Below are 72,089 nucleotides of genomic sequence, written 5' to 3' on the forward strand. Positions count from 1 at the left end.
GTTCTTGGGTACCCCATAAAGGAAAAGGAGCAGTTCTTTTTACTTATATAACTTAGCATCTAAACATCAAAGTCTCACTTAAGAATATAGGTACAGTGGTACCTCGCAAGATGAATGCCTCGCAAGACAAAAAACTCGCTAGACGAAAAGGTTTTTTGTTTTTTGTGCTGCTTCGCAAGATGATTTTCCCTATGGGCTTGCTTCGCAAGACGGAAACGTCTTGCAAATTTGTTTCCTTTTTCTTAACACCGTTAATACAGTTGCGACTTGACTTCGAGGAGCAACTCATAGAACGCGGTGTGGTAGCCTTTTTTGAGGTTTTTAAAGACTTTGGTGATTTTTGAAGCTTTTCCAAAACTTTCCTGACACCGTGCTTCGCAAGACGAAAAAAATCGCAAGACAACAAAACTCGCGGAACGAATTAATTTCGTGTTGCAAGGCACCACTGTAAAGGTAAAGAGACCCCTGACCATTAGGTCCAGTCGTGGCTGACTCTGGGGTTGCGGCACTCATCTCGTTTTATTGGCCGAGGGAGCCGGTGTACAGCTTCTGGGTCATGTGGCCAGCAGAACTAAGCCGCTTCTGGCAAACCAGAGCAGCACACAGAAACGCCGTTTACCTTCCCACAGGAGCGGTACCTATTTATCTACTTGCGCTTTGACGCGTTTTCAAACTGCTAGGTTGGCAGGAACAGGGACCGAGCAACGGGAGCTCACCCCGTCATGGGGATTCAAACCGCCGACCTTCTGATCGGCAAGTCCTAGGCTCTGTGATTTAACCCACAGCGCCACCCGAGTCCCCACTTAAGAAGATAACAAGAGGCTATTGAATCAGGCCAATGGCCCATCTAATGCACCACCCTTTTCTCACAGTGACCACTCAGATGCCTCTGGGAAAGCAGCAAGCAAGACCCCAGCACAAGACCACTCTCCCTTCCGGTCATTTCCAGCAACAGGGAATTTAGAAACATTGGTATTCCACACAATGCCAGGCACTTCACATTCATTCATGTCCATATTGCAGACCCTCCAAGTGTCCCTATTTTCCAAGAACAGTCCCAGATTTACAGAAGCCTTTCTGGTTTCTGATTTGATCCCAGAATGTCCCAGTTTTCCTTGGGAAGTCCTTATCCTCTTTGGAGAAATGTTGGAGGGTATGGAGTTTTGCAACTCCTGAGCCAAGGAGATAAGTAACTATACAGCCTTCAGAAGACATCTGAAGGCAGCCCTGTATAGGGAAGTTTTTTTAAATGTTTAACGTTTTATTAAGTTTTAATATACATTGGAAGCCACCCAGAGTGTCTGGGGCAACCCAGTCAGATGGGAGGGGAATAATAATAAATAATAATAATAATAATAATAATAATAATAATAATAATAATAATAATAAATGAATAGGACATTCCTATTTTCATTGCAGAAATGTTGGAGGGTATGTTATTGGGTCGTATCAGAGCATCAAATGACCTTGTGAGCAATTTATCTGAGGCTGTCTATAAATGTAATATGAAATATAAAAACGCCACAATGAAAGGTCCAGTCATTATGCATGGGAGCGGATTGGATTTCCCCCCCTTCCTCCAAAGGTTTTCCTTTGCACTTCTCTGCAAAGTTTCCTTATTGACAGCTGCCCCTGGAGACATCAGTGTGGAAGTGCAAACTTTGTTTTACACCTGCACTACGTTCCAGTGCAGGATGTCAATTAAAAAGAAAAAAAGAAAAAGGGGGGGACAGGACAGGCTTTCCAGCAGACTCAATCTGTTTTAATGTGACATTAAAGTTGATTGTGAAAAGAAGCTGACAAGTGATGACTCCATCGCTGCTAGAGGAATGACATCCTCTTTTGTTCAGGGAAAGAGTGGAAAGAAGATCTCCGGGCCTTTGTTCCACCTGAGCAGCAGGTGCTTTGCAGCAGCTACGAAACTGGTATCTCCTGTCCATGGTTTCCAAGTTTGCAGAGTTTGTTGTGTACTGAAAAGTAAACTTGCATTACAAAAAGCCCTCTCTTTTATATTGAGCCAGTCCAGGGGAAGCAGGTCCGTCAGGGCAAATGGTGCACAGACCCACAAACCTCAGCCTGCCCCCATCCACCCTGCCTTCCTACTCACGAGTCCAGTGGGTGGGGGCCTGGCTGTCAGCTTCCTTTAAGCCTCACTTTTGCCCTTGTATCTAGATTCAGGTAGGTAGCCGTGTTGGTCTGACGCAGTAGAAATATATATAAAAAATAAAAAAATTGTCCAGTAGCATCTTAGAGACCAACTAAGTTTGTTCTTGCATATGAAAGCTCATACCAAGAATAAACATAAAGGTAAGTGGTAAAGGGACCCCTAACCATTTGATCCAGTCGCGGACGACTCTGGGGTTGTGGCGCTCATCTCACTTTACTGGATGAGGGAGCCGGCGTACAGCTTCCGAGTCATGTGGCCAGCATGACTAAGCCTCTTCTGGCGAACCAGAGCAGTGCACGGGAACGCCGTTTACCTTCCCACTGGAGTGGTACCTATTTATCTACTTGCACTTTGTGCTTTTGAACTGCTAGGTTGGCAGGAGCAGGGACCGAGCAATGGGAGCTCACCCGTCATGGGGACTTGAACTACCGACCTTCCGATCGGCAAGCCCTAGGCTCTGTGGTTTAACCTACAGTGCCACCCACGTCCCACAGAACAAATTTATTTGGTCTCTAAGGTGCTACTGGACAATTTTTTTTATTTCTTTTGCCCTTGTAGACAGCCGTATAGCATCAGGTGTTGGGCCGGTGGTTGCACAAGCAGAGGGGGCGCACACACTGGGGGGCAGGACTCTAGCCCAGCCCCTGCTGAGGCTGGAGGGACCTTACCCCAACTGGAGCAAAGTGGGCCTGCACTGAGCTGTCTGCTTGCCCAACACAGGGAGGTTATTGGAAGACACAAGACCTAACCACTTTGGAAGAATGGCAGATGAAGCTGATTGACTGTATGGGACTTGCAGAAATGACTGGCAGAATCCGGGACCAGGGAGAAGAGTCGGCAGAAGAAGATTGGAAAAATTTTAAGGACTATTTACAAAAATATTGTAAAATTAAGGAATGTTGAATGATGCTGGATTGAAATTAAGTGGTTTCAAGCTGTAATTATGATAAAATGACTTTCTTTTTGTAAGCAAGAATTTAAAGCTACAATAATTTAAGATGTTGAGATAAGGATTTGCTGTATAAACAACTCAAACTGGGTATACAAGAAGGGGAGGTATGAGGAGGTCGGGGAAATAAGCTACAAGAAAATAAGTTGTGAAATTTAAGTGTTTTAATATTTTTATGTTGGTGGGTTTTTTTGTAAAAAATTGGAAACTTTAATAAATATCTTTTTTAAAAAAACAACAGGGAGGGAGGAGCCTGGCAGGCAGATGTGGCCCTTGGTTGGCAGAGAGGAACACTAGGTCAGGCTGCGCTGGGGGCACCTCTGTGAGGGTGCTTGGTTTGCTGCCACTCAAAAATTGTCCGCCCGAGGTCACGGCCCCCCTGGCAACCCACATGCTTCATCCCTGCTTGTAGAAAACAGAAGGAAGGAAGATGGGGACAGGACTAAGAACCTAACAATGAAAGAAAAGCCTCCTGGATCAGGCCAGTGTCGTGTAGTGGTTAAGAGCGGTGGACTCGTAATCTGGTGAACCGGGTTCGCATCCCTGCTCCTTCACATGCAGCTGCTGGATGACCTTGGGCTGGTCACATTTCTTTGAAGTCTCTCAGCCTCACTCACCTCACAGAGTGTTTGTTGTGGGGGAGGAAGGGAAAAGGAGATTGTTAGCCGCTTTGAGACTCCTTCGGGTAGTGATAAAGCGGGATATCAAATCCAAACTCCTCCTCTTCTTCTTCTTCTTCTTCTTCTTCTTCTTCTTCTTCTTCTTCTTCAGGCCAGTGCTCCATCTGGACCAGCATCCTGTTCTCGCAGTGGCCAAACAGATGCCTGATATCCGTGCTGTATACCTGAAGGAGCATCTCCACCCACATCATTCAGCCCGGACACTGAGGTCCAGCTCCGAGGGCCTTCTGGTGGTTCCCTCCTTGTGAGAAGCGAAGTTACAGGGAACCAGGCAGAGGGCCTTCTCAGTAGTGGTGCCTGCCCTGTGGAACACCCTGCCATCAGATGTCAAGTAAATAAGCAACTATCTGACTTTTAGAAGACATCTGAAGGCAGGCCTGTTTAGGGAAGCTTTTAATGTTTGATGTTTTATCATGTTTTTAATATTCTGTTGGGAGCAACCCAGAGTAGCCAGATGGGCAGGGCATAAGTAATATATTATTATTATTATTATTATTATTATTATTATTATTATTATTATTATTATTATTACATGAGTGAAAATCACTGCACCTCTGGCCTTCTCGCGCAAGGGGTAAGACTGGATGTTGGTGGCCGTGTATTGTACTTTACAGAGGAGAGTCCTCTATTTGAAAGTTTCTCTTTAAAGGGCTGTCTGGTCCAAAGCTAAAGAAGTTCAAGGAGGGAGAGCAACAGAACCATTGAAATGATCAATCTATAGTTAGGGCCTGGATAACAGGTTGAGCATGTGACACAGACCACCTGATCACAGTCTTCCCCACGATGGTGAGATGTATTCTATTTAAAAGTACACTGACTCCCATCTAACTTTCCATCTAAGCATACACATTAGCACATTTAAATATTATGCAAATCTTCACCCTCTTTCGCCCTCCTTTTGGGCAGTGCATTTCCTCTTTTTGGGTGCTGCATAAGTGGTCCTCCTACCAGGAGAAAAAGAAAGGCAATATCCCTCTAGCTAGATTGAGTATTTGTCACCCTCTGGGACCATTGCAGTACAGTACCTCAGAGGACAAGGGACGCAGGTGGCGTTGTGGGTAAAAGCCTCAGCGCCTAGGGCTTCCTGATCGAAAGGTCGGCGGTTCAAATACCCGCGGCGGGGTGCGCTCCTGTTGCTCGGTCCCAGCGCCTGCCAACCTAGCAGTTCGAAAGCACCCCTGGGTGCAAGTAGATAAATAGGAACCACTTACTGGCGGGAAGGTAAACGGCGTTCCGTGTGCTGCGATGGCTCGCCAGATGCAGCTTTGTCACGCTGGCCACATGACCTGGAAGTGTCTCCGGACAGCGCTGGCCCCCGGCCTCCTAAGTGAGATGGGCGCACAACCCTAGAGTCTGTCAAGACTGGCCCGTACGGGCAGGGGTACCTTTACCTTTACATCAGAGGACAAACAAATTCTTAAAAAATCAAGTCCTATAGACATTTGGGACAGAGACCGTGGCTCCGGAGAGTAACACTAATCTTCTCCATTAGAAGAATTGCATTTCAAGAGAAATCTCCATAAGCTGCCTTTGACAACCACCAAAGATCATAAACATCTCCCTCTTTCTCCAGATTCTTTGATTTTATGATTGTCACTTCAGGCTTGTGGTTGGTTTTTAAAAAAACAAAAACAAAAAACAAGCCAGGCTGCAATCTGTCACTGTGTCAAAAGATAAGGGAACTGCATTCTGTGTATCTAATGCAATTCCTTTTGTTCTCAGAAACCTCTTTTCTCCTCCATTTAAGTCAAAGAATCTCCCGACCCGCTTCCAGGTGAGACGCAGATTGTAGCAGGATAGTTGTTCACAGCAGGTACAACGCAATAGCTTTGCATACTAACAATAACTTCCAAAGGCAGCTGTTTTTCAACCTCTCTAGAAAGGGAAGGAAAAACCCCCAGATGGGATAAAGTAAAGTTTTGAATGCTGCAGAAATGAAAAAGAGGGAGGCGGCGGCGGCAAGTGAGGAACAGTGTGAACGCTACAGGTCAACCCAGGAACGCAGAGAAAGGATGCAGTTGACAGAATCTCATCTCTGGGAAGCGCACAGGGAAATCTTTGACATTAATTTGCAGCGCATTGTGCTACCTGCCCCTCTTTTGGCGAAGCACCTCTGACAGAAAAACCTTTTGAGCTCTGCAAAGCTGGAACGAGAGAGCTCCCTGCTCCCCAAGCAACTGTCTGTTAAGTGAGCGCTGAATTTCCTTAATAGACAAGAGAGAAGAACCAATTTGTGAGCCAACTGTTTGGCAAATCCTCATTATTTATACAGGCCAAGCAGCTGGAGAGTTCTCCACCGCAGGCTTGCTGCTGATCGCAAGACTGTGATGTAATAGAGATATAAATATGAAGCCTCTAGCCACTTCCCACAGTCAGCTAAATTGGAGACCACTTCTGAGATTTTCTAGAGCAAGGGTAAGTGGAATCTGTGGCCCCTTCAGATGTAGCTGGACTATCCCATGCTGACTGGGGCTGATGGGAGTTGCGATCCAATAACATATGGAAGGCCACAGATAACCCATCCCTGATCTTGAAGCAGGGGTGGTTAGGTAATCTTAGACTCTGGACTTAATGGAGCAATGAATGTACACATCCTCATCCATTCCTCTCTACCCTCCACCCAGGCAAGCAAGAGGCACTATCAAAATTCAGCACCATATTCCAGCTAGACAAAAATATTAATGACCGGTTAGGTGTGTAGTCTTGACTTTTGAAGGCCAGACAGAAGAAGCTAGAAGGGTACCATGGGCCTGAGGTTCTCCAACTCTGCTGTAAGAGATCTGTTCTCTTATCCTATGATGGCTGTTTCCTCACAAACCTTTGTTCAGAGATTTTCAAATGCCCAAGTATATCATGCCTGTTGCAATATCCTTACCAAATGCTTGTTGACACTTTTGAAGAACTTGAAAAGGTTAGCGAGGCAGGACTTACCTTTCCAGAAGCCATGTCGGCAATTTATCTGCAGCTAGGACTTCTCATTCAATAGGCAAGTTCAAAAATACCCAGCTGTCTTCTGCAGAGTCCTAAGGGGAGAGTCAACCCAAAAGAGAAAGCCTCTGGCCAGGCTTTCTGAAATGGAGAACCAGGTCAGTCACTGACAATGGCAACAAGGATGAAGAGCTCAATCAAGCACCCTCCAGTGAGGATTCTAACAGCCGCCAAGACACCTGTCTGATGGAAGAACTGTGTGGCAGGAGCTGCTCTGGCTTCCTGGTTTGGACTTGGTCATGAGCTCTGCTCCTGGATCTGATCAGGGGAGCAAGGGCAAATGCTTCTGGAAAAAGATGGTTGTTCCAACAGCCCAATCCACCATGGACATTGGTGATGACTTGCTGCTCTTTTAGAAGGCCAGAATCTGCATAGACAGAACTCTATAACTGTGTTATAAGAACTATACCATGGGTCGGCAAGCTAAGGGCCGTGGGCCGGATCAGGCCCAATTGCCTTCTAGACTGTCCACGGACAGTCCGGGAATCCAGGCAGCCGGCATAGCGCACACGTGCGATGGTTTTTGCAACTCAGCCAGGCTTGTGGGTCAAAAGTGAGGTGGGCAGCTGCCCCTTCTCTGTCTGTCGCATGCCAGAGGATGTGGAGAGTGCACTCCAAAACAGTTCTACGCTCTGCTGGGGAGGCCACTCATTAGTTACATGGTGCGAGCCATGGAAAGGTAAGTAGCTGCTGCCACCTTGTCTTCTCTCACGCGGGGGGGGGGGCATTTTTGCTTGAGAGGCACCGCCCTGACTTAGCATGGCCAACGGCTTTTCCCTTCACTCACACATGCACACATGCTCTCCAGGGCTGACAGGAATGGCGCACTGACCTCAGCCCCCCACCCCACCTTACGAGAGAAATAATAACTGCCAACGCGTAAAACGCAAAGGAAGCAGCATGGGTGTATGAGGGGAAACCCCCCCCCCAAAAAAAATCACATTTGAGCAATGTTGGGGTTGGTCCCAAGAAGGGTTTTTGTCAAAAATGCGGGTCATTATCATGGCAACATATAGTCCGGACCCCAACAAGGTCTGAGGGACAGTGGACTGGCCCCCTGCTGAAAAAGTTTGCTGACCCCTTCAAGAACTTGTTCCTAAGGTTGCTTTTGTGACTATCAATCTGCCGTCCAGTCGCACTCCTGTTGGGCAACATCTGCTGGGGCCGACCTGGGCAGAAAATGCAGAGTCGCAGCGGTCCTGCCGTCTGTGTGAGATAGAGGGATAAATCAAGTCCAGAGACAGGAGAGGCCTGGAGAGAGAAGTCACAGCTTTCGCCTCCTCCCTCCCATTCTCTTTTTCCTTGTGTGTCATGTGCGCCTAAGGGCAGGGACTGACTCATTACTGCTTTTCATAAGCTGCTCTGAGAGCCTTTTCTTTGCTAAAGGGCAAGGTATAAATGCCTTTAAAGTGAACTTCAAAGCAACACTCAAGGGTGCTACCACCCAAAGTGAAATTTGGGGTGCTATCTGGGGTCGTGCTAAGAGCAACATTATTCCCCAAAACTTGTGAGCTGGCATCTGTACTGTTTTCCTCCGACCCTTGCCAACCTCCCTGTACATCGCCATCTTTCCTACATTATAAAAGCCCTAGATGTGTTCACTCCGAACACTCATTTGAATTGGAAATACCAATTGTGAAATCATTATTCCAAGACTTTTGTATCCTCTTCCATTGTTTTTTTGGGACAATACGTCCAACAAAAGATTAAAAACAAGCTTCCCTGCAGCGAAGTGCTAAGGGTCATAACGAGAGAAATCAGCGCCATTGTTCCTGCATGTGCTTGAGGGCAACTTGGGTTAATTACAAGGGAACTCATCAGCCTATTACAAAAGGACATAATGATATACCTTCTACTCTCCATTACAAGGTAAAGGTACAAAACCCGCCATGTGCCATAGCTTTGTCATATCTCTGCACTGCGAATTAAGAGTGAGCTGTCTTTTCTCACAGAAGGGCAGGGGTATTAAATGTAAGCTGGGTAAATGATAAGAAACTTGGTTTGGAAAAATCCCCACCCCTCGGTCCAAATTTAATTAAAAGTCAAGAGTTCTGTTGGTACAAGTCTAAATGCAATATTGGCAACCATGTGCTAATGGTGGTGCTTGTTATTAATCATTCCAATTAAATTTCTCCACGAACATCACACAAGTGTTTTTTCCAAGTCCTGATTTGAATGGATCCACAAAGCCATTTGCTAACAATGCAAGAGCCGTGTGCCTATCTCCCCAATTTCAGCTAATCTCCCTATACCTGACACCTGAAGAGGGCCCTCAGCTCCCAGGAACTGCTTTTCTGGGAGTGTAAAGATGTTGCAGTGGGAAGGATTCAGGAAAGTCCCCTTTGCACAAGCTTGTGGTCCTTGGAACCTCAGATCTCTTCTGGTCTCAACTCTACCCTTCTTAAGGTGTTTACAGACTACTCCCATTACTTTATTCAAAAGGCAGGGCTGCATGTGTGCCACACGTTTTTCTTCTTCATAAAAAAAAGAACTGCACACAAAAAACTTTAATTTTGTATAAATTATGCACATTTGCACAACTGAATTTGCAATTTGCTGCTTTGCACGATTCATTTGGGCTACAAAAATCATAAGAGGCAAGTTCAGGATGCTGAAACCCAGCACACCAACCACTCGAGACATTTCACTGCCCCTCTTACCAGAGAAGGTATTGCCCACACTCTCTTCAGCATGACTTTGCAGCCATGAGGACTAGAAACCTTTTTTTTGAAAAGTGAGTGGCGATATCTTGGGCGAGCTGCATTACGGCCAACTTCACATTCTGTATCCCCACCGAACCACACTTCCAGGGGCAACCATTTGGTACTTCTCAAACGCACATTGGTTTTTGAATTGTGCTGCATACTAATCAATAAAACGTGCAATTCACTGGAAGCTGCACTTTCCCACAGACTCAGGTAAGTCACCAAGTTGGAGCCACATCTTGTACTCTTCAGTGAGCTATACTGTACCATTTTTAGAGGCACAACCCTTCATAAGAGCTACTTATGGTGAGCTTCATGGGTTGCTGATGGGAGTTTCCTGTAAAGGGGTAGCTAGAACAGAGTGTAAAATCTATGCTTTTCAAATGATGTGTGTAAATAATATGGGAAATTGAAGGAATCTCAGTTCTGTCAGTGAAATAATTTAGAAGGAAAACTGGATACAGTGCAACATGTCTTTTTAAAGGCCCTGCTGTGAATCATTATACACTGCAGAGATGGAGGCTATGGTAGCTTAACTGGAAAAACAATGAAAAAGCTATTATAATTCACAGACCAAAAGGAGCCCTGTATGTTTCCCAGCTACTCTTAAGAGAGGGAGCTCTGGGCCCTGGAATTTCTTTTGGAGTAGGGGCTGGTTTATGTTTACAACAAGAATACTGCCTAACTTCACCACTTGCTAAAGCCATCATTATTTCTTCTTCTTTTTTTGCGTGGGGTGTGTGTGACAAGAGAATCATGGGAGTCAGGTTAATTGCAGATACATTCATATATGCAAATAACTACACTCAACTCAACACCAGATGCATTAATCCTCAGTGCTCAGGCATACTCTTCAAAAACAGAAATTTATTGCTGGGTTGAATGCCTGAACCTGCCCAGGCATTGGGTAATCAAGTAATTGCAATTTAAGTGAGGCATATGCATGCATGTATTCTGTATTCACACATCCCTTTAATATGGGAATGTTTCTTTTCAGAAAATTAAGAGTTGTAATGTAGAGTTCTGAGCATCCCCCAAAATTGTAGGTTTGCTGATCTAGGTAATGTGTGTTAAGGGACATGTTCTGCATCCTCATCTAACTATGAGAGAAGAATCGAACATAAAATCAGAGGCAGCAGGATTATAATTTTGAGCTGGGAGCTTCCAAGTACTTAATCAAGATAGGCCTTTCCCAAAATATGAGGTTTGCCATTTTAACTACCATAATATCAAGGGAATAGTGGGGTACACAAAACGGGTTTTATAAAGGATTTTAATGAAGTTGCAAAGTGCTAGATGCGTAGGATTATAGTAGAGCTATAATTCTATAAGGTTGGCAGTCGAGGGAGAACAGCGTGGGAAGTATACAGAGACAGATAAAGCTTCAGATTTTTCTATAGCACAATTCAAGTTTATTCCATTCATTCTTGCAACACAAACTTAACACAGTATCATTTAGCAATCCAATGTCTATGAACCATGATAATGATAAACCAAACTGTGTCAAAATAGTTACATTGTGGAAAAAGGTCAAATATCAAAATGCACAAAGCACTATTTTTCTTCCATCAGTTGGGTAGAAAGATGTGATTGTTTTCCCCATTTATAAAATATAAGACTGTTCAGTTTGAGATTTAGCATGCAACACTGCAACTGCTCAACTAGGACATTCCACTCTTACCAGCTTCTTCTATCCATCAATTAACCCATTTAGTACTGCATTAAAGAACTAAGTTAAGAAAGCAATGCCTATACAAAGGGGAGCAGAAAGCTTTAAGACCGCAAGTCGTTATTTTAAATTGAAATCTGAAAGAAAAGGAAAGATATTGGTGCTAGAATTTGATTTCTAGAGTGCTAGCTTTGACGTCTCTTAAGTTTCCTACCTGGAAAAAGAATTTACTCCAAGAGTTTTCACTATCTAAGAGCTAGCATGAGACATTGGTAGCCATCATTTTTCTTCTGAAAAGCAGGATATGATATGAATAGCACATGATCTGTTCACACCAAGATCTAAAGTTGGGTTTGATTTCTTAATTTCTAAGACAGAAAACAGTGGGTGGACCTTTTATGCCATAGCAAATTCAGAAACATTAGTTTGGCTTAGAGCAAACACTTACGTATTCTGACCCAAGTGGCTAGAATATACTTTATTATAGCCACACATCAGAATCCATCTCTAGTTGCGAATAAAGATGCGCCAGAAAAAAAGAACTGTGCAAAACGCCAACATGATAGTTTTTAAAGAAAAGGCAAGCAGGCAGAGCCTCAAATGTTTGGGCAACAAACTGCACGAAAGAGGCTCAAAGTGATCTAATACTATCTAAGGAGGATTGAAGGCGAATGGACACAGGGTTATGAAATAGCCAGTCCTGAAGCACAATTTCAATTTCTCCTTCACTTGATCCATCAGATCTTTCATTTGACTTCAGGAGATATTAAGTGGATCATGCTTACTATGACTAAGAACGTTTGATTTAAAATTAATCTGAACATGTTCATTTACTGAATTAGCATCTTCATAAGCAACGCCTTTCGTGTCGCATAGGAAGGTGAACATGTGACTACACAGACTCTGCATGCAAAGCTTGCTATTTCTATATCACATTCCTGCACCAATACAAAAAAAACAAAAAACAAAACCAGATTAACATGGTTCTACTTTTAAGAAAGCCTTTAAAGAATCTAGTTTCTTCCCCCTTTTGCTGCTGAATATTTGAATGTTGGGGGTGGTATCAGTGCTAATAAGGGACAAATAAATGGCAATTTAAGATGTAACGCTAGCCTGCAATTTTGCATTGTCTATAGAGGCCGTATTCCTAATTCTGTTTTACTAGGGTATACAGAGGGTTTTCCCATTCAAATGAAATGCTTTCAAAATTGAAAAGGTACATTCAATACTATGAAATGTGTATACAAAAGCACACGCCAGTTACCTGGATGACAATGAAGACATTGTATTGCACATCTTGATGCAAAGTCAGTAGAAGCCTCAGTGGGAAATTTTTAACATGATACAAAATTTATCCATAGTTTCTGAGGAAGAATATCCAAGTGCTATTTGCCCCAGCATCTTCTAATCAACACATTAGCATATTACAAAACCTTATGCCTGAATGTTCTTTAAAAATGTCATCTTGAAGAGTATTTGTGAAATGTCACGTAGAAAGAAGCATCCTTTATTGGGCAGCAATAAAGGCAGGGTTTCCTTTGGAAACATGACTATTTAATCTGTCAAATTACATTTTTCATAGACAATGCCACAGCAGTGACTCAAATCTTATTTCAGAGACATATGCATTTTACAAGATCAATGTGTTGAGGATGAAACTAGGGCAAAGGAAGCTCCTGCCTTCTTTAAAAGAATGAAATTAACTTAAACTGAGAGCCATTCCTTCTTTAGTAATTAAGATACTTTGAGTCTAAATCTTGAAGGGCAAAGTCATCATCCTCTAGCACCAATAGGTCTGGAGCTGTCACTTTCTTCCAGTTAATATTATGATGTGCTGGGGTGAGGAAGTTCCAACTGGAAGTCTTTGAAGAGCAACTCTTACCCAGAACTAAGCACTGTCTATCATCTGGCTGGTTCTTCACAAAATGTTTGGATAGTGGAAAAAACCCCACACGATTTTGATCATCCCTTGGCACCCCGTTTTGAGATGCATTCCTGCTATCACTGTATATTCCATGTTAAAATAGGCACCCAAAATTAGTGTGGCATCCAACTGTTAAATACCGGGGAATGATAAACCAAAGCCTTCAGCATTGCACAACCTACGTAAGGCACAGGGATACAGTTATCCCAGTGCCTTGACTGGGAGATGACAGCATAGCAGCACAGGGCTGCTACTGCCTTTACAAGTTAGAAAGTACAGGGATGGAGCTTCTGTCTGACAAACTTCCAGCAAGTCTTAGAAGAACAAGGAAAGTTTGCAGACTAAATTTCAGACTCCATTCTTCGCCCCTTCTCCAGCAGAGGTTCAATTTTGCTAGAAATGGGGGGAAAATTGTACCCTGAACAAAGTCCTAAGGAGAAACCAATTATATGGATTTCTACTTTCTCCAAGCAGGTTGTCTTTTTGATAGAGGTACCTAACTAGTCTGATTTACTGTGATTTTTTTTCCTCCCTCCCCAATATTTAGCTGAAGAAGCTGGAAGATACAAAGAGTGACAGACAGGCAGCAGTGTGAGGCCACAGGAGAGACATTAGATCTCAGTCCATCCGTCACTGGAGAAGAGCTTTGATTGCCTGATTGTCAGTGGCTTCAAAGGCAGTTAGACCATCTGGCCCTCTCACAGTCTTATCAGCACCCTGTAAAGAGATGAGAAGAGCTGTCACTTTTAGAGAAAAGGTGGAATTACATGTACCAGAAGCAGTTTCTCGTGAGAGGGTCCTGGTACGTTTGTTTTCTTACTTTACAGTCTATATAATTTCTTAAACTAGAGTCACATTGGCTTGACTAGGGTATGTGCGTTAAACAAGAGAGATCATTTTCAATTCATTCACCATTAAAAAGACAGGCTTTAAGTAATATCACAATCCAAATAGCACATTTAAGTTATAGAAAGCTTCATGCTCCCATGAAGACACCCCAGCCTCTTGGGCCCACTTGAATAATAGTATTTTCAAAGTATTAATATACATTAAAGTTTTCAATCAAAAGACTCAGTTCTAGTTATCTTAAGACAAAATGCCAATTAAATCCAGGTGAAACCATGGTTCCCAAACCTTGCCTACTTGACTCCTCTTCTGATACAGAGCCACAGCCACAATCCTGTTCCAAAGCCTTTACTGGCTTTGCATATACACTGGAGTTTTACCATACACCTTTAGTGGCCTGGGATCCATTCTGCTAAAGACCTCCTACAGCTCCAGGGTGGAATTCAAAGTGATTGTTCTGTCAGTGCAAACATTTCTGCTTGCCTGATGGACTGCTCTTCTCTCCCTTCCCCACAAGTGGTGGTAGGGTTTTCCCCCCCGACACCCCCCCAAGTAGTTTTGGGTGAGAGGAGGATGGGTGGCCCTGTTGTATTAGCAGGACTCATGGTGGTTCCTGCTAGTGCAACAATTTAGTTGAATCTGGTCCCAAGTGTTGCAACTTTTGAAGGAAAATGAAATTAAAGAACTCTAGATGACACTGACCTGTTCGCCTACAAGTAACCTTCTCCCGGAGCTTTATATATAGGTGTACAGGTATATATATATATATATATATATATATATATATATATATATATATACATGCAGGCGTACATATATGTAGGTGTACAGTGGAATATAAATATCAGACTTACAGAGCATTTCCTCCACACCCACATGCACCTCTACAAAATGTTGGAAAAGGTTAAGCTCTACAACAGTTACTATTCCTAGATGCAGTCATTTCAGAGATAAAAGGATTGAAATTCTGTCTAGTTAAAAACCTACCATATTTCCTCGAGTCTAATGCACCACTGAATCTAATGCGCACCTCAATTTTCAGAACCTTGAAACCAAATGGAAGTATTTGCTGCTGAATGTAAAAGTGCCATTGAATCTAATGCACACCTTAATTTTTGCAACGTAATTTGGCCAAAAATGGTGAGTATTACATTTGAGTAAATGTGGTAGTTAAAAGAACTTTAATTATTACAGACATTGGCCTAGAAGAAAGGTTGATGTACTCCTTCAAGTTAGACTGTCAACTTTCCACAGGGTTGTCTGTCTTTTAAAGGGGATGTCAGGTGGGTCTGAAGTACCACAAGCACAGAAGTATGGCCCAAAGATGCTTAATGGCTCCACTCTGTCAAAGTCAAGGCTGTAAGAGACTATAGCCAATCACTATGATTAGTATGTCAGCTATGTCTGGGAACACTCATTCACTTGAAATCGCCACACTTGAAAATTTTCCAAGTACACCTTAGTTTGAGGTAAAATAATAAATCAATTTGAGCATGTCAGTCTCCACATTATTTGGAGTACATTTGAGGGAAATGGCATGAGAAAAGAACACAAAAGGGGAAGAGGGCAAGAAATGACGTTTGGCTTGAGTGCTCCTGTACTACTTGCAGAAGGGGGAAAATTAAGGAACAAACGTTTTCTTTGCTGAAGATCCTACAGGGGTCTTAATGTTCCACAAGATTAGTAAACATCTATGTTGCATTATGAAGCTAGCATAGATTTAATTTCTTTTTAACCAGCCTGCAGATTGAAATAATGTGTCTTGCTTTTGGGGTAAAGGGTTGAGGAATGTTTCCTACTCAAACTAGAAACTCAAGAGGTTTTGTCAAGATACAAGGAAAAGTATAGAAAGAAAACCAACAGTACTTAAAAATAAATAAATCTCAAATACAAACAATGTTCCAACTATAGGACTAAAAAGATTGTTAAAATGGGGGAGAAATGCAATCATGCATATGCACCGATGCCATCAATTCAGTGTAGGGTAATCAAGGCAGATCGATCTAAAACAACAAAACATTTGGCAGCAAACTTATGGAAGTGATCAGCAGGTGAGGGGAGTTTTAGCACAGCAAGCCACATTTCAGTGATCCAGGATCCACTATCTAAACATTGTAATTGCTTTGCTTTTTCTTCTTCTTTTTTTAAAGTAATCCACACAATCAACTCATTTGTGATAGAACAAACTCATACTGATGTGATCAAATATACTTTCTGAATCAAAGGCATAAACTACTGGCATTGACAGAAAAATAACCTTGAAGGTCTTCTCCAAATTTTCCCTTTGTTCTTTTTATACCCTTCCCATATACTCAGTACCAGAGTTGAAAAAGCACAAAGTGACACTAACTAGCTTCCAAGCCTTTATTTTAAAGTCAAAAGATGAATCTACAGACTTTTGACTCCACAAGTACTTTAAGGACAAATAATACAATTCATAGCCTACTTCTGCTGGCTTGAAGTTTTAGTATGAGTGAATCCTAGCAAGATCTCTCTATATTTTTCAGACAAACAGCAAGTAAACACACACAATTTTAACTCAAGAGAACCACAGTATTTTGTTATCATGAGATGGTATGTGTCCTATACAACCTCCAACGGGGAAAAAAAGCTCTCAGAATAAATTGGCTTTATTTTCCTTAGTGTGAGAATGTTAAAGTCAACCAAATACTAGGGCTGTGTGCATTTGCTTCAGACAAATTCCAAATCCAGAACCAAAGTGGGACATTTCATATATTTGGGAGTCAGCCAAAGCAAAGCAATTTCCTTCTGAATTGTTCCAAGGCAACTCTGTCTGTTTCCAACATTTCAGAACCTATTCAAATGCACAAACACTGAAAATTCGTACTCTCGTACCCCTAGATGCTCTCCCTGTAAAGAAAATACCAGGGAAGTGGGGGTGTACTTTTGTGACTGACAGCTGTAGCTCTCAACGAGAGGATTTTACAGGGCTCTTTTTTTTTAACTTCCCGTCAGTACCCAAGGTGGAACTTACCAGAAAGTCTTCCAGTGTTTTTCCACTGCTTTTTGTGACTGTGTGTCAAGTAGCAGCAGTACTGAAGGCTTCAAATAATGGACTGAGAAGCACCAATAATTCATGGTTCACACCCAGTCTCCAAGGCAGACAGGAACATGAAGTCCCACTGAGTCCCCATAACCTGAGTCAAGCTCTCCCTGTGCTTTCTCCCTGGCTGCTGATACAAGGAGGGCAAGGCACCATTTTCTGGGACCATCATAAGCCTGCAAAAAGCTTATGATGGGTAAAAAGATATAGGTACCAGAGTTTCTGGAGGTGCTGGGAGATAGCTGCCCTTGTCACCTCTGCTGCCTACTTTGTCACTGCTTATAATAAAAATGCAAGTGATGAGCAGGGCTCTCATCCCCCCCAAAAAGGAGGATACTCCCCTCCCCTCTTGAAATAATATGGGGAGGGATGTGTGCAGGAAGAGCTTTAGATGCACAGATGCTCTTACTATAGAGCCAGTGATGAGATCTGGGCTTCCAAGTTCTGAAACAGAGAAAAGAGGACACACACATACACCCTCTTTGCCTGAAAGAAAAGGATTTTGGTGGATCTCTGGGGGCTTTACAAGCAGGTAGGGTTATATAGTTATATATAAACTGTTAGGCTGCCCAACACAACTCCTCATTACACCTGTCAGCGTGAAATATGGCAAATTTCGTCCTATAGAAGAGACTATTATGTCTACAAGTTTTATCTCATTATGTCAGAGAGCAGAACAACTATAGCTATTTGTTGATTTCCCCATTGTAGTCACTGGGGGCACCAAGTTTCAGATTTTCCAAAGCAGGGTTCTGATTCTGACCAGAGGTGAAGTGTGTGGTCTGTGAAATGGTTTCAGCCAAATTCGGCCACATTCCAGATTGTCTATCCAGTGTGCTAGAAAACATGTAGCCCAAACTTTGTAACAGAGCACATCCTTTGTATGCAGGAGGCTGAAGGCTGACTCACCAGCATCTTCATCTATGTAATTTTAGGTAGCAGTATTGCGAAAGAAACCATGAAGAGCCAGTCACCAATCAGATTCGCCTGTTTTGTGCAGTACAATGGTGTGACAAGCTCTCACTTAGAACAAGCTTTTATCTACTAAATATGTGGCTCTTCTAAAACTTCCTGTAGGAAGTTTCTCTCCTTGCTTGACTAGCCTCTACTTTGTAGTCACATTGAATTGCCTATCCTTCTCACCGCGGTTACATTTAGCATTCTATAGCATCAGAACAGCTCAGAAGATAGCTACCTAAGGGGACTTTCAAGACTAAATCATAGCAAAAAGGAAGACACTGTTGACTGTACGCTTTGTTTTTCCCAAGTTATGTTAAAAGCCTTGTCCTTAGCTTCTCTTCTTCTGTCTCTTGTCTATTTTAATATTGTAAGCCTATGGGCATAGATTTCCATTTTTCCATTTTTGTATTGTGCCCACTGGGTAATACTGACTAAGTAATAGGAAAGAGCCACTGAGATCAGTAAGCAACTTAACAGAGAGGAGAAAATTGCAGGGGAGAAATAGTAGACACAGGAAAGGTTAAGCATCCTTACCTCTCACCTGCTAAGTCATAACCAATGTAAGTTCATTGATTTCAATGTGTCTACTCCCAACATGACGTAGCTGGATTCCACCCAATGAATATTAGACTTTAAAAAAAATATATATGATGAAATGCTTGAAGGCATTTCATTTGTTAAGTTGCTGAATGATTAACAAACCACCAGGCAAGTCTCCACTTCTTACCTTTGACAGGAGTAACTTCACACAAGACACATGGCCTTCATAAACTGCTGAAAGGAGTGGAGTGATATTGTGTTTGTCTGGAGCCTGTACGAAAGAGAAATGAAGTTACACAATAAATTCCATCTACAATATACTATATCTAATAATGCTCAGATATCACATTCTTGGCAGGTGGGTATCTGCCAAAAAGGGTACTGTTGCACACAGAACATATTTAGCCAGCTGCAATGTTGCTAAATGAAAGCAAGTCCAGACATACACTTTACTTCTGCAAAAGCAAGTCCCTAGTTTTCCTGAAATGGTTTATAAATGCTGTTAATTATTGGAATTGGTTACCAAATGGAATTACATCAGGCTACAGCAGAGAGAAGGATGGGAGGCAAGGCCATTCCAAAAAAGTATCTCCTTTAGTCTCCTATTCTCCCTGAAGTGTTTCATCTCAGCTAGTCATCATAGGAACTTCATACATTTAAGAATTTGGGCATGGATTTTCTTGATTTCCTATTTCCTAAAGACTCTTTTCCCCTTTTGTTTCATGGCTTTTAGACTGCAAGCCTAAGGGTAGATGTTGCCCTGTTTGTTACTGATTCATCTAGGATATTTTTTGGTTGAAGAACGGGGCGAAAATATTTACATAAAAACTTAGTATACAAAACACATTAGAAAACTGGCAGACTTTAACTTGAATAGAACACAGTTACTGCAGAAAGCAGTTTCTAAGATAATACCAACTACTATTATCTTACTAGAATGCTAACAATGAAGCAGATTTATCCTCTCATAAGTCTAATATGAACCAGACAGAAATTGCATTGTATCAAATAAAATGGAAGCGTAAAAACTCACTTCATACAAATTGTGTAGTGAACTGTTGAATCATTCAAATGTCTGAGCCATTCAGATTAACCAGATTAGTTATTTTTAATTATCGGCCAGTTACTGAAGACTGGAGACATATTAGTTTTCACAGTGCTGAATGTAGCATAAGAAGCATTTTACTTATGGACACATCTCATGATCCCTTCCAATGAATAGTCTGTTTTTGTGTTGTTTAAAATACATGCAAGACCTGTTTGAACAAGAGGCAACAGTGGAGCAAATATTGCTGCTGCTGCTGCTGCTACTACTACTACTACTACTAATAATAATATTAATAATATGCACATACATACAAGGACAACTATGCCTCTACTACTACTACTACTACTACTACTACTACTACTATTACTACTACTAATAATAATAATAATATGCACATACATACAAGGACAACTATGCCTCTACATCATTGTTTTGAAATGCACAGAAAACTATCATTTGTCTTCAGTCAAAGACAGAACTAAACCAGAACTAGACAGAGTTTTAATCAACATACATACATTCATATCAGCTCCTTTTAGTAGAAGGAACTCCAGGATCTCAAGCTGTCCACAGTCTGCAGCATAGTGAAGAGGTTTCCTCCCACCTTCCAGTGTCCGATTAACATCTTCACCCTTCAGAATTAAAAAAGTTAATAATTTTATGTAATTCTACATCAAATTTAGCTCTGAGATCTAACTATGGTCATTACTCAAACATAGCAGACAACACTTGCTTAAAACTCTTGCTCAAAACACTTGCTCAAGACATTACAGCAATATGGGGAAGGTAGTCTGCAAAGCAATGCCTCATTTCAAGAACCAGGAGTGTCAAAAATTATATCCATAGTGCTTGTTGCAAAGCAATTTGTTTTTCCTGTTCCAGTCATCCCTCAACACCTCTTTTAACTTTCCCAAACTTTGATCTGTTCATAGCTTGAAGGTTCACCATTACTAGGACTAATAAATGTACAGCAGGTGGTATTAATGTAGCTGTGAAATCTTACTAATACTATTAGAAGTTATTTAAGAAGTAGATATTTTGGAAGCATGACTTCTCAGTAGCATGCACAGACATAGCGAATTGCAACTCGCACACGCACAGATACGGGTTGCGTTCGCTTCAGGATGCGAACGGGGCTCCAGAACGGATCCCATTTGCATCCAGAGGTACCACTGTATAGTCCGGCCCCCCACAAGGTCTGAGGGACAGTGGACCGGCCCCCTGCAGAAAAAGTTTGTTGACCCCTGTTCTACATCACGTTTCTTCCATAAGATGGAAGATGATGCCACAAGATGCTTTGTGAAGCAACCAAGAAGTCCATAAATGCAACTCGTACAGTACAGTGGTACCTCGCAAGACGAATTTCCCTATGGGCTTGCTTCGCAAGACGAAAACGTCTTGCAAGTTTGTTTCCTTTTTCTTAACACTGTTAATACAGTTGCGACTTGACTTCGAGGAGCAACTCATAGAACGCAGTGTACATAGTAGCCTTTTTTGAGGTTTTTAAAGACTTTGGTGATTTTTGAAGCTTTTCCAAAACTTCTTTTGCAGCCATTTGGTATGTTAAGTTTTTAAAACTTTTTTGGGGGGTTTTGGATTCTGGGTTGGGGTGTTTGGAATTCAAGGACTTGGTGTTGGGGAGGGGTTTGCAAGAATCTAGAAGCTTGTGTGTTTTTTTCTGCATTTTTATGATTTTCTGTGACCATTGGGCCACTCTGCTGTTTTTTTAAAAAAATTCTGGATTTGAATTTCTGTGTGCTGGGTGGCTGGGGGAACAGTTGGGGAGGGGTTTGCAAGAATCTGGAAGCTTGTGTTTTTTTTTCTGCATTTTTATGATTTTCTGTGACCATTGGGCCACTCTGCTCTTTTTTAAAAAAAATTCTGGATTTGAATTTCTGTGTGGTGGGTGGCTGGGGGAACAGTTGAGGAGGGGGTTCTTCAGCAAGAAGCAAAGAGTGGAAGAGGAGCCTTCTTCGAGTGGTCCCCCAGAGTCTTAGAAAATGTACTGTACACTTTGTTGATTTTTAAATGTTTTTCTGTCATGTTTATAAAGTTAATTTATTTTCCCTTCAATTTTTGAACTGCTCTTTACAGTATGTGTGACTTTAAAGAGCAGTTAATAAACTGTTGTTGTACCAAATTTGGCTTTGTTTGGACTTTTTTTGACCATAGGAACACATTAATTGATTTTCAATGCATTCCTATGGGATTTCGTGATTCGCAAGACGAAAAATTCGCTAGACGACAAAACTTGCGGAACGAATTAATTTCGTCTTGCGGGGCACCACTGTATAGTGATTCTGAACCTAGAGGTTCTACACAACTATTAACAGACATAATATCTACAAAATTTAATGTTTTTCTTGATTAGATTAAAAGTTACTACCAAATTCTGTATACTGTCCATGTCTTTTGTTTGTTATACTTTCAAGTGTTATATAGAGTCCTTATAGCAAGCACTGTATGAAAATTCTGAAGGATCCACACACCACAAACATCTTAAAAGATTGCATCATGTCCCAAGTTCAATGACCCAATAAATTCCTTAACTCAAATAATTAGCAGTTTCCAAGAATGTAGCAATTTACTCTGTCACAATATACTTTTTGGCATACTTCTGGCACAACAACAGTTTTTCTAAAGTACTGGTAGCTACTTTTCTTTTATGGTTCAGAATTTTATGCTGAATGTCCCTTTCATTTATTAGAACTCAAAGGCTTCCAGACCATATAGATACTGTGCTTCCAGCTCTGAATAAGACTCTTGATAAAGTCTGATCATTTAAATTCCTCCATTCATTTGCATCTCAAATTATAAGACTGAATTAAATTTTTATTGTCTTTACTCATTTGATGTACCATGACATCAGAACATTTAAAAAGCACAATGAATAAATTTAGTGATAAATCTTTTAATTGCGCAACTCTAAGTTTATAATTTAAAATGTTCATTGCTTTTCCTTCTGATTATTAAGCCAAGCCAACTATCTTTGCTTTTGCCTGTCTTTTGCATTTCCCTTTTGTTACACTAAAAGATTATTTCTTTGAATACTGAATTCAGTCAAACTGGTACAGAATGCTCATCAGCACTAATGCCCTAATCACTTGAGACCACTGAATGCACCTCTTGTTCTGATAATACCAACTCCTATCCTGAACAGCAATATAAAAATCCACTTCATGTACCTTCTTCTCAGCTTCTAACTAATAAGCACTTAAAGGCTCTTTTCAGGTCAATATTACCTCCTCTATTCATACATGTAATGCATAACCTAAGGGAAATATGTGTCAGTATAAGAAAACCTATTTATTCATTCTAAGAGAAGGATTCTTATAGTATATCCCTTCAAGAAGAAGTAAAAATGAAAGTCTAGATTCCAATTAAAGTTTTCGAAGTGTCTCAAGACTGAAAACGTATCCCAGAAGTCTTATATTTCTTCACGGTGAATGTAAACCATCAGATAGTAGAATAATTCTCTCACACACTAAAAGGTTCTGGGTTGGCTGCAGTTACTTAGGAAAAAGATCTTGAAGATGAAAGTAGTAAGCTCTCAGAAGTCAGTAACTTGGCTTTCTTAAGACCAACATTATTCGGAAAGGAACTGAGAAGACACAAAGTAACAAACCCCTATAAAATATAAATCTAAAGTCCTCATATCACACAAAGAACTCAAGACAAATTTCAAAAGTCCTCTGCAAGTGATCTGCTCCTGCTGGGTAGAAAGCAGGAGGGAAGGAGAAAGAGAGAGAGAGAGAGAGAGAGAGAGAGAGAGAGAGAGAGAGAGAGAGAGAAAGGGGGGGTCTTCTTTTGGCTCTGTCCCAGTCCAATCCTTCAAGTCAGCCCTTCTCACAATTGGCATGTGCCCAAGACATTACTCCCGAAAGAATGCAGGCCTCAACAGAAAAAGAAAGAAGGAAAATGATTGCCCACTCTGATCTACAGCAGGCTGATTTTTAGAACACCTATTTGCTCCAGTTTCTTTATGTCAAAGAAAAGGAACCACAGAAAGTAGAGAAAAGAGCAACTAAATTATCAGGTGAGAAGCATAAATTTGCCCAGAGAAATACAATACATAGATTTGAGTTTTTTCAAAGCTTCGAAGACTCGAGGAATGTTACGATGCTTAAAATTAAATGCGCTGGTGGAAGTTAATAGAACTCAACCCAAGAACTGTGGTTACCTTGATGAAACTGACAAATTATCTGATTTAAGGCAAATTTAAGATCCAGGACATCAAATTTGCTACATTCCTGTGGTGAGTGGTAAACAAGGGAGAACTGATGAAGTGTTGTGTATACTGCCCCGTCTAGCTTTTTAAACAAGAGAGGCAGCAAATGAGGAAATGTGAACTCTGGACCAGGCCTCCTTAGTTCTGGAAGCAAGAACATCTCATCCAGGAATGGCTGGCGACATGGTTGAGCCTTTCTGTGTGTCAGATTACAAGAATCTTAGAACCACAATATAATCATTTTGATACTGAAATGTTCACAGCAAACAGGTACATTAATCCAACACAAGTACAGGCCCAATAGAAGGGAGAAGAGTTGTCTGAATTGGGCCTTGGTTTTAATTAGAGTTTTTCAGTTCTTTGCTTCAGACTCTCCAACCCTTAATCTCTTTGTCAAATCTGCCAGAAAAACAGGAAGCTGATGTGCTATATGAGCAGGCAAAAACAAAAGTCTCCGTGTCTATTGAATTGGCATCAGGCTCTTTTATTTTACAGTGGTACCTCAAGTTACAAACGCCTCAGGTTACAAACTCTGCTAACCTGGAAGAGTTACCTTGAATTGAGAACTTTGCCCCAGGATGAAAACGGAAATTGTGTGCTGGCGGCGCAGCAGCAGCAAGAGGCCCCATTAGCGAAAGCACGCCTCTAGTTAAGAACGGACCTCCAGAATGAATTAAGTTCATAACTAGAGGTACCACTGTACTCTTTTTCTGCTTAAAATATTTTTGTTTAGGGAAGCTATTCAGACAAGTAGATGTTAATGTGTTTACTGCTGATTGTAATTGCTTTTTAAACAAATGTTTGAATTACCTATTTTTAACTGTTTTATTTATAATGGTAATATTTCTTATAAGCTGCTTAGGCTTTGCTACAATCAAGCAGCATATAAATCTTGTTAACAAAAACATAATATAAAATGTGGCCTTTTACATATTGCTGAACATCTAGTCCTATCTGTCCCAGGTCAAGGATGAATGGAGTTGTAGTCCAACACCTGAAGGACCACAGGTTTCCTATCCCTGGTCTAACCAAAGTCTCTAAACAGGAAGTCTGGAAATAATGTTTGGGGTGGAGGAGAAAGGGACAGTTGAAAGAAAAATGTTTAAAGTGAGCACTAGAAAAATTTGAACATGAAACCAGCAGAGGCTGCTATCAGGAGCTGACACAGATCAAGCAGAAACAGAAAGGATCTACTGTAGTGCAGTCCAACACATCTGAGTACAGCAGATAGCACCAGAAATGCATGGACTACAAGTCACAGAGGGATAGTAGTATTTATCGGGCTAGTTGAATATACTCATGACTCAGTCAGAGCTGATGAGACTTTCATAGAGAAAACTGAGTTCAGCCAATAGGTTTTCACAGAATCCTACTTGACCCGAGTTGTGCTCTAGACCTACCCCATTTGTTGCAATGAATCCAGAGCTAGAGCATCCCTAACAGATGGCTATCCATCCTATGCTTGAAGAATTCCAGGGAGGAGCTCATCAAAACCCTAGGTAATTGGCTCCATTGTCATACTCATTACTGCCTCCAGGCAACAGAGGACAAGACTTTGCCCCTTTCTACACAACAGCATTCCAAATATTTGAAAAGTGCAATTAAGCCCCTTCTTAAACTTCTTCTCCTCTCCAGGCTCAACAAACCTGGTTCCTTCAACCTTTCTTCACAGGACTTGTTTTTCATACCAGTGACCATATAGTCTTTGTTGCTCTCCTCTAAACCTTGTTTGAACTTGTTCACATTCTTCTGATAGTGCAGCACCCAGGAATTCGAAACAGTACTCAAGATGAAGTCTGACTATTGATTAATTTATTATGAATCAAGACCTGTCAAATCAAACCCCATTATAAGCCCATTCACATTTTTAAAGTATTTGTGCCTAACTGCAGTCAATTGTACATGCATGGCAAGCTGATTAGCTTCTCTTGTCACATAGGTTTATCATAGAATCATAGAGTTGGAAGGGACCCCAAAGGAATTTCAACTAAAGCATCCAAGACAGATGGCCATCCAACCTCTGCTTAAAAACCTGTTTAAAAACCTCCTGAGGCAGTCTGTTCCACTGTCAAACAGCTCTTAAGTCAGAAAGTTATTCCTGATGTTAAGTAATGTGCTAAGTAGATGTCTGTGCAATTCAAATACAAAAAATGGAACCTAGAACCAGCAGATTCATACCTTCAGAACTCAATAGAAGAGGCTGAACGTATGTTTATGACTACTTCACACAAATATGATCACCACTATAATGTCCTGTTGTACCATATAGGATCAGACAAAGACGCATTCCATATTGCTAATTGCACCCTAGGGAAGGCCGCTTTCTTTTATTAGCCTAGAGGAGGAGGATGGAAAAGTAGATGAGTGCATCTCTCTTAACTCTCTGCATGCTATTTCAAGCTGGAAAGAACCCCACAGTTGTAGCTATTGCTATTGTTATTTAATACCTGCTGTATTTAATACAGTATTTAATACCTGCTTTTCTACATAGAGTACCCAGGGCACCTTAAAAAAATAGAAGTGTTGTTAATATATAAATTGATTAACATCACCACCACCAAACCCTAACACAATAAGGATATTGTATACCAATCTAATTTTCAAAGTGATATATGTCTATCCTGGAATTTGTACATCATTTACAAATGTCATACATAGACTGCCTAAATTCTTCACCAAGTATTCTTCAGTACAGGTATCAGTCTACAGCAGGCACTTTGTCCAAAATTGTTTGCCAGAGCCTACACAAATCTATAGCTACAAGCTGGGTGAAGTGATTTTGTTATAGATACTTACCGTATTTTTTGCACCATAACACTCACTTTTTTCCTCCTAGAAAGTAAGGGGAAATGTCTGTGCGTGTTATGGAGGGAATGCCTACGGGTGGCATGCCTACGGATTTTCCCCCTCTAAAAACTACATGCGTGTTATGGTCAGGTGCGTGTTATAGAGCGAAAAATACGGTACTTTCCCTCTTCCCCGACATTCACGTTTTATGAAACCTACATCCCTTCATCCTATAAAACTTTTGTGAAGTAGAATAGCCTACTTCTATAGTATATAAAACAACAACACTAATCAGACCAAAGGTCTACCCAGCTACACAGCATACTTTGAAAGCAACCATACTTGGGTACTTTCCAAAGTTGTTACACAGGAAGGCAGTAGTTTCATGGATTTAAATACTGAAGTGTCCCAACTATTTAGTGAATGAGTTGGGCACGTCTATGCAATTTAAAAGCAAAAGGGGAACACTGATGAGGAGGGCAGAACTTTCCTGCCTGCAGCTTCTATCCTCAAGTGGTTTCCTCCTGGCGCTGTGGGTTAAACCACAGAGCCTAGGACTTGCCGATCAGAAGGTCGGTGGTTCGAATCCCCGCGACGAGGAGAGCTTCCGTTGCTTGGTCCCTGCTCCTGCCAACCTAGCAGTTTGGAAGCACGTCAAAGTGCAAGTAAGATAAATCGGTACCGCTCCAGCGGGAAGGTAAACGGCGTTTCCGTGTGCTGCTCTGGTTCGCCAGAAGTGGCTTAGTCATGCTGGCCACATGACCCAGAAGCTGTATGCCAGCTCCCTCGGCCAATAAAGCGAGATGAGCGCAGCAACCCCAGAGTCGGTCACGACTGGACCTAATGGTCAGTGGTCCCTTTACCTTTAAGTAGCCTCAGCTGCCAAAAATGCCTGAACACAAGAGCCCCAGGGGGCTTCAGTGTCCTCACTTCTTTCTACATTATTAAATGTGAAATTGCCCCTAACACCTAGAACTATTGCCCTAACATCATTTTTGGACCCAACTTCTACCAAAACTCCACTGCCTTCCATTTCCAGGAAACTGCACCTTGTCCAAGGACACCCAATTTTACAGCCAGGCTTTGGTAGTTGAAAGCCACCATTTCTATCCCATCTTTACTCCAAGAAGCTCAATTTGGTGTACATAGTTCTCTTTGCCTCCATTTTATCCTCACAACAACCCTGTGAGGCAGGCTAGGCTAAGAGACTGTGACTGACCAGCATCACTCACTTAGTTTCATGGCTGAGCAATGATTTGAACCCTGGTCTCTCAGGCACTGGTTTAACACCAACCACTAAACCAAACTGGCTCTCTTATAAATCTGCCTACCCTATTTCTGATATCAGTTATACCACTAGCCCTGGAGGCAGAAGGCTCTGCAGATCAGCTATTTGTTTATTTGGCCACCAGAAACATGAAAGTAGACAATGAAATCCTTTTGCTGACCAGCTCTTACTTCTACCCTTGCACAGAACAGCACAAGAGGCTGTCATGCCCACTTTTTAATAAATGTTTGAATAAGAGAGAATATATAATTGAATGGCAAAAGGTGCATCTCATGCATGCTTCTCCAGTTCTTATGAGATGGATTAATTAGTTCTTAACACAACTTGTTATACACTCTCAACCGGACTGGCTAAAGAATACTAAGGTCTTAATCCTCCCCACTGAGTTTTTTCCAATGCTACTTTATTTTATCACCTTTGGCTCAATAAAAACCTAGTGGGTACTAAGGTCTTCCATTCAATGTTTCCATTGCTATTTTAGTTCATCACCATTTGCTCAATTAAAAACCCAGCAGGGTGTCGGGACACCAATCTCATTTCCTTCACACTCTTATCATGCAGCGATTATATTTTGTTCCATGCTAAATAAAATAAAATATAAATACAGATATAGCAGGTAAGGACCACACATTGGAGAAAGAAAGGGTGTGGCTTTACGTTTGCAGCATACAATTCACCCAATATAATTTGGGAGTGGGGCAATTCTGCCCTCTAACCCTTTGGGGGGGGGGAAGGGTTCAGAAAGAGCGATCTGGGGAAAGAGGGAGGATGCTTGAACCTCTATAAAACTGACGAGGAACGATGGCACGCTCTCCACAAGCAAGCTCAAGCATAAGGGTGGGCGGGGACTAGGCCTCTAACAGGAGGAAGAGGCAAAGCCTTCCCTTCAGCTTCCATCACGGCGTCAGGAAAGATGTACCGTAGATCCACGACGAAGGGGGGCGGACGGGCGGGGAGGGGATCACCCACCATCCAAATCATTTCCGGTGCCCTGGAGTGAGGCAAGAGCACCCCTGAGCATGTGTGGATTGCGACATCGACACACACAGCCTCCAGAGTGTAGTATGGGAAGAGCTCGGGCCTGAGCCCCGGCACCTTTAGTTTGCGAAGCAGATGACGGCGGGTCCTGTGAGGAAGAAGGGGAACCCCGCCTCAAGGCCAGGAAGCGGCGCCCAGGCTCTCCCGCCCTCCCTCCCTGCCTGCCTCCCCGCCCACCCACCCCCGGCGGCCTTACCTTGGCCACGTAGTCCTTCACCTCGTCCAGGTCTCCGTTCTTGAGGGCCCACATGAACTCCTTGTCGGACATAGCGGCTGCCGCCCTGACAGGGGACACGGCGAGAGGGCCTGGCAGCGTTCGCGCGACGAGGGGCGGGGGAAGAGGAAGAGGAGGAGATGGGCGGGGCTGGACCGGAAGCGGGCGCGGCGTTGGTGGCGGCGGCGGCGGTTGGACTGCTGCCTCTCGCGGCGGTGACGGCCGTTGCCACGCCAACGGCGCTCGCTGTGCGCGCCTTACGGAGAAGCCGGCAGAGGGGGAAAGTTTGGGTCCGCCATTAACGTTTCGAGTCGTTTATACTTTAAACGAAGTGTGCTTTTAAAATAACAATAACCCCCCAAAAAACCGCCTTTCGCATCTCTCCCCACACCGCTTTCGCTCGCTCGCCCCGCCCCCACAGAAAAAGTGAGACAAGCCCACGGAAGCGCGCATGCGCCATGGGGGCGGTATCCGGTACTCAACCGCTTTAGCCGCCTTTTTTCCCTCTGCCTTCTGCGCCGTAAGGAAGGGACGGGCTGCGGAGCATGCGCATGCGTAAGGAGGAAGGAGCGTCCAAGTCGCTCATGGAAACGAGAATGGACCGGCGGAGAAAAAAAAAAGCAGTGCGCATGCGTCTTATTCCCTCCAGGTTAGCTCGTTCAAACTTAAACCGGCTAAATCGTTGGGTAGCTTTCGTGTTCGCGCATGCGTAGATGGTTTTGGCTGTGATGGGTGGTGAGGCTTTCCGATTCACCAATACTGTAATTTAAGGTCTCGAAAGCAGCTCGATGGTCTCAGGGTTTACTCTGAAGTAACACCCCCCAGATTTCAACAGGGCTTGCTCCCCTAAGTATACGTGCAGGTCCTACTTAGAACTAGGTCCCATTGAGTTCAGCAAGGCTTACTCTCAGGTAAGTGCAGCTTTAGGCTGCAACCCTGTGCACGCCAGTAGCTCAGACCTAACCATGCCTGCTCAGAAGTAGGGCCTGTTGAGTTCAATGGGGTTTACTCTCGGGAAAGTGGGGTTAGGATTACAGCCGTACTCTGACACTCAGTGGGACAGACTTGAGTAGACATGCTGTGACAGGACAATCCTATACAAGGCTGCTGAATTACCGTAATAGCTCTTCAGATCGTAGAACAAATGCCAAAACTTCAAGGAAAAAAGGAGGTGGGAATATTTTCTTAACATTTCTGCTCCTGTTACCCTCTTTAGTAGAGGTGCATTTAGTTTCTTCTTTTGCCTGAGTCTGGAATTTCCTCCTAAGGAGACACAGTTGGCACCAGGTAGAGTTCCCTCTGTTCTTCCAGGCATTTTAACATTTTCCATTTTGGGAAGATTGCTGTTGGTTCTAGTTTATTATTTAGTTGTTTGGGCTTTGATTTGTTTTTATCTCTCCTTTTTTGGCTGATTTTAAATTGTACCTGTGTTTTGCATGAATTAGTTCTTTTTCAAGCTTTGTCTGATTTTTTTTCCTCATGAAGGGCAGTCAGCAAATATTTTTAAAGTCCAGGGTTCAAATACCCACTCAGGCATGAAGCTCACTGGATGACCTTGGACCAGTCAGCATCTTTCAGCTTAGCCTACCTCACTGGATTATTGTGAGGATAAAATAGGGAGCGGGATGTATGCCATTGCCAGTTTGTTGGAGGAAAGGTAAGATATAAATGTAATAAAATAATTTGTGTGTTCACTTACTTGGGTTTAAGTCTCATTGAAATCAACAGGACCCTGCTTTTCATTCAAACAGGCTCCCTGTATCTTAACAGGTCAGTACCAAACAAAAAAAGTTTACAGTCTTAACAGGCATGACACAAAAGGAATAAGGGCTGGAGAGGGAGGAGGCACATGAGTCGGTTGATAATGTTGCTATAATTTATTGTGTGCATGTAGTACATTTGTTACCATTGGACAGGACAGCCTCTGCTCACAGAAGCCTTCAAGTACATTGCTGATTTATAAATTTATATATTGCAACACCCAAGCAGTGTGCATAAAAGCAATAAAAATTCAACTATTTTCAATAATGTTTCATTTAAACTGAGATGGAAACAAAACTATATAGCACAAAGAAAGCTGAACAGCACTGAAAATTACGTGCCAGTCTAGGAAATATTTGGTATACATAAATGTTTCTAAGCGGCAATTAAAGGTGAATACTGTCTCCGCCTTACAAATTGCTTAAGGGCATTCCATAGGTTGGTGCTGTCACCAAGAAGGTCTGCTTCCCTTTTGTCAACAAGTGACAATCAATCAGCAGAGTCTCCTTGAAACATCTACCAGGGATCTGCTAGCTGGTTTGCTACATACGGTATTGGTGTTGTATAGAAGGTGGGTTATCTCTGTACAGTGTCTTCTAAGTAACAGTGGTAGGAAACAAAATGTTTTATGAGTAGGTGAACGAAGGAAAGTTTCTGGGGGAGTGCCAGCAAAGAACTTAAGGCTAGGGCAGCAGGAATTGGAGCCAAGTTTCTCAAAAATTAATACAGTTCGGTACAGCTGCATGATTATGAAAAGGCACCATTAATATAGAGAGACCTGCCAGCGATGCCTCATTAATGGAAGGTAAGCATGTTAGAGGATCCTTGGGTTTTATTTCAGTGACTTTCTCCTTTCGCCTTTGTACTGCTGAACCTTGAAAATGTAAAGAGCTTCAAGAATTTTTGAAACAAAAACTCCTGACAGGGGTTAAGTGCTCATTAAAATTAATAGGACTAGCAAAGGAGGTTGCTTCCAAGAAAACAAAAATCTGGGAACATTTTGGTCTGAATAATGACTGATTTCACTAGTAAATGGAGAGGTGAGCAATACAATATTTTTCTGCAGTCTTACCCCTTTTTCGCTTAAGAATTTTTATTTATTTTTTTTTTAAAAAAAAGGTATGAGGCATAACCTCTCAAAAATGGTTAATGTTTGAGTCTGGCACCCTGATCCTATATATTTGTATATGCTTATCAACCTACAAATATCCCAGAGGCATTGGAATAATACTGATTATTTTTTTAAAAATAACAAAATAACATGCCACTTTCCCCCTTGATGTAGGATCACCCAAAGCGGCTTACAAATATAGAAGCAAACAGAGACCCAATAGCCAAAATGCAAAAGATCAAAGAGCCATGCAAACACAGTGAAGTATCATTGATACATAAAAGTGGCAATAGAATCAAAACCGAGCTTAAAAGGGGGGTATTTTAAGTTTCCAGTACATCTCCCATTGCTAGGAGGTCAGAACACTCAGGAAATAGGAGGTAGTGCTCCTTCCCTGAGTTCTAATGTTTCCCTTCAATGGTGCTTTGCAAGCAGAGGTGACTTGTGCAAGGAGGAGGCACAACCAATTTTGCCATGGGCCTAAGCAACTTCAAGCATCTTGATAGGCCTGATTTGGGCTGCGGAGGACACTAGGATTGCATTTAGCCCCTAGAGCCCTCCGGCCTTAAATAACTTCCTGTTGTCCTAACCCATCACATAAATCAGGACAAAACCTCCTGATGATAGATCCTGTTATCTACGCAAGAGCTATGCTTTCTTTCTAAATGCCTTACATCCAAGAGTTCTAACCACAGAGGGCCTTCTCGGTGGCTGCACCCCTGTTATGAAACACCCTTCCAACAGGGATCCTTTTAGCATCTACAACACTGCCTTTAGCAGTAGGTAAACACTCCTGTTCAACCAAGCTTTCTGATTATTCTGTTCTGCATTACTTAGAGGGCATATCTGTTAGCGTAGTTTGCTTATGCTGGAACAGCTTTTTGTGTTGCTTCTGTTGCTCTTTTGGAGACATTGTTCCTAATCTGGTGATGGTCATTTTTGTTTTTGTTTGAAAATGGTTTTTCTTTGCATGAGCTGCCTTGAGTACTACGGTGTATCAGAAAGACAGCACAAACATACTGTCCAGTGGATAGGAAATATTTGTTTTATTTAGCAAAATGTTATACTGCATAATTAAAAAGAATCCGCTCAGCGATTTGCATAAAATAATCTAGAACTTTCATAAGAATTTGGCAATAAAATCAACAGTTCTAAAAACAATGAAATAGAATAAAATTACTGGTCTGGGTACAGGGTTGTCTAACAAAACTTTTTAGCAAGCATCAAACACAATGCAGCTAAGGTGCCTGTCTAATTTTAATATTGCTATGTTTGCAGTGCAGTTGATAAGCGCCAGGGCAATCTCAACTTGGATGCTGCTTCTGCTGCTGAATAGCTCTGACTCAAATCCAGTGTGCACTTTCATACCATTACTGACTTTGACTGTGCTGACAGCGGCAAAATCTTTTGCCAGTGAGCAAGCGGGGCTTGTCCACTTGCAGAATTGAGACAGGAAGTAGCAGATGTTTTTCTTCTGAGTAGGATCTGTCAAAAACTGTACAAGATATCTGAATCTGTTTCACTTCTGATTTTTGTAAGCTGCTCTGGAATTTTTTTGAGCTAAAAAGCAAGGTAAAAAAATCTTCCAAATAAAGAAGGGAGCAATCATGACTCCCACCCACCCAGCCCAGTGGGGCTTTATTTAGTACAGGGGTGACTTCCACATCTGCAGCTTGGCCAGAGATGGTAGCCAGGGCAGAAGGAGGGTAGGAAGTTTAATCGGGCCCAGTGCCATTATGGAATGGAAGTGAGCTCAGTTTTGGATCCACCCCCTAAAGATCATGTAAACTCACAGCTAAATAACTAGGCTGCATTGTTATTTGCATCTTTTGTTGGGTTGTACTTACATGCTTTCATTAAAAAAAAAAAATCCCATAGAAGGATTGTCTTTAAAATATTCCTAAATAGCAACCTTCCCCAACCTGATGCCTGCCAGATGTTGTTGGACTGCATCCCTCATCAGCCCTAGTCACTATGACCCATGGTCAGGGATGATGAAACTTGTAATCCAAATCGTTAGGAAGGCTGTTAGTGGCAGGTCTTTGGAGCAGGGAAATGCAGCAGGGTTGACTTACCACATTTTGAAGTAATACACATTTGCTCTCCCCCCATTATATTTAGAGGGTTGTATGCAATATTAGTCAAGAGTAGACATATTGAAGTTAATTCACATGGCTAACGTAGATGCATTAACTTCAATGGGTCTACCTCTGAGTAGTAGGTAGCTGGATACAAGCAGGAGTCTACAGTTGTTTAACTGCACATCTGTGTCATCCTTACATCTTGTAATACATCCTGTAAGGTTATTATACATTTTGTGAAGAATTTTCTTTTCTCTGTCCAGAAACTACTGCTGATTACTTTCACTGACTTCTATTGTGTGTGTGTGTGTGTGTGTGTGTGTGAGAGAGAGAGAGAGAGAGAGAGAGAGAGAAGCAGCAGTTTCTCTCTCCACACAGTTCATAAATTTATAAACCCTCTTTCTTGTCCCTCCTTTGTCATCTTTGTTTTGTTTCATTAATCCATTTGTCACACTTAACTGTCATGACTAATAGCCCTTGATAGACCTATCCGCCATGACTTTTTCTAATCCTTTTTTGTACTAGTGAAGACAGATGCAATATTTAAGGAGCGGTCACAGCGGATTCTTCACCCTTGCATGAGACCCTCTGCAAAATTTGCATAAGAAGCATATGTGCCAGTACAATGGTTCAGCCACTGGGTTTAACCCGCACCCCTTGCTTCAGTCTGGCACGTGAAGATTTATTCATTTATACTTTCATCCTTCATCTTAGTAAAGAACAAACCCACAAAGGTTTTAAAAAGATGCTCTTGGGGATTGTAGATGATGTAATGAAATAGCCAACCAGTGCCCTTCATAGCCAGCTCTTCTTTGGTTAAGAATGAATCATGCTGCCAATTTGTGGAACACATTTTCTAGAGCTCATGCTGGGAGAAAAAGAAGATAGTACCTTTGTATTGAATACTGTAATCTTGGAGTAAATTTTGAAGTACAAGAACTCATCATTGTAGCCCCTAAAGTCCTTAACCATGCCCCAAAGTCCAAAAATTCAGGCAGATGCGCTGATCCATTAAAACACACATAAACAGAGCAGCAGTATACAGCATTATACCCAGTTTAATTAGATTCATTGTCTGTGCTTTTGTTCATCAAGTATTGGGGAGTAAGCTCCATTGAACTCAGTGCTTCTTCTGACTGTACAAGTTTGAGATGTACAACAGGTGGAAGGTTAACAAAAGCTCTTCAGCCTGCTGAATTGCCACCTTTAGTTTTCCGTTAGAAATGCAAACAGGCTTGCAAAAAAACAACTAGGCTTGCTAAAACAACATTTAAACTACTAGTTTGAAGTAGGAACACTATGAAAGAAAAGGAGAGAAGAATCTAGCCCATGCTTGATTGCTTTTCCTCTCGTTCTCTGACTTTCTTGATGCTGAAAGTGTAAATCTCACCATATCTTACTCAAGTGTTTGTGTGTTTTTGTGTGTGTTTCCCTCTCTCAAATATGACTTGGCTGGAAAGTAGTGTTGCACAAAGGTACAAAAGTTGCTCTGCCACTTTTGCTTCTGGCCCTGTCCACTACTGGTGTGTGGCCCCTGGAAGGTCATCCAGGAAAAAATGTGGCCCTCAGGCTGAAATAGTTTCCCCACTACTAGTGTAGGCAATATTGGGTCAAACACACAAATAGCTTGACCTGGCATAAGGCAGCTTCCTGTGTTGCTTTGCTGCTGCCCCTGAGGAAAGCCCAGCTCCTATACTCTCCACATGTGCAGAGTGGCTGTCTACATTTCTGCATTGATAACATATTTCATTTCACATTGGACTCTTGTTAGATTGCCGTGTTTTGTTTAATCTAGCACAGTTTTTTAAAAAAATAAATTCAGGGTGATGTTTTCACCCAAACCTCCATATTCTCTCATATATATATTCAGAAACTGCTTCTGTTCACACGTGCCACAGGTCTTACATAACCCAGACAGGCGGTGGGAGCAAGTGCGTTGCTGTGACATTTATTACACTGAGCACGAGGCTTCTATTCTGGTCCCCCTCAATACCAGGTGCCACTCTAGGTGGCAGGTGGTAGGTTTTAATCAGCGGCTTTGCATTGCTTCATATGTTAGCCTTGTTATTTTTATCTCTTTTTGGGGTATGTTTTTGCTCTATTCCTTATTTGAGCAGCTTCTAAATTACTTGATAATTAATGCGGCAACTCGTTGCTTCCCCTGAATGCAGAGCCCGAGCCGGTGCAATCCTTTCAGTGACAGCTATTTATACGTATATGTGTGGCATGGGCTGTGTTTTCCTCCCCCATGTTTCAAAGCAGGGTACATCTCACTCCACCCCCAGTGTGTGCATCTTGGTTTCCCTAATATGCTTTGTGCAGCTTCCTGCATTGTGTCTGATGAGAAGCTCGACTCGGATCCAGATGGGGGGAGTGTTGCATTGCTCTGCTCTTGCTCCTTTCCCTGCGAAAGCCTTGCTATGCTGCAGCCAGATATCGCAGCCTTAATTACACCCGCTGTGCCTCCCAAATAATGTGAATTCATGTGGGGCGGCAATGTGAAGAGGTGCCTTACTGTGATTGCTAATGACTTCGGCTGCTGGTCAGTTGCATAGCTGCCCTCCTTTCACTTATGAGATTTGCTGCTGCAGCAGTTTAGCTCGCCAGTCTCCCCGGGACTGCAATTTATCCTGATGAGGAGCTTGCCTTTTCTGTATGGAAACAACAGTTAAGGCTCATCTTCACTGAAATCATAAGGGTAGGTCTCTGTATAATCTTATAGACCCTGCAGATTCTTGAAAAGGATTGAAGAGCTCAATGGACTAACTACATAGTAAATATTTTTCAAATAATAAAAAAAAGCATTGCCACTGGAGTCAGATGACCATTGTCTTTGCAGTGATTTTCCAGAATGTAAAGGTTGTGCAGAAACAAGCACACAGGCAAGTTCCACACTTGTGACATCAGTCCAGCATTCTGAAATCCAAACTAGTACAGTATATTATCTGACAAGGCCATATGGTTCTGGCCCAAGAGCAACTGGTTTCAGCCAGCATGTCTGGCAATGAGGGCTGATGGGACATGGAGTTCAGCAATATCTTATACCCTGTCTTATACTGAATCCTTAGTCAACAGAACACACCACTGTTAGATCCCAAGACTACATAGAGATGGATGCTGGGAGTTCTATACATCTTCCATGCAAAGTTCCTGGTTGAGAGCATCCAACAAATGATCCTGGGTGACTTCTTCACAATCTATTGTTTCTGTAGAACAAAGTGCCTGGGTGTCCAGAGTGAATGAAAGAAAAAATACACATGTTAATTGTGTGTGATTTTAGCAGACTGCATGGTGAAGCAGTTATTGAATAGTTGTGCTGGGGAGATAAGTCACTTTTCAACGGAATGAGATAAGCAATTCCCAAACACCCTCCGCTACTAGCTTAATTGCGGAAAGGTAGTCAGAGAATCTGGGCTGCTTGCAGGAGCCTGGAGGGAATGTGAAGAGGAACCACCACAACATTGTCCTAGAAGTGACAAGCAGCAGCAGCAATAACAACTCCAGGGACTCCTGAGATAACTTGAAAATACAAAGTGCACAAGCTTGTGTTTGCAAACCTGTGGTTCGTTCGTTCATTAGGAAGCAAGGGTTGTCTGTGGCTCCTTGTCGGGTGTTGGTTTGTAAGCAAAGCTGGCTTTGCTAGTGCATGATGTGATGGGTAAAAAGGAATTTAAACGAGGTAGACTGGCAAGAAAAGGAAGCACAGCTACAGCACCTGCCATGTCAAACAAAACGGCTATAGCCTTGAGTTGGCCGCCATAGGCTGGCCCCAATTGCACATCACTTTAGACCAGCCTTTCTCAACCTGTGGGTCCCCAGATTTTGTTGAACTACAACTCCCATCACCCCTAGCTAGCAAGGCCAGAGCTCAGGGATGATGGGAGTTGTAGACCAACAATATCTGGGGACCCACAGGTTGAGAACCGCTGCTTTAGACCATCACTAAAGCTTAACTATGGTTTAAAGAGCACACATGCTGGTGCATGAGACTCAAACTCTGGACACTTGTCCCTTTCCTGCTCCTGCCAGGAGCTAAGCAATGGTTTGGCTTAGTGTAGGTTAGAGTTCAGCTAACATCCTAAGTCAGGTTTGCAAGCTACGGTGGTACCTTGCTTCTAGAACTTAATCCATTTGGGAGTCCCAAAACTGTTTGAAAACCAAGGTGTGGCTTCCGATTGGCTGCACGAGCTTCCTGCACTCAAGTGGAAGCCACATTGAACATCCGGCTTTTGAAAAACATCCACAAACCAAAGCACTTATTTCTGGGTTTGCGGTGTTCGGGAGCAGATTTGTTTGGCAACTGAGCCTTTTGAGAACCAAGGTATGACTGTACTGCAGAAAGGTAGAATTCACATCTCTCCCTCTGCCCCACCCAGAAGAGCCTTCTGGATCAGGCCAATGGCCCATCTAGTCCACCATCCTGTTCTCACAGTAGCCAACCAGATGCCGGTAGGAAACCCCCAAGCTAGACCCAAGCACCACTCCATGGGTTTCAGAGCATAGCCATCATGGCTAGCAGCCATTGATAGCCTTCTCCTCCGTGTGCCTCCCGGAAGGCACGGAAAGGAACCTATTAAGTGTTTCTCATCCCTGCATGGTTGGGGCAAGGACAAAGTTTTGCCTTGCTGCGGTGCTTGAAAGAATACAGGGCCTCTTTTTGCGTCCTGTCAGCTTATAAAGCCAAAAGGGAGTCCCTGATCAGGTCATTTATCTTTCTTAACTTTTTTTCTAAGCCTTGAAAATTGTCAAATAGGGGAATGTCTCTTTTGATCAGAGTGCATGATACCTTCTTACTGTTAATCATTGCTATCTCCTTCCTCCTCCTGCCAAGCAAATTGGTATCCAATGCTACTTTCCCATGCCTGTAATGATTTATTCATGCCATGTTTTAATTTCTCAGCAGAGCCAGGGATATTGATTGCTCAGCATGGTGACAAGGGGGAGGAATCCATATTCATTCTAGGGGGGGGGGGAGTATTTAAAGAATTCGTTGCTGCAAGAAAATAGCTAATGCTGCTTCATCATTGCTTCAGTGTTTACATCCTTTGAAGTGAATGTCACCATTCTGATAAGTTTCTTTTATTGCTGTTTTTTAATGGCTTTCAGCTGTCCCTTGATAACCCCCACACTTCTAGGACTTTATGCTGTGCTTACATTGAAAAATAATTCTGATGTCCCAGGTGGATACATTTCTTAGCTGGTCCGGGGCTAGGTACATCTACAATCCATTCTAGATCATGTTTTTGATAGCATGAGGCAGTGTGTAAGGAGCTACTGGCTCTGCAAGCGACCCCACCATGTGGTGGACAGTTGCATTGCAGGTGGCAACTTCTGAATAAAGTACTGTACAGTTATGTCCTGGACAAGAAAGAGTATAAAAGACTTCCTGTTCCAGCTGAGCTCTGCCTGAGGTCTACCTGAGTTCCAGGAAATTTCCTGAAAGCTTAGTTAATGTTGTTGTTGTTTTTTGGTCCTGATCCGTTCCTCACTCCTGTCTCACTGTTTATGTCAGAGGTCAGCAAACTTTCAGCAGGGAGCCAGTCCACTGTCCTTCAGACCTTGTGGGGGGCTGGACTATATTTTTTTTGGTGGTGGTGAGGAAATGAACGAATTCCTATGCCCCACAAATAACCCAGAGATGCATTTTAAATAAAAGCACATATTCTACTCATGTAAAAACACCAGGCAGGCCCCACAAATAACCCAGAAATGCATTTTCAATAAAAGGACATATTCTACTTGTGTAAAAACACGCTGATTCCTGGACTGTCTGCAGGCTGGATTTAGAAGGTGATTGGGCTGGATCTGGCCCCTGGGCCTTAGTTTGCCCACCCATGGTCTATATTCTCTTTCTATCTTGCTCTTTGTTCCTGGTTGGGCCTACAAGTCTTGGTGCCTGTCTCAGCTCAGATCACTGTTCATGGCTCAGTCCTGACATACAAGGTGAACATAGGACAGGGGTCTAGATTCAGGTAGGTATCCGTGTTGGTCTGACGCAGTCGAAATAAATAAAGTTTTAAAAAAATTGTCCAGTAGCACCTTAGAGACCAACTAAGTTCTGGGTATAAGCTTTCGTGTGCACACACACTTCTTCAGATACACTAAAACAGAAGTCACCAGACCCTAATATATAGTGGGAGGGTGGGTGGTTTTTTTCTCAGAAGGCTAGTAGGATATGGGTGATTGACTCAATGGGTATGGTAAACCTGTTGATGACTGTTAACAACTGCAATTAGTCCTGCAGGAAAAAGCAAGGGATAGTATGCAGATGGCCAAAAATACCTTTAGCATAGGACAGGGGTGACTCACCTGCACCCTGTGGTCAGTATCCAGCCCCTTGGAAGTTTTTTGTAGCACATATTTTAAAGTCATTTTGACTGTTCTCATAGGGCCCCCAGTGCAATGATACTTTGATTCCAAAAGGTTTTTGGGTGTCGCTGAATGTCTCCAGGTTTTTTTTTTAAAAAAACACTCTCTCTCTCTCTCTCTCTCTCTCTATATATATATATATATATATATGGAATATAATATGACCACTCCCAGGGAAGCCATGCTGAGATTCTGTAATGCCAAAAAGTTTTTGTTCTTAAAAAACCCCACAGTAATAAAAAATACATATTTTACTTGACCATTCCCATGGATACACCTGTCATTGACAAGGTCAGGCAGGCATGTGCTGCCAACAAGCACACCTCTGTGGACATGCCTATCACCAGATGTGCAAGGTTCACCTGAAAGAGTTTCAGGAGAATGGTTAGCTTGAAAGGGAGCTGTTAACCCAGCAGAACTGCAGCGGAGACTGAGACTTTTATAGTTAGTTCCTCACTTACCAGGTTTTCTGCTGGGTTATTTTGAGGGACAAAACTAGGGCTTTGCAAGGGGAAAGGCCCACTGCATTATCCCTACAAGTCCCCATCTCCTAGTGCTGCAGCAGAGATGTTTTAAGACTGGTGCTGTTGAAAATGTAGATCAGCCCTGAAGGCTACAGAAGTCATCCAGACGTCCTCTTGTGTTAATCTCCCGTTGAATATTTTGTGTTCATATACATATCTTACTGCATATCCTTTAACCAATATGTCTCACTGCATGTCTTCTGTCTTTTGCCTTTCTCGAACACGCTGGCGCTCATCCCAGTTAATTTTTAAAGAGTTGCTCTCAAAATATTGGAGACAGATGCTGCTCCGAGTCGAAAATGATTTGCTCTTGATTTTAATAAGTTCTTAAGAGCACACCAATTGTCAGATGCCCAGTTTCTGAGCATGTACTTAGCGTTGTGCTTGCCACGAGGTACCTTTCCCACTGGAAACTGCAGCGCTGTGTCAGACTCAATACAGTTTCTCAGCAGAGACAAAGGTAAATGTCAAATTTCACTTGTCGCCATGGTTTGACACCTGCCTCAATCTCTGCAAGGAATGTGCCAATCATCTTTACCCCTTTCCGGTTTGTTTCATTGGAAGGTGTTAACTCTGGTCAACCATTTGTCTGCGTGCATGAGCTGATTCTGTGAAAGGGGTGTGTGTGTGTTGTGTCAAGTGAAGAGGTGACCTCTGGCCTTGTTTAGCTAACAGCTAAAGATGTTTCCTTTCAAAGGGTACAGATGACTAGGAGATGCTTGCTCAATAAGCATTGCTGGCTGGTGGCCCATAGATAGTTTTACGTCTTACCTCCTGGGTTGGGGGAAATGTGAAGGAGAGAGAAGTTTTTGCAGCTGACTGAGGGCATCTAAGGGAACACTTTCCTCTGGGGGAAAACCTAATGTTCCTCTTAAGATGAGCAGTGCCTACATATTGGCCTGCTTTCCCATTCTCTCTCTCTCTCTGTCTGTGTGTGCGCACACACACACACACACTCTCTCTCTCTCACACACACACACACATGCAGGGAGATGGGGGAGAAATACGATTTTGTTCGCATTTTAATGGAAAACTACCCAATCCACACTGCTCAAACCAATATGTGAAAGAAGCACAGCTATCCTTGCAATTTGTACTTCCCCCATATTTAGTAGTGCAGTTCCACAGCCCACACAGTGTATATAAGAATGCATATATTAGGGACACGAGTGCACAAAAATGCATATGTTGGTGCAAATGGCAAATATGCATTTAAACGAGGGGAAACCACTTGCAGAAATATGTAACTCAATCAAGCCTGTGTACAATGATGTGCCTGTTGAAGAAATTCACAGTAGAATACTGTACTGATGAACTTTAAATAGCAACACCCGAAACCCCTCAACTTTCTGCAGAAGTGTGGAGAAACTGAAACGGACATATTTGTCCTTCCTTAGCGATACAGCTGTGGTTCTCCAACCTCACAAAGGAAACTGAAGAGAGGCTGTTCCTGGATTTTCCTACTGCTCAAGAAAGTGGGCAGCTCCTAACTAGAGAAGAAGTAGGACACTCACCCTGCCGCTCATTAAAGTGGGAGAGGGAATAAAAGTGAAGAGGATGGTTCTGTGACTGATAGAAAACTGAAATTTCATACACATCTCATAAAACATACCTGGATTACTTTATTTATTTAAATAAAGCTTTGAAAGATTGATATTTATATCTCTCTTGCTTGAAATATGCAAAACCCTTGGGGGTTCATTTGACTGCTAAAAATCTGAACTTATTTAAAGATAACTATGAGAAATGTTGGTTGGAGGTAAAAAAAGATTTGGAAATTTGGTCAAATCTAAAGCTTTCCTTGTTGGGCAGAATTGCGGTTATAAAAATGAATGTATTGCCAAAAATGTTATTTTTGTTTCAAACATTACAAATTGTGGATAAGATGGATTGTTTCAAGAGGTGGCAGAAAGATATATCTAGATTTGTCTGGCAGGGCAAAAAGCCCAGAATAAAATTTAAAATATTAACCGACGCTAAGGAAAGAGGAGGGTTTGCCCTGCCAGACCTCAAGCTTTATTATGAATCAGCAGCATTCTGCTGGTTGAAAGACTGGCTGCTTCTTGAGAACACAGACATATTAGACTTAGAAGGGTTTAATAATGTATTTGGATGGCATGCATACTTGTACGACAAGGTAAAAGCTCATAAAGGGTTCAAAAACCATATTGTCAGGAAAGCTTTGTTTAATGTCTGGACAAGATATAAATACCTACTGGAAAATAAGACCCCAAGGTGGCTCTCACCAATGGAGGCAATGGCTCTGAAAAAACTTAATATGGAGGCCAGTTGGCCGAAATATTGGAAAATTTTAGAGCAAGAAGGAGACAAACTAAAATTGCAGAGTTTTGAAAAACTAAAAGACAAAGTGCGAGACTGGTTACATTATTTTCAAATAAGAGAGGTTTATAATCTGGATAAAAAAATTGGCTTCCAGGTGGAGAAATCTAAATTGGAAACGGAACTGCTAGATCCAAATGCTAAAATATTATCAAGAATGTATAACTTGCTGTTAGACTGGAACACGCAGGATGAAATGGTCAAGTCAGCTATGATTAAATGGGCACAAGACATTGGACATAACATTATGGCGGCGGACTGGGAGCAGTTGTGGACCACCGGTTTGAAATTTACGGCATGTAATGCCCTAAGAGAGAATATAATGAAAATGGTATACAGGTGGTACATGACCCCAGTCAAGCTTGCAAAAATCTATCATTTGCCCGATAACAAATGTTGGAAATGTAAAGAGACTGAAGGTACCTTCTTTCACCTTTGGTGGACATGCCCAAAGATCAAGGCCTTTTGGGAAATGATATATAATGAAATGAAAAAGGTATTTAAATATACTTTTTTGAAGAAACCAGAGGCCTTTCTTCTGGGCATAGTTGGCCAATTGGTGTTAAAAGAGCATAGAACTTTTTTATGTATGAAACAGCAGCAGCAAGAATACTTATCGCAAAGCATTGGAAGACGCAAGATCTACCCACCGTGGAAGAATGGCAGATGCAAGTAATTGACTATATGGAGATGGCAGAAATGACTGGCAGAATCCGTGATCAGGAAGAAGACGTGGTGGAAAAGGACTGGAAGAAATTTAAAGACTACCTGCAGAAACATTGTAAAATCCATGAATGTTAAAATGATGTGAGATATAAAATAATATGGCATTAGTGAATAAGTTAATAATAATAATAATAATATCTTTATTGTCATTGCCCCCTCTCGGGGACAACGAAATTACTTGGCTGCTCCATCCACCCAGGTAGGGCACTCCACACAAAATCAAAACAACTATAAAAACACTAATTAAAACAATACGTATGCAAGTTATGACTATGCAATAAGGAACTTAATTGGGGGGAAAGTTTGGAAACAAGATTTATTTAAATATTTTAATAGGATCGAGATTCGATAGAGGATAGGGATTTGCTGAATTGGATGGTAAACAGGGATACAAGGAAGGGTGTTGTGGGGAAGTCAAGAAATAGGGTTAAGAAACCTAGAATTTTCAATTAGTTGTTTTGTTCTCTTTTTATTTTCCTCTTTTATATGTATTTTTTATCTTTTTTCTTTGCTGGTTTTATGTTTTGTATTCTGTTATATTTGTTGTATGTTTTTGTGTATTTCTTTAAAAAAATCTTAATAAAATATCATATAAAAAAATGAAATATGCAAAACCCTTTCACATATAATATATCCTCATGTCTAAGGTAGAGCAGAGTGGTTCCACTGCCCCCACCCCTTGAGGGGTATTTAAGCACTCCCATGTGAGTGGGATCCCTGCGTGATCAAGGTGTCATCATATGTATCCTCCAGACTTCCATGGTGAACCTGCAGGTGCCAAGGTGCTGTACTAGCATTAGCAAACAAGGCCCTAAATGGCCTGGGACTGAAGTTCCACAAAGAGCACTGTGGCATTTGCCCTCCTAGATGGGTCATAAGGAAAGGGTTAAATGAGTGTGAAGTTATTGGCCAGTAAGAACCCAAGGGAAGGAGTTAGAGTTGGAGTTGTTGGGAAGTCAGTTGGAAAAGGAAGAGGGAGGATAAGTCTGGGCTGGTCGAGTTTTGATGTGAGAGAGTGAGTGTAACTGTTAGGAGGAGGCAGATAGACAGTTGGGATAATCAGTTAGAAGTATTAGGAAGGTATAGGCCGGTATAGAAACTAAGGATAAGAAACTGACAAGAAAAATTATCTGAAACCTTGTTCATGCTTATAAAATAAACTGATTATTTGTTTTAATGTTAACAACTGTCTGGACTCAGTGTGTACCCAAGAGAAACGGGTTGGTGGCAGTGGGGAAGTGATCATAGTGGTGGCACAGGGATCAATAGACCGGGGACCCTGTGTGATCACCACAAGCACCTTCCCCAATATCAACTATCTCAGGCCTTCGACCAGCAGGGGAGGCTCTTGGTGGCACTGTCACAAGGGGTTGCCAAAGTTGACAGAAACCTGTGACAGGGCTTTCTCAGTATTGGTCCCCAATCTGTAAAATGCGCAACCTCGTGAAGTGTCTCAGTCTCCCTCACTATTGTCGTTTAGGGGAAATTTGAAAACATTCCTTTTTACCCAGGCATTTGCTGGTAGAAACATCTGCCCCTGGCAACCCTGAAATTATAAGTTTTAGGATTGTTTTTAGGATTTTTACTGTTTCTACTGTTTTTTGAAGGTCATTTCTTACTGTTTTTAGAAGTTTGAGTGTAGTGTTGACACCACTGATTTTGGATTTGGAGAAGGAGCGTCTTTATGCGAAAATAAAAAGCCCTTCCCCCTATGGTGCCAGGTGGAGAACACACTGAATTGTTTGAGATCCCTCTGCAAAAATAAGATGAAGAAGCTTTTCAGTTTTACTGTCTCTTTCTCTTTCTCTTAGATGAGCAAAAGAAAAAAGACCTGTTAAAACTTTTTCAAACTTTTTGTTTCAATTTCTAGCATTCAGTTTGAGTTATAGACTTTTTCTGTTTTGCTTGCATGCTCACATTGCTCTAAACCGCTCTTAGAGTCACTGTCTGCAGATTTCTTGGGTTTTTTAATGTATGAATTTTTATGGTGTGAACCACTTTGAGTTTATTTTTCAAAGAAAAACAGGATATACCTTTCTAACTATGGCCCCACTGTTTTCTGAGGTTTGCTTAATGGTAATATGGAAGAGAGCCTTTTGAGTGTCCCAGCTCTGGAACATCATCCCCTCTGAATTTTGAGTGGTGTTGATGTTGTTGAGCTTTCTGCATCAACTAAAGACCTGGCTTTTTGCCCAGGTCTTTGCTGGAGTTTAATATCAGATTAAGTGCTGCCACCTCTCTACTACTGGCATTGTTGTTTTATGTGGGCATATTTATCTTTGAACTTGTAACCCACTCTGAAATTGCTTGCAATAAAAAGCAGAACGCTGGCAAGCCTAAGTCAGGCTACACATGGAATACAGTGTCCCGTTCTGGGTACCACTGTTAAAGAAGGATGTTGACAAGCTGGAACGTGTGCTGTGGAGGGCAACCAAGACGATCAATGGTCTGGAAACCAAGCCTTATGAGGGCGTTGGGTATGTTTAGCCTGGAGAAGACTGAGAGGCAGTATGATAGCCATCTTCAAATATCTAAAGGGCTGTCACAAGCAAGCTTGTTTTCCTCTGCTCCAGAAGGTAGGGCCCAAACCACTACATTGCAAGGGTTGGGCCAGATGGTGTAGTGGTTAAGAGCGGTAGACTTGTAATCTGGTGAACTGGGTTCACATCTCTGCTCTTCCACATGCAGCTGCTGGGTGACCTTGGGCCAGTCGCACTTCTTTGAAGTCTCCCAGCCCCACTCACCTCACACAGTATTTGTCATGGGGGAGGAAGGGAATGTTAGCTGCTTTGAGACTCCTTCGGGTAGTGATAAAGCGGGATATCAAATCCAAACTCTTCTTGGGGTTCCTTCCAATTCTGTTATGGTTTCCCCCCTTAATGCTTGTCATGCTGTTATAGCTACTAAGTCAACTTCAAGTTTTGTTGTTAAGATTTAAGACATCTAAACAACTTGGGACTAGGAAAGCTAGCTGACCACCTCAGACAAAGCTGATCTTTAAGATCTTCAGAGGAGACCCTGCATGGTCATTCCATGGCCAGCAAATCTTTACCTAGTTGAAAATACGGAAGTAGGACTTCTCAGTGATATCACCCACCCTCTGGATCTCCCTCCCTTGTGTAATTGACCTTTAAACACCTATTGATAATGCAGGACTTTGGTAATACACTGCCCTGAGTGAGGACAAAATTTGGCACACACACCCCTCTCCCCCATATTATTTATTTTCACAATAATTCCTATTGGTGCAGTTTCCATTTGTATGGATCTTTTCAGCAAGTACCTGTATAAAAATAGACATCATCATCATCATCATCATTATTTTCTGTTTGCATTGCTCGACCCCCCTGTGTGGAAAAACACCACCCAAAATCCAGCGCTGGATAATGTATCTGTTTACCCAAGGTTCCCTGGACTCTTAATTTTTCATATGGCTCAGTTTTATTTGTGCTGTGAAGATGCATCTTAGTTTTTATGAAGTTTTGTTACATGTAACATTTTTATTATGTGAACCCCATAGATTTTTATTATACTAAGCAGCATAGTAAATAAATGAAAACCTGGTCAACAAAAGTATGTTCAAGAGCTATATGCAACTTTCCATTTTCTTTCTAGTTACCTCATTTAGATTAATGCCTAAATTTCCCCTGAAAGGTCTTTACCAATGAGTGCTATTTTGGAAAGAAAGAAAAATGCACAGCCAGAATCTCTCTTGTTTTACATAGACAAATCTCTTTGCAACCACAATTTTGCTCAGCAGTCATTTTTCACTACCTGATATTCTGTGATTTGTCATTAAATGCTATAGCAGACCTCAATAACATGCTTTTGTGTTAGTAAAAAAGAAAAGAAAAGGTGTTTTTATGCAAGATGCCATAGTTCACAACTGAGCAATATGTAAGATTTTTCTTCTAATTATTCCCTTCTTTTGCAAGATGGGTTCACCATGTAATGCTTCTCGCTGAAGCCATCTCATCTGACCTCTGCTGGCAGTTTGAAGTAAACCACGGAATGGCCTTAAAATTATCATTCTGCATAACTGTTACCCATTTGTGTAAATTTGATCTGGAAAAATTAAATGTAATGCAGGGGCAATGTAGCAACATTAATTGGGAACAACCCTCAAATCCAAAGTCTGATCTCTATGGCTTCTCAAACTATAACCTTTCAAAGCCTCCATCCAATATCCCCTTTTTACAAAGGAGGGAAATATAAGCCTTCCTCCTTCAACAGGCATTTGGCTAGATTTTATTTTCTTTGCTGGCATGTGAGTTTGTAAATGGACATAACCTTTCATTGCTTGTATTATTTTTATTAGCTGATTTAAAACAAACCAACAAACTGGCATTTTCATGTTCATTTGCATTTTAAGAGGTCTTGAGCAGTTTTAGGGAAAAGGTGGGATAAATGATCTGATCCTGTGTGCAAGGGCACCATGCTTGTTTAGTTTTTCTGTTTATGTGCCACCATCATTTTTAGTGGAGTAAATGTACATTGAAAACATAGTCTTCATTAGGTTTTTCTGGATTGGGTCCTAAAGAGCAGCAGTGGGGAACCTCTGGCCTCTAAAGCTACTTAGCCCACCTGGTCTTTCATTTTGGCCAAGCCACACCCACCTGCGCTACACCTGATGACATCTTGGAACCCTGCTATTCTCCATCTGACAGATGCTGCTGCTCCTGCCCCATCCTGGCTGGCATCGCAGCAATCACAACAAAGAAAGCCTTTGCAAGCCCTGACAGCTGATCACTGGGGCTTCTGTGAACAGCACTAGGCAGTGTTAGGATCATCCTACTCTCGTGTAGGACCCTGGCGGAGACACATGCCCAACTGGCATGTTCTCTCCCTCCCAGTCGATAGTTCGGAAGCTTCAAAAGCTTTCTTTTGCCCGAACATCACAGCGGCTGATGCCAACAGACATCAGCACACTCAGGGGTCCGCAGAGTATTCCAGTTTGTGTAACAGACCTCAGCAACTCAGCATTTTGGCTAATCTACGTTTATTTACATATAAAACACTCAGAGCATTCTGACTTAGCTCCTTTCTCTTTCTCATCAGACAGCAAAGAGAGAGAACAAAGGACAACAATCCCATTTCACAGAACACAGTAACACAAACATCCTGTCTCCGTCACTTCCCACACTGGAATGAAAACATACACCGTCGTGTGATAGACAACAATCCCAAGACTGCAGACACGGGGAATGAATCTCCAACATCTTCCCCCAATTCATGCACTGTGTTGCAGTCATCAGTGTAACTGCAACAACCATACAGATGTCATACACACAGTGTACCCCTGTACCACCTGTTCTACCCTTGGAACTACCTGCAACTGGACTGGCCTTGGACCTTACCATCTTGCACTTCTGACTAGTCTTGGTGTCATAACCCTTCTGACTATCAGGAAGTCCCACACTTGGCAGTCACCTGATGTCATTGTGGCATTGGGGGAATTAACAGTTGGATGGCCCAGCCACCTATCACACAACCTGCAGGGAAGGTAAAGATCCAACCCATTGGCCAAATGGGTTCCTCTGCTTGAAAGAATTCCAGCTATGGTCACAATAACTCCATACATTTAAAGTACTGTGATACCACTTTCAATGGCTTCCACAAAAGAATCCTGGGAACTCTAGCTTGTTAAGGATGCAAAGAGCTATTTGGAGACCCCTGTTCTCCTCACAGGGCTACAATTCCCAGAGTTCACCGTGAAGAAGGATTGATTGTAAAGCCTCTCTGTGACAGCTTTAAGTGGCATACAAACTGTTGAGACAAATAAATGAAGCTTTTATTTAGATTTAAATGAAACTAGAGTTGCCATTCAAAAGTAAAAATGAATGTGAGGTCCCTTCTTCTGGCAAAACACCTGATATATTTGAATGCACCCCTCATTTTTTATGATTATGCATTCCTAGGTTTGCCAGCAGGTTTCACCTAAACTGAAATGGGAAAGAAACTAAGATAATATGCCTCTTGGAGAATAAGAATTTTCAAAGGAAGCCAAGAGATTTGATAAGATCAATAAATTGTTCTGGTTGGGGGGAGTCTACTTCTATTTTGTGTGTCATCTATATAATCAGTAATGGGGAACTAGTGGTTCTCCCGATGCTGGACTTCCATCCCTGTAAGCTCTGATTAATTGTCTGATGTCAGATCTTACAGGGCAAGGCAGGCCAGGAGTTGCAAAGCCTCGAGGAGGCAACTGCCTCTGAAAGAACTTGAAAGCAGACTGGACCTTTTAAAGCCTCAACTCCCCACACATCCTCTCCAGGTTTTACACTTGTAATGGGAATTGGGGTTGCTTGTGCGTAAACTGCAAACTGCTCCAAGCTGGTTGTATAGCTAAACCTTTCCCTGGTTTGACAGCCCTTACAACGCGACTGTCTCAGTCACTGGCAGAATCTGTCAGTGGGCGTTTCCTAAACTTTCTTCCAACATAAGAGTTCCTTGACTCCAAGTCTCCGCCTAGATTCAATGCGTGGAAGCTTTCTGCGCAGCGTAGGTGTGCCAAGTGGAGGTCCTGTGCTCTCTCCGCTGATCTCACTGGAAGAGTCTCGGAGCCTTCCCTCCGCAGTACTCTCAGCCTCCCCTTTCTTCCTGGTGTCCCCTGGATTTCCTTCCCCAGCGGAAGCTCTCTCTCTCTCCTTGCTGGTTCTCTCCCCCGCATCATTGGGGAGCCTTACCTCTCCTCTTGCCTCTGATGTCAGTTCCCTGACAACACTCTTATGGAACAATTAGATCTTTAAAGGGCTGACTTCCTGGGATGAAGCCCTACATGTCTCCTACACTCTGTGGCCTCCTGCCCTGCACCATTGAACTGGTGAGATGATGTGGGAAGCCCTAGGTTCTTCAGAGTCAGAGGGAAATTTCTGTGAGGGTTATGAGGACTCCTATAGTTTGGTTCTATAGGAGGTTGTCCTGTGGCTTATCTGTCAGCTGGCAGGCCCAGGGGTCTCCTGAACTTCAGCAGCAGGCTTAGAGGTCTGAACCTGGTCTGACTCCCTAAGCTGGTGCCTCTTCAGCCTCTGACTCCATGCTGGACTGAAGGGTCACGACACCCAAACAGCTTGGTCAGTCATAGGAGACAGTGTAATTTTTGGAGAGCCACAGGCTCTCCATCCTTGCCCACAGACTAAGCATGGGTACATTTCAATTTTCCTGCTCGTCAAGTTTGAGCTGTCTGCCAAAAATAGGTTGCTCGGGAGCATAGCCTTGGAGAAAAGGAACTATGCTTTCAGACTTGCCAATAGAAATAAGTGTTAAAATACAGTCTTCTCATTAGAAACCACAATGTGCTACGAAACGAACAAAACTGTGAATTAGATCTTGGTAGATCAGGCGATGTCTTGCCAAATTAATGGCCTAGCTCTTGAGGAAGCAGTGCCACAGGCCCTTAAATGAGGATTGCTATTATTATTACAGTCTTGGTTTCCCAGGTAACTCTTCATAGTCAGTTAATAAGTAGCTGGTGCAAGGTCCATTGCCTGAGTGCAAATCTGAACACACTTGCTTTCCCCCCCAAAATCTGCTGCTTATATTTATGAGCTTCCACAAGTTGAGTACCAAATTGCTAGGCGTCCATAGTTTCTGGATACTAATCCCTTTATCAGTATTCCTTCTAGGAAAAACATTGACTAATTTGTAAGTACATCTTTTGTTGGTTGGGATACGTTTACAATACTTTCAGCTTACTGGAGAATGTACCTGCTTTTGGGAGGCAGGTATGGAATGAATTTGAGCTACAAGTAGGAATAATATGTCGTTTCTCAATGAATGATCGCCGGAAGCTAGACAATGATGTTCAATATCCTTCACTCTTCCAGAGAGAGGGAGAAACAGAAGTACAAAAATATACCATGAACTCGCAGACTCAGCTCATGGTGAGGTGAAATGAGAAATTAGAGTGAATAAATATTTTCCCAAATGCTGTGAACCTGCATAAATAAAGGTTAGATCTCAAGAATCTTTATTTCTTGCTTCTCTCATGATTCTGTAATGGCATAATCAATGCAGTGTACTCTGCAGGTTGCTGAACTCCAATTCCCATCTGTCCAAGCCAGCATGGCCAATGGTCAGAGATGATTGGCATTGCAGTCCAATGACATCTGGAAGGTACCACATTAATTACTCCGACACAAAACTTCCTTGCTGAATTTTATATTTGAGTGCTTTTCCTTCATGATTTCCTGAATTGTGGCTGGAAGGCATGCTTTCACAACAGAAGAATGGCCGAGCATTTCAGATGAGAGTGGGAAATGCCAAGGCTTTTAAGGAAGAGCTATTTGCATAAAGCCCTTTGGATTTGACAGGTTCTACAATTCCAGTGCAGTATTTTGTATATGGTTTTGATCTTTGATATTTTCAATTGCTAGCTTAGATTTCACACCGTGCATCACAAATGCTCTGTAGCCAAGACATCAATAACACCAGCACAGGCAAAGCATTTTAAGCGTGAGTCTCTTATTTCCTGTAAAGGTAAAGGACGCCTGACAGTTAGGTCCAGTCATGAACGACTCTGGGGTTGCAGCCTTCATCTCGCTTTACTGGCTGAGGGAGCCGACATTTGTCCACAGACAGTTTTTCCGGGTCATGTGGCCAGCATGACTAAGCCGCTTCTGGTGAAACCAGAGCAGCACACAGAAATGCAGTTTACCTTCCCGCTGGAGCGGTACCTATTTATCTACTTTCACTTTAACATGCTTTCGAACTGCTAGGTTGGCAGGAGCTGGGACCGAGCAACAGGAGCTTACCCTGTTGTGGGGATTCGAACCGCCAACCTTCCGATTGGCAAGCCTAAGAGGCTCAGTACGCTTAAAATACTCTTACCCCCCATTTAACAGTCATGGCTTCCCCCAAAGAATCTTGGGAACTATAATTGGTTAAGGGCGTTGGAAATTCTAACTCTCTGAGGGGATCCCCTAACAACCTTGTCCCTCCCCCCTCAGCAGCTGCAAATATCTGGGATCAGGCAGAAGGATTTCCAGGTCAATAGTGCTTGTCATTAGCATGGGGATTGTGTAGAAGATCAACTGTGTGTCAGCAAGTCAGGAGGTTAAAGAGCTACAAGGACAGTGTACAGGCAAATTAATAGGTTGGTTCATCTCTGGTCCCAGTATATAAAAATGGAAATTGCTTCCCCTCATTGTGAAAATTGTCACAATGCTTCCTGTATCTAGTTTCTAATCCAGGCAGAAGGCCTTCTTGGTAGTGGAGCACCCTCCCTTCTGATGTCAAGGAGATAAAGAACTACATAATTTTTAGAAGACATCTGAAGGCAGTATTGGGAATTTTTTAATGTTTGATGTTTTATTATGTTTTATATATGCTGTAAGCCACCCAGAGTGGTTGGGGAACGCAGTCAGATGGGTTGCTGTTGTTGTTGTTGTTGTTGTTGTTGTTGTTGTTGTTGTTATTAGACTTTTCTTCTTGCTCCACGATTGCTAACTTTATGCAGGCACCAAGTTAAAATTGCTGTTATTATCCACTCAAGTGATGGACTTTGTTGGGAATTCTTAAGTATATATCATCTACCACAGGTATGGGTAACCTTTGGCCTTCTAGATGTTGCTGAGCCAGAACTCCTCTCATCCCTGGCTACTGGCCATGCTTGCTAGAATTGATGGGAGTTGCATAGAATCATAGAATCATAGAATCATAGAGTTGGAAGAGACCACCAGGGCCATCGAGTCCAACCCCCTGCCAAGCAGGAAACACCATCAGAGCACTCCTGACATATGGTTGTCAAGCCTCTGCTTAAAGACCTCCAAAGTAGGAGACTCCACCACACTCCTTGGCAGCAAATTCCACTGTCGAACAGCTCTTACTGTCAGGAAGTTCTTCCTAATGTTTAGGTGGAATCTTCTTTCTTGTAGTTTGGATCCATTGCTCCGTGTCCGCTTCTCTGGAGCAGCAGAAAACAACCTTTCTCCCTCCTCTATGTGACATCCTTTTATATATTTGAACATGGCTATCATATCACCCCTTAACCTCCTCTTCTCCAGGCTAAACATGCCCAGCTCCCTTAGCCGTTCCTCATAAGGCATCGTTTCCAGGCCTTGGACCATTTTGGTTGCCCTCCTCTGGACACGTTCCAGTTTGTCAGTGTCCTTCTTGAATTGTGGTGCCCAGAACTGGACACAGTACTCCAGGTGTGGTCTGACCAGAGCAGAATACAGTGGCACTATTACTTCCCTTGATCTAGATGCTATACTCCTATTGATGCAGCCCAGAATTGCATTGGCTTTTTTAGCTGCCGCGTCACACTGTTGGCTCATGTCAAGTTTGTGGTCAACCAAGACTCCTAGATCCTTTTCACATGTACTGCTCTCAAGCCAGGTGTCACCCATCTTGTATTTGTGCCTCTCATTTTTTTTGCCCAAGTGCAATACTTTACATTTCTCCCTGTTAAAATTCATTTTGTTTGTTTTTGCCCAGTTCTCTAATCTGTCAAGGTCGTTTTGAAGTGTGATCCTGTCCTCTGGGGTGTTAGCCACCCCTCCCAGTTTGGTGTCATCTGCAAATTTGATCAGGATGCCCTTGAGTCCATCATCCAAGTCGTTGATAAAGATGTTAAATAAGACCGGGCCCAAGACAGAACCCTGTGGCACCCCACTAGTCACTCTTCTCCAGGATGAAGAGGAACCATTGATGAGCACCCTTTGGGTTCGGTCAGTCAGCCAGTTACAAATCCACTGAGTGGTAGCAGAGTCAAGACCGCATTTTACCAGCTTATTTACAAGAATATCATGGGGCACCTTGTCAAATGCCTTACTGAAATCAAGGTAGGCTATATCCACTGAGTTCCCTTCATCTACCAGGCTTGTAATTCTGTCAAAAAATGAGATCAGGTTAGTCTGACATGACTTATTTTTCAGAAATCCATGCTGACTATTGGTGATCACAGCATTCCTTTCTAGGTGCTCACAGACTGTTTGCTTAATGATCTGCTCCAGAATCTTCCCTGCTATTGATGTCAGACTGACTGTCCAGCAGTCCAGCAATATCTGAAGGGCCAAAGACTCCCTACTCCTCATCTATCAAAACATCCTTATCCACATATCTGTTGACACATCCAATGAAGCCCACAAGCCAGCATTTGTGGAAGCCATGCTGAGCATTCCTCAGCACAGCTTTTTCTTCTATGTTTGATGAATTTAATCATAAGAATGTCCACTGATTTAAATGTAACTGATGTTAAGCTAAGTGACCCCTACATTATTGATGCCACACTTCCCTGAATACCCATATAAAGAAATCAGCATCACGTTAAGAGATCAGCATCGCATTGGCTACTTTCCAATCCTCCAGCACAGAAGCTGGTTTTAGTGACAAGCTGCATCTTTTCTGAGAAGAAGCAATTTCACATATGAGTCGTCTTGGGTGGATGCCATCCAGAGTTGGTGACTTGTTAATTTTTAATTTGTCAATAAACCCTGGGACGTCATCTCTTATCACTTCTACTCGACTCGCTTTGTCAGATTGTTCCTCCTGAGAAGATTGGTTCAGGCAGCGGTATCTGTCTAATGTCTTCTGCAGTGAAGGCAGATGCAAAGAATTCATTCAGCCTTCCTGAAACCTTTTAATCCTTTAGAAATCCTTACACTTTTCCGTCCTCTAATTGTCCAAATGTCTCCCTAACTAGTTTCCTTCTTTTGTCCTAGTTGAAGGTGTGTTTGGTTTTGGTCCTTGTATTTTTGGGAATTCATATATTAAAAATTATTGCCTACTTCAATCATCAATCAATCAATCAATCAATCAATCAATCAGTGGCTTGGATATATTGATTGTAATCATCAGGAGCCATGCATTCCATATTGTGGGCCCAATGCTGGGGTACTCTGCCCCCCCATGAGATCAGACAGACCTCTCCCCACTCCCTGATTTAAATTGAATTTCCAGCACCTTGTGAAAACATCTTAAATTTCAGCAGTTATTTTAAATATCCCCCCCCATTTGAATAGTGAGCTTTAACTGATTTTTTATTCTTTTTTTTGTATCTTGTTAACCATATAATATGGTGCTTTTGTATCTTGTTAACCATATAATAATCCATTTATTTAAATAAATAAGATTTTAAAATTTAAGCTTTTAAATCAATGCAGCTGAAAATGAAATAAAATACATTTGAAACAGAACCCAAACAGAAAGGGAGCAGAATTCGTTTGTTTCAAATAAGGAGAGATTGCATATGAATTACAGTACAGAGAAAGTACAAAAGCAAAATAAAACAAATATTTTATATATTTCACAAAATTTACACACAATTTGATTGTAATAAAACCTCAGCACTGTTTACAAAATAGCAACCAACCAATAGAAAATGATAGCAGCAGTGGAAACAGCCACCACTACCCATAAGACAAAACTTGATTTGACAACAGAATGTGTTTAGGGATGGGGCCAGGTGGGCTTCCTTGGCAAGGGAGTTCCACAGTATTGGCACCACCACTGGAAAGGCCCTGCCCCTTGCATTAATACCAAATTCTTTCTTCATGTGCCCGATTGCCAGCTTACATTTGTTGAACAGCTGTGTTTAATATATCTTAGTAACTCACCAGGAAGATGGCAAGGAAAGGGAGTGCACACACTAATCATGGAACTGGGAGCCCAGTGGCTGCCATTGATAGACATAGCTTTACATACCCTCTTTTCTTTCCTGTAATCACTTCTACTAATAGTGAACTCAGGTGGTGAGCATTAACTGAGAAACAAGAGGCAGGTATCCACAAGGAAAGGAGGCCTTCAAGGTTTGCAGTTAATAAAAATCTACCTCCAGACCTAATTGAATAATCAAAAATCAGCACAATGAAGAATATGCTTGTTAGTGTTGGACCATTCACTGTGAGTTGGAAGATAAAAATTAAAAAAACTGGATGGAGGGCATTGCTGATTGGCTGGTAACCTATTTAGAGGTGAGTAGCCTATAACATTTTGTTGTAGATCTCATCCGTGTCCAATGGCTAAATATTACCCGCAATATTTCATGGTGTACTAGAGAACAAAGTTGAATTACAGTACCATTTGTAGTATTATCATGGTACTTTGACTGCGGACATAAAACTTTTTCATCTGTTTAATTTTTAATCTATGTTTTATAGCAATATTGGAGATACGGGATAAGCTTACACAATTACCCCAACTATTTCATGTTGACATCATCTGTTTGTAAAGGCAGAAGACAGCTCCACTGACTTATTACAAGGTTATGGGATTTGATGATGTAATGTGAGGCAAATGCTGTGGAAATAGGATATCAAATAAATGATAGCTTACCATGATTTCTTTCTCTCTCTTCCCCCAACTGAAAAATAAATTTTGAAAGCCTTAAATACTGGGACATTTCAAACAAATGAGTTTGTCTGTGCTCAGATCTGTGGGGTGTAACAGAAAAACAAGGAAACATTAAATCAATTTCGCTGGAAACAAAAAAAGGGGGAAATGCTGAAATTGTCAGCTACAGAAGTAACTTCACATGCTGTTTTTATGAACTGTCCTACCTTGTCTCCATGCAAAGAAAAAGAAATCACATTTAAATGTTATTTTGTTGTTATCTAACATCTAACCAACTCAAGAAAAATTTAAAGAATGGGTATAATGAATGATAAGCTGGAAGGATCTCCAGCTGAATGCAGACTTTTTCATATGGGATGTGTGCTTGAACGCACATTCAAATGTCTATCCAAAGATCTATTTCAGTGTGCATTCTGCCATGGCCAAAGCCGGAGCAGGGCTTCACAGAGAGGGCAATGTGATTGGTTTGCCTTCCCTGACATCATCATGTAGACAAACCCTCATAGTCACTTCATAACCCAAACTGGTTGTGATCACTTGGAGAATGTGGAAAAAGAAACCTTGTTGAAGTTAACAAAATAGCCACAAACAAGTATCGACTGGGAAACAATGATCACCAAAGGGCAGCAGCGGAGCAAGCCAATTGGGTGCCTGGGATGGCACGCGTGCCCTGTGCCCAGGGGCGGGGCCAGCAGCCCACGGGGCGGGGAGAGCCAGGGCAAGACTCTCCGCAGGGCCTCTGAGGAGTCTGCTTGCCTCCTCCCACTCAGCCGCCCTACAGCTGAGGGGGAGGAGGCGGGCAGACCGTTTGGGGCAGCGCAGAGCCTGTGGGTGCTCAAGCCACTGTGTCACTCCCAGCTCGGGCGCGCTGCAGGCCCCGCGGTGAGTGCCGCCCAGTATTTTGTTACCCCCTCAGTGGTGACACCTGGGTCAGACCACCCTCACCGCCCCTTCTTCCTCTGCCCCTGCAAAAGGGTAGGAGAAACTGTGCAAAATGGGAGTTTGCAGGACACCATTGGCAATGATGTATGGAAGTGAGAACTGGAACATAATGAAGGCTGATTGCTGAAGATTTGATGCTTTTGAATTATGGTGCTAGAGGAGACTCGTGAGAGTCCCATGGACTGCAAGAAGATCAAACCTATCCATTCTGAAGGAAATCAGCCCTGAGTGCTCACTGGAAGGACAGATCGTGAAGCTGAGGCTCCAATACTTTGGCCACCTCATGAGAAGAGAAGACTCCCTGGAAAAGACTCTGATACTGGGAAAGATGGAGGGCACAAGGAGAAGGGGACAACAGAGGACGAGATGGTTGGATAGTGTTCTTGAAGCTACCAGCATGAGTTTGACCAAACTGCAGGAGGCAGTGGAAGACAGGAGTGCCTGGCGTGCTCTGGTCCATGGGGTCATGAAGAGTCGGACACGACTAAATGACTAAACAACAACAACAATTGGCAATGGGACTTACTTGTGAGAAAGCATTTCAGAAGAATTTTGGCCAAGAAGAAGGGTATTGTTGGATCATATAGTGCTATGCTAAGTGATGTGTGTAGCTCCCATCTCTAACTGTGGGAAAGCCATGCCTCAGCAAAGCTAAAGCAAAACTGCCATCTGCTCCTTCTTATACACAGTCTGCTAAGCATTCTTTTCCAAAAGCAGCCCTGCAGGTGAATTGCTTATTCAGGGGACCATCTACAGCCATCGAGAGACATTAACATCATTTTGTCAAGTCCCAGGCTGGAGTCAGGCATTGCTTTAAGGCAAAAACCTTAGTGATAAGAACCATTCAAAGCAAACCCATTCCCAGTAATCAGACAGCAAACTTGCAAATTTGAAGGCTGGGACCTCACTTAACTTATAATTAGACTGTAAGCCTGTGAAAAAGGCCTGTTCTTAATGTTTAATCTAGCAGTTTTCGGTGCTTTATAAATATTATGATGAACTTTTCTGGGAATAAAAATGCATGGGATTGGACTGTAATGGCTGTATAATGTCCAATGCACAGTCAAACAAGTGCAAATTTCTACCCAAACTATAGCTTCTAAATAATAATATTAATATACCCTGTCCATTTCCTATAAATGTATTCTGGTATTTTTGTGGTGTTTTTTCACTCTAAATGTAATATAATGTTATAGATAGAGACTAACTTCCTTTGATCAATATTTATTATCTTGTCACTTGCCTTGATATAAAAAAAATGCAGCTGCTTTGATAAATGGATTTGAAAGGTTATCTGGTTTCACATAAGCTTCTGTAAGTTGCTTCTGTATATTATTCTGCTGTAATGTTATTTTGGAGCTTCTTAAAGCTATGCTTCAGGGAGGTAGGGGGAGAGAATTAGATCCTTTGAGGCAGAAGGGGAAAACGATCGCTGAATCATTATTCACTCTTTCCTCCCCCCTACCCTTGTTTAAAGATGGTGTGCAAGAGTATAATCCCCTAAACAGAGAAAGAGAGAGACTTCTGCACAAAACAAGATCTCTACACCAGTGTTCTTCAATCTTGGGTCCTCAGAAATTCTTGGACTACAGCTCCCATCATCTTCAAGGATGCACACCAAGGTTGGGGAACTGGTGGCCCTCAAGATGTTGGTGGACCACAACTCCCATCATCCCTGACCACTGGCTGGGGCTGATGGGACAGTTGGAGTCCAATGACACCTGGAGGGCTACAAAACCCCAATTGCTGATTTCACAACTGGGGCTATGCTGAATCCTTGAAACTGGTTAGCAATTGCAACCTCAGTGGGTTAAGCTCTTAGCTTGTATCTAGGTGGATGTCTGTCTATACATGCAATCTCTGCTACCACTGGACAGCAAGAATGGGGATGTGCTTAAGATAGATATGAGGGTGTGGAACCAAGCCTTATGAGGAGTGGTTGAAGGCTGGGTATGTTTATCCTGGAAAAGAGGAGACTGAGAGGAGATATGATCTCCATCTTCAAATATCTGATGGGCTGTCACATGGAAGATGCAGCAAGATGGTTTTCTCCTGCTCCAGAGGATAGGACTGGAATCAATGGCTTCAAGTTACAAGAAAGGATATTCTGACTCAACCTCAGGAATAACTTTCTGACCGTAAGAGCTGTTTGACAGTGGAAAATACTCCCACAGGTTGTTGTGGACTCTCCTTCCTTGGAGGTTTTAAAGCAGAGGTTGGATGGTCACCTGTCATGGATGCTTTAATTGAGATTTAGTTGTGTTGCAAGGGGTTGGACTAGATGATCCTCAGGCTCCTTTCCAATTCTGCAATTCTATGAATCAGCAGAGGCTGCCTTATACTGAGTCAGTCTCTTTGACCATCTAACTCAGTACTGCCAGGTTTCCTTCTGTGAAATGAGTATATTTTTGGTGCCATGAGAGTTTCAAACTCTGCCCCCCCCCCGATGCCAATAGTTTTTTTTGGGGGGGGGGCTGACCTACATGCTTCAGTATCCACCAGTCCCAGTTTCAGGTTTGGGGGGAATTGTGACATGCCCTCAGGAGGGCTCCTGTTCTGTCTCACCCCCATTCTAAGGCTTGAGAGTGTCAGGAGTGCCTGCAGGAGTCAGGCCCTGTGACTGGTAGGGCTTTGCAGGACTGGGGCTTTCCTAAGTTTGTTCTGAAGAGGCAAGGTGTGGCCACACAGGTGAGGCCGATTGGTAACTCACAGCACCTGGTGGCAAGAGCCAGGAAGGGATATAAGGTCAGCATTTCCCTTTGGCTATTTGCCACAGCAGCATGCTTCCTGCCTTGCTGCGTTTGGCTTCTTGACTCCTTGCTTCCTGATCCTCAGACCCTTGGCTTCTTGACTCCTTGCTTCCTGACCCTCGGACCCTTGACTCCCAGCTATATGACCCTCGGACCCTTCGCTTCCGGACTCCTGGCTTCCTGACTCCCGTTCCTGCTCCCACCCTGCCATCTTGCCCCCAGTGCCGATGTCCTCCGCCAGGACTTTGACCGTCCATGACAGAGAGTGAGTGTTGGTGTCCAGAGGCAGCCAACACTTCTTTTTTCTTGCCTGTCCTCTCCTTTTAGGTCTGACAGTGAGGATGAGGAGGCCTGTGAAGCCCAATTCACATTGTCCAGAGGGAGAGAGAAGGCAGCAGTTGCTGCTCTTTGGACTGATATTTGAATGAGCGGAGATGGAATGGCAAGTGCTTCCTGTCCACTGATCCTGGATAGGAGAGGACTGCATGTGGAATGGATGGGAGCTGATGGGGAGGAGGTGGTGAGACACAGCACAGGTACTCAAACCTTTTTGGCACCCAACCTTTACCACTGCTGATTGGGGCAGTTGCTGTTTTTCAGTTGTGGCTTAGCAGGGATCAGTTCTGGCAGACCCTCCTAAGGCACTGGGGCCTTAGGATAAAAAGGAAAGAAGAGCCCAATTGGATCAGGCCAGAGGACCATCTAGTCCAGTGGCCAACCAGAAGCCCACAAGCAGTACCTGAGTGCAATAGCTCTTACCCCCCTGCAATAGCCTTATTCTCCATGAATTTGTCTGCTCTTTTAAAGCCATCCAAGTTGATGCCCATCTCTTGTCGCCGCTGTCCAACAGTGCCAACTCCTGATGCCAGTCCTGGTATTCATTTCCCATTTTGTCTCAAAGCTCATTTGACTTTCAAATGACTTTCAAGACAAAGATCGAGAGAGCAGCTGAGCATGTGGGAAGAGAATGGCGAGTAACTGTTAGCTCTCCCTTCATTTACAGGTATAATGATATGATATCTTGCATCTGCAATTAACCTAAGCTTTAAACTCTTATCGGGCAGAGGGGGCAAGAGAGGCTCCTCATCTACGGTGAACTGAGTCTGCCGTGAGCCAGGAAGTTGCTGCAAGGACAACTTTCGGACAGACACAGAAAATGGTAACGTTGCATTTCTAACCATGTCTATTCAAAAGCAGTTTGGTCGTTTTTAGTTTAGACAAAAGACAAGTAAGAGATGACATGATAAAAGCTTGTAAAATTTGCAGGGCATGGAGAAAATGAATAGAAAAGTTTTTTTTTTTAAAAAAGTAAACCATTTTTTTAAAAAAAATTATTAAAGATTTCTTTACAAAAATGTGCGTTGTCTCTTTTTTCAAGTTGTGTTTTCTAAAGATCAGTTTCATTTGTTGTGAGTCATTAGTGTTACATACAGTGTTAGGTTAGGAAGAAAATGGGGAAAGAGGGGGAGGGGGCATGGAGAGTGGGGTGGGGTCAGGTGGTTATGCTTCAGTTCTTCTACTTAGTGTATGTGTGGGGTTTCATGTCAGTGTCATTTGTGTGGGTTCTCTTACTTTTCGCTTGTATTTCCTTGGTAGTGAGAGGGGTTGCGGGGGCGGCATAGTTTGTGGTTGGTTGTCTTTGGCTGGCTGTAGTGAGATTTGATTTTGTGTGTGAGCGGTGTGTGTGTATTTGAATCAGGTTAGCCAGATTGATTTGTATGCTGTCAGCGGATTCTTGTTGTCTTCTTGGTAGAAAAGCTTTTCTCCCTCTCATAATAGCTCAGTTGGTTAGAATGCAGCACTTGTAACACCAAGGTTGCAGGTTTGATCCCCATATGGGACAGCTGCATATTTATGCATCGTAAAAGGTTGAATGAGATGATCCTCAGGGTTCCTTCAAACACTACAATTCTATGATTCTGTGAGAATTCGGGGACATCCAAGCTGAATGCTGGAAGGTTCCAGACGGATAAAAGAAAGCATTTCTTCACACAGTGCTTAGCTAAACTATGGAACTTGCTCCCACAGGAGGTAGCGATGGCCACCAACCAAGATGGTATAAAAGAGGATTAGACAAGTTCATGGAGGAGAAGGCTGTCAATAGCTACTAACCACAATGGCTATGTTCTGCCTCCGTGGTCTGAGGCAGTGATGCTTCTGAGTACCAGTTACTGGAAAAACAGGAGGAGAGGAGGATGCTATTGTGCTCAGGTCCTGCCTGACGGTTTGCCAAAGCCATCTGGGTGGGCACTGTGAGAAGATGCTGGACTAGATGGCCCATTGGCCTAACCCAGCAGGCTCTCTTTATGTTCTTAAATTTTTATGTCCTATTAAATTCAATGGGCCTTGCTCCAAGGTACATGGGGTTAGGATGGCAGCCCCTAGAATCATATCCATGGAGCATAAAGAGCAACTGGGTGGACATGCTGAGTTTGCAGAGGCTTTGAAAACCTTCTCCCTTTTTTATTTTAGCTGGACAAATGTTAAACTCTAGCAGCAGCAGGCCTGTAAAAAGGAAAGCTATTGAACAGGGAGAACAGGAAGACGCTGGCTTATCTGAAGCTGGGTATGAAATGTTATTTCAGGGCAGTGCTAGCAAATTCCTATTATATTTCTCCCCCTCCCTGTCAGCTAATCCTTGGAGATAGAATGATGAAGCTGCTGCACTGAAGGGAGACATCTCCAATTAGAGGTGGAAACAAGAAAAGGGCAAAAGGGGAGAAAGGAAAACAGGAAGATTATTTTGGAAGCAAGGTACTGAACCGTAGCTTATTAAATAGACTGTCATTTTTATCTATCCCATTAACACATTCAGCTGGGGATGGATCCGTCGGCCGGAGAGTCTTCTGGATCTCTTTGCCAAAAGGGTTCTGGTGCTTGGTTTTTACTCGCAGCAACTCCTGGTTGCATCAGCTCCTGCAGTTGTGAATTTTGCTTTTTCATGGTAACTGTCTGTCCTCATCTTCAGGGTTCACCCAAACAAAGCCCCATTGGTCTTGAGCACCATGCGGTTATTTTATTTCTTGCTTTGATTCACAGAATTGCAGGATTGGTGGGAGTCTGGTGGGACATTTAGGAGGAAATCCAGAAAATCCCCATCTCAACCTTTGCTTGCAGAGCTCCAGCAAAGGTGAAGCCACCAGCTTTCTGGGTAACTGATTTGATGAGTCATGCCTCTTTAGTCTTACTCAGCTTCCCATCCTTTCCTTCCTCTATTAGTGACTATCGTATTTTATCCTTTCAACAGCCCCTTGAGTTAATTTAGGTAAAGATAAAGGATCCAGTTAAAGGCGACTATGGGGCTGCGGTGTTCATCTCGCTTTCAGGCCAAGGAAGCCAGCATTTGTCCACAGACAGCTTTCCGAGTCATGTGGCCAGCATGACTAAACCGCTTCTGGTTCAATGGGACACTATGACAGAAACCAGAGCGCACGAAAATGCCATTCACCTTCCTGCCACAGTGGTACCTATTTATCTATTTGCACTGGCATGCTTTCAAACTGCTAGGTTGTCAGGAGCTAGGACAGAGCAATGGGAGCTCACCCCGTTGTGGGAATTCAAACTACCAACCTTCCGACTGGCAAGCCCAGGAGGTCCAGTACACTTAAAATACTCTTACCCCTATTTAACAGTCATGGCTTCCCCCAAAGAATCTTGGGAACTGTAATTGGTTAAGGGCGTTGGAAATTCTAGCTCTCTGAGGGGATCCCCTAACAACCTTGCCCCTCCCCCCTCAGCAGCTGCAAATATCTGGGATCAGGCAGAAAGATTTCCAGGTCAATAGTGTTTGTCATTAGCATGGGGATTGTGTAGAGGATCAACTGTGTGTCAGCAAGTCAGGAGGTTAAAGAGCTACAAAGACGGTGTACAAGCAAATCAATATTGTGGCTTAATCAAGTGGGACTACAGAAGAAGCAGAATAGGTTAAAACTACACAAACATGGCTTAGTTTCCTGTCATTCCAATGAACAGTGTGCGCTTCAATACCCCCCTCCCAAAGAGACAGATGCAGTTTTGAACCCAACCAGGCTTACTTTGCAGGAATCTGAAGGGGACAACAGTTTTTACATAATGTAAATCACAACATTTCCACATCAGTTTGATATGTGATATTTTAGGAAAAGCCCTCATAAAAGTTTGTCAGCTTTTTAGTGTACATTTCGCCTGAAATAGACATTCTTGCAAGTTAATTTTCCGTAACATAATACATATTTGTATGTTATTTTCATTAATATATACATTCATCCATATAATGCATACATTTCTCCAATACTGTATATGCATTTTTGCCAATTTTGTGAGGTGGGGCAACGACACTGCAAAATTTCCAGAAGTGCAAATTTCAAAGGATAGCTGTGTTTTGGTTTGCGTATTGTTTCAGGAGCTGCAAACTGGGCAGTTTCGCATGAAAAGGCGGACTGAGCCAAATTTTTGTTCCTCTCTGAGAGCAGGCATTGTCATTTCCTGAACTGCCAGCAGTAAAGTGTTTACACCTATAGGCCTTCAGGAATAATCAACAGTAGTGATTAACATTGCTCTTCTCTATGTTTTGCTCACAGGCTACACTGTTTTCTGGAGCCGTGGCGAATGAGAGTGCGACATGTCATTACAATACATTAACAGGGGTGATTGTTGGTCCCGATCTGCTTTCAACAAAGAGTTGGCCTTTAGTTACTTCCAGCAGGCGCTGGCAATTACTGAATTTTTAATACCCAAATTCCCAGATTTCACTTTAAATGGCATTTCGGGCCACGACAGTGCCGAAAATGGATTGCCATGCTGTAAATTCCTTGAGAGGAGAAATACTGTAAGAAAATGGGTCACTGTGAATATATATACTCAAATCAAAATACAGCGAAAGGTGTAACCTGATTTTCAGGCAACTCTTGAAGATTTTTTTAAATAAAAAATTCGGATTAGTTAGCTAACCACTTTAATTACTATTTGCATAGTTTTTGTTTTACCTATTGTACATCAGGCAGATATTTTATGATATGGCAGCAGAGAAATATGTTTAAAAATATATCAATAAATAATAGCTTAGAGTAGACCCTAACTCATCTGGAAGTAGCTTTAGTTAGTATTCTCTTTGTTTTTCTCATCCTTGACTTACCTTGTTTGTCTTCCTCCCCTTACTCTTTTCCTTAAAATTAGATGTTAAAGCTCTTCCATTGGGTTTTTTTTTAAAATAAATACATTTTACTAATATATTCAGTATTGTAAAATTTATATTTACGCTATTTCCCCCCCCCCCTTTTGTATACCTGTGTCAGTGGTGTGCCTTTTTGTTTTGTTTTGTTGTCTTTTACTTTTAAATGATGTATACCCACTGAATCAAAAATGAGCAATTAAATGACTTTTTTTTAAAAAGAGAAAGATTAGACTTGAGAAACACCCACCCACAAATTGTTGGTCACAGGGGGAGCACTTCTGCACTTTACAGCACAAATATTCACATAGCCTTTTGAAAAGAAAAAGGGAGAAGTTGCTCCCGTCTCCTGCATCAGTTGATTGCATCCAACCGAGTCCCTGGAATTGTGGAAGGACTTCCATTCATGCAATGAGATCTCCCTTGCAATGCCCCCCCTCTGCAAATCTGCCCTAGAGGGTTGAGGGGAGAGAAAGCTCAGAGTCATTTTAGTTGCTTGGGCACACAGAGGGAGGGGAGAAGAAAGTCCATTGCATGAGTGGAGGTCCTTCCCTAAGCAGAATGACGTTCCCCGTGCCCTATTTACATATAAGCTAAACAAGCTATAGCTTAGGGCCCTACTCTCTTGGGGGGTGCCCCAAAAAATTAAATGAAAAAAACTGGATGTACACTTCCAAAATATAAGATAAAGAACAAATAAAATAAATCCTACATACAGCAACAGTGTTTTGTGTTGTGCAGGCTCCTATGATGTAAGTAATGGGCCCCGCCTGCTAGCCTGCTCCCTAAAATATCACTGGTTTGCTCATTTCTATATATAGGGTGCCTTCATTCTGCATGTGCAAATGGTTTTAGATACTTATTAGGTCCATAAATTACCATACAGCATATATTCAACCTCCAAAACAGTGACAATTTGTTGTTGACAAAGGACAGCTGGACATATAAAGGGCCCCATTACCTTCAGTAGCTTAGGGCCTCATCGAACCTAAATCCGGCCCTGATCATTGTTGCTTTCCTTTCCTTAACAAGTACCATTCATGCACATCCCCTGCTGCTCCATAACGACAGCCCAATGTTGTCCTCTTTCTTTTTTTCAGAAATGTTTTTATTTCATTTCCACAACAACATAAATATAAACAGCATAATCAATAAAGTAACTCCATCCATTCATTCACAGCTACTTGCAAGGCTGTCCCCGCTGCACCAATTCTGCACATATGCAACTGCTACATCTGCAAGCTTGGAGCTAGTGCAGCCTTAGCACATGATGAGAAAATGCCCCCATTCCTTAAAAAGAAAGAATTTGTTCAAACTTTTAGTGATCTGAAACTTATATTGTCTTTTTAAACAAAAAACAATTCCCCCCCCCCCCCGTGCAGTCTTTTTTGCCTTGTGTCCCCATTTTGTGGACTGTTTAAATAATGCACAAGCATTCTGGGCCAAAAAACAAAACAAAGGTGGCATTCTACTCGGTGCTACCTTTGTCTCTGCCTCCCATTCTCAAAAGGAATGGAAGACAAAAGCTCTCCTTTGTGTAACATGATCACACAGCAGGGGAAGGCTGAACAACAGAGGTTCAGAGAGCCTGCCTGCTTGGTTGTCCCCCAGGAATTGAGCAGATGTGAAGAGCAGGAGCCTTTGCTGCTTGGGGCGATGGATCCACTCCGCCTCTTATGCTGTTCCTCTCAAAATGGGCAAAGAGGTGGCTTTGGAACCAAGCCTGAGATGATGAAGCAGCAGCAGCCTGCTGCCACGACTCTCAACCTGTTTGAGTGCATCTCTTCACAGATGGGGACACTTGTGCATTTTGTAACGACACCAAGGAGTACCCATCCCCCCAGCCGCTTCATTTCTGTACAGTGGTACTTCTGGTTATGAACTTAATTCATTCCGGAGGTCTGTTCTTAACCTGAAACCGTTCTTAACCTGAAGTACTACTTTAGCTAATGGGGTCTCCCACTGCCTCCATGGTGCGATTTCTGTTCTCATCCTGAGGTAAAGTTCTTAAGAAGAGGAGTTTGGATTTGATATCCCGCTTTCTCACTACCCGAAGGAGTCTCAAAGCGGCCAACATTCTCCTTTCCCTTCCTCCCCCACAACAAACACTCTGTGAGGTGAGTGGGGCTGAGAGACTTCAAAGAAGTGTGACTAGCAGCTGCATGGGGAGGAGCGGAGACGCAAACGCGGTTCCCCAGATTACGAGTCACCCGTTCTTAACCACTACACCACACTGGCTCACCTGAGGTACTACTTCCGGGATAGTGGAGTCTGTAACCTGAGGTGTTTGTAACCCAAGGTACCACTGTACTTGCTAAAATGGTATTCCATGCTGGTGCTACACTTTGGAAGTCTCTTGAGAAGACCCCATTCCATGGACCCCGCTCCTTCAGTGAGGGGCCATTTGCACAACAGTTTATTCGATTTCCCCTACCTTTCTTGTGCTTTATTTGACAGTGGAAGCATGGGAGTGAAAATTCAAATATAATGGGGAAATTAATAGTTTGGGAACCATCGGGGAAAGCAAGAATGCACTGCTGTGTCAATGCAGCCGGAGTTAACCCGAATCTTCCCAGAAGCAGGAGGACAGCATAGATTTGGAACAGTGGTTTTGCAGAGGGGCATAGTTCAGAAGGCAGAAGCTGGGAAATACTGGATAGCGAACAGCTGGCAGAAGAAACACTAGAAGAGAGAGAGTTAACAGATTCACAGTCTCTGGATAGCATCCACCCCCCCTCCCCCAAAGTCAGTGTCAGAACAGTGTCAGAACAGAAAGCGCAGATTAATAGGGGCGGAGGGGGGAGTGTCCCTTAATTGGGAGCACCAGTATTTCTTGGAGATGTGTTCTTTGTTCTCTCGCTGTAATTATTAAAGATTTCAGTATTTGGGTTTAAGCCACTAGAAATTGTTGCCCATCACAATATTGCACATTGCATATTACTTTACTTCTGGCTGTGCAGTGCACATACCATACCTTTAAATCACATTTCAGCACCACCAGCAAAGAATCTTGAGAGCTGTAGCTTGTTAGGGGGTGCTAGACATTGTAGCTCTGAGAGACCTACAGTTCCCACAGTTCTTTGACATGGGTGGATGTGCTTTAAATGGTGCGTGCACAGCCTTTGTTTACATGCCCGTAAGAATTATTTTGGTGTTTGATTCTCTCTCATTTAAGTGGAGAGAAATAAAAGCCCAAATCTCCAGGAGGAAGAAGCAAAGTAATTTATTTAAATCACACATTTGTACTTTCCTGTTCAAATGTAGCGTGTTATAGCATAAAATCCTTAGTGCTGTGCTTGAAGGAGTTCTACATTAAGTTTCTGTTGCTTTTGTGTGCATATGTTGCTGTTTTACAGCTGCACAGAGCACCAGGTGTATTTTCAAAGAAGATTAAGGTACTGCATCGGAATGATTCCATTTCTAATCAGCAAAATCCATTGTAGCTGGGGATTTCAATTTAAATATCATTGTGTTGTTTTAGAGGATGAGGAAAAGACTGGGGATGGGGAGAGAAATGAAAAGGAGCTAGAATGCACAGCATCACTAGGAATATAGGTGACTTCTAGATGGCCTGTGTGTTGAGCATTCATCATGATTTGTTTGCAAGGAGATTAGATGACTTTGCATCATAGCAAGTGTTATCTCACACATTTCCCCATCACTTTCCTTATCACAAAAAGTCTGATCTCTTGGAGACACAGGCCACTGCACTCACACAAGCTTAAATATGTGGCATGCAGTTGAGTCCCGCCTGAAAACAGCAACAGTCTGGAAGTACCTATAATGAGAAGGGTGACATCTTGGAGAGACAACAACCCACAGCTCATTTCCCAATAAAGGCCTCATCTGTGCTATAAATTTGAAGCACTATTACACCACTTTGAACAGTCATGGCTTCCCCCAAAGAATCCTGGGAAATGTAGTTTAAGGTGCTAAGAGTTTTTAGGAGAACCCTATCCCCCTCATGGGACGTGGGCGGTGCTGTGGTTTAAACCACTGTGCCGCTTGGACTTGCCGATCAGAAGGTTGGCGGTTCGAGGCCCCGCAACAGGGTGAGCTCCCATTGCTTGGTCCCTGCTCCTGCCAGCCTAGCAGTTCAAAAGCACGTCAAAGTGCAAGTAGATAAATAGGTACCACTCCGGCAGGATGGTAAACGGCGTTTCTGTGTGCTGCTTTGGCTTAGTCATGCTGGCCACATGAATTGTAACTCTGTGAGGAGGATAAAAGGTAAAGGTAAAGGGACCCCTGACAGTTAAGTCCAGTTGCAAACGACTCTGGGGTTGAGGTGCTCAACCCCAGAGTCGTTCACGACTGGCCTTAACTGTCAGGGGTCCCTTTACCTTTACCTTTTACCCCCCCCCTCATAGAGTTACAATTCCTCAATTTCCCTGGGAAGAGGGATTGGTTGTTAAACCACCCTGAATACTAGCTCTGCAAGCAAAATAGGGGTATTTTACTATTGTTTTTGGGGGAGTGGGGGAGAATGAACATTTTTAACAGATCCTGAAAACATTAAGACTAGCTGGTTTGATGCCATTAATACCATAGTCTGGGTAATCCAAATTTGGCTAACACTTCATTGAGTTCACAAGGACCCAGGATTCTCTTCCATTTCAGCCTTGGGACATTTACTTGCCATATCTGAAGCGCAATATAGTATTTAGATCTGTGCATTTCCATCGCTCCGTGTTTCTCATTCTTCTAGCCTTAAGTTCTTTTTTTTTTCAAAGTATTCATGAGAATTTCAGTGTTTTAGTGATAAATTCTCCTAATATGCATTTATTTTTGTGCACTATTTTTTTAATATACACATTTTTACAAACCGATTTCCCCAATGTAATAAATTTGTGTATGTTATTTTAACAATAAATGCATTTTTATGCACACTTAAGCACTTCCATGTGTGATAGGAATTTTATGGTCTTAGATATATGGTAATGTTCATAACTGCACATACATAGATCAACACAGGAAGACCATCCTGGAACCATTTTGATTCCTAAACTGACCAAATCCTTTCTCTGCAAGGTTAACCTAGAAAAGCCTCCCCATTGTCTCAAGGATATGTCTGTTTGAATAAGGTGTGAGCCTGTGACCTGGCCCAGGAAATAAGTATTTTACCACTACAAAAGAATGGCCAGGCACCCCAGAAATCCAATCAAGCAACTTGCCAGACAGGAGATAAACTGTGACAGGAGAAAAACAACATTTAAATTTCTGTGATGTAGGTGGGATGTATCTGAGGGGTGGTCTTAGGTTACACCCCTTCTGTGATGTATGCATAATGTTTCTGGGGGTGGTCTTGATCTAGAGAATGGGAATTTCAAAAGTCTTTATAAGGCCTTGCAGGCCATTGTTCTGGGTCCTCTTCCTCTCCTGCGTGTGAGGGGGGTACCCTGTTGCAACAGATCAATAAAGATCAAGCTTACTAGCTGCTTTGCTTCTCAATATTCTCTGGTTGGCCTCTGTTATTTTCTCCTACCAATAGGGAACCTATGTAAGGACTCTATATGGGCTCTTGGATACCCCATAAGGGAAAAGGGCATATTTTTATTTACAACAGATGGCGACCACGCACGAAGGGACTTTTGGTTACCCGGATTCTGGAAACAAGGAAGGACTGGTTATCCAGCGCGCACCAGGCAGTTTGCCAGGAGGAATAACCAGTCTTCCATCGGTCCCAGGGTCTGGCAATAACTGGAGTTTCAGCGGGGCTAACCAGAGGAAGCAAAGCTTGATCAGGCCGGCCTTAAACAACCAGTCAAGAGATCCCGGGATCACCAGGACAGCGCTTGCGAAGTGAGTATGAGTAGGAAAAATGGGTAGTGGGGTGGGATTCTGCAAACCACAGCAAACCTATACTTCTCAAATCCTTACTTCTTTCCTCACTTTAACTCTTGAAAAATTGCCTTCTACTCCTTTCTGTCCCCTCGATCTCAACACCAGCC

At 42.6% G+C, this 72,089-nt stretch overlaps 1 protein-coding gene and 1 long non-coding RNA gene across 2 annotated transcripts; one reads left to right on the forward strand and one right to left on the reverse strand.

Annotated features, from left to right (window-relative positions):
* Positions 1–10,745: 10,745 nt before the first annotated feature.
* On the reverse strand, positions 10,746–29,254 carry MTPN (myotrophin). Its single transcript, XM_081212092.1, has 4 exons — positions 29,078–29,254; positions 20,059–20,172; positions 18,680–18,763; positions 10,746–13,799 (listed from the first exon to the last, which is right to left on the reverse strand). The coding sequence occupies exons 1-4, from the start codon at positions 29,147–29,149 to the stop codon at positions 13,713–13,715; spliced, it is 357 nt and encodes a 118-aa protein (XP_081068218.1). The 5' UTR covers positions 29,150–29,254; the 3' UTR covers positions 10,746–13,712.
* Positions 29,255–29,398: 144 nt separating this feature from the next.
* Positions 29,399–38,521, forward strand: LOC308596817. The gene is made up of 3 exons (XR_014012713.1): positions 29,399–30,006; positions 30,581–30,752; positions 32,142–38,521. It is a non-coding gene; the product is annotated as an uncharacterized lncRNA (long non-coding RNA).
* Positions 38,522–72,089: the final 33,568 nt, after the last annotated feature.

The sequence above is a fragment of the Podarcis bocagei genome (assembly GCF_964188305.1).
Source record: "Podarcis bocagei genome assembly, chromosome: 10".
In the NCBI taxonomy this organism is placed as follows: Eukaryota; Metazoa; Chordata; class Lepidosauria; order Squamata; family Lacertidae; genus Podarcis; species Podarcis bocagei.

What these genes read in the sequence shown, in the direction of transcription:
- MTPN (XM_081212092.1), bottom strand. Translation starts at nt 29,149, where the DNA reads ATGTCCGACAAGGAGTTCATGTGGGCCCTCAAGAACGGAGACCTGGAC. An exon ending in TAAAAGGAGCTGATATGAAT is followed by an intron (nt 18,764 to 20,058) that starts GTATGTATGTTG and finishes TCTTTCGTACAG; the next exon opens with GCTCCAGACAAACACAATAT. An exon ending in TGAAGTTACTCCTGTCAAAG is followed by an intron (nt 13,800 to 18,679) that starts GTAAGAAGTGGA and finishes ATCTCTTTACAG; the next exon opens with GGTGCTGATAAGACTGTGAG.